This window comes from Cornus florida, unplaced genomic scaffold, assembly GCF_030987335.1.
Source record: "Cornus florida cultivar Cherokee Brave unplaced genomic scaffold, ASM3098733v1 CherokeeBrave_3.0.0_Hap2_Chr02, whole genome shotgun sequence".
Classification (NCBI taxonomy): domain Eukaryota; kingdom Viridiplantae; phylum Streptophyta; class Magnoliopsida; order Cornales; family Cornaceae; genus Cornus; species Cornus florida.
Genome location: NW_026775572.1, coordinates 87,147,133 through 87,219,221, shown reverse-complemented (window position 1 = coordinate 87,219,221; position 72,089 = coordinate 87,147,133). Strand labels below are relative to the sequence as shown.

Sequence of the window (72,089 nt, the reverse complement as noted above, 5' to 3'; positions counted from 1 at the left end):
GCACGCCGAACGAGGCGCAATAGTCTTTGTCGTGAATTTTTGTTTCCATTGTGAAGTCTGTAATCAGACGGTTTTGGTTATAAAGTGAGGGAATGATTGATATAATGATTGTTAGAAAGTAAGTAATGATTGATATAATGATTGCTAGAAAGTAAGTAATGATTAATATAATGATTGCCATAAAGTAAGTAATGATTGATATAATGATTGATAGTGATGATTAAATTAAATTAATATATATTTTTTTTATATATTTTATTGATGGATTTGTATTAAATATTTATTTAATTTAAATAGATTCATTAAAAATTGGGTTTCATGATTTAAAGTACTCATGCTAAGTATGAAATTTAATTTAAAAGATTAAATGAATTAAATAGAGTTGAGTTAAATTATTTAAGTCAATTATTTGGGGTTTAAATGAATTTAATCAGATTATGGAGGAGTACAATTAATTGAAAAGCATGTTAATTTCTTATGAGGTAAATTAAATGCATGATATTTAGAATTATTATTTTTACTCAATTAAATGTAAAGGATGTATATATGATTTATATCATAGTTATGTGGATTATTAGATGTAGATGTAGTTTGCATCTTTATATGGATATAAAAACCTTTATGTGGTTATATTGTGGATTAATGCATCATTATGGGATGGGGGCATATAAGGGAATGGATTAACTAATAAAGTAAAGTCCTACTTATTTTTCTGTCAGGTCAACGGAATAATTGGATGACATAATATTAAAATAATATTTGGATAGGTTATTTTGATGGTTGGATAGGAAGGATTTTACCTATATAATTATACGTCATGATATGAGCTTGAGTCTCAAGATCAGTGGTTAGGGTGCGTATATTGCCAGGGATGTGTAGCTAGATCTAGTGTAGTTGTGTACCCTGGTAGGTCTAGGTACTCATGCCCACTATATGTGCGTTTTGCATGTTGCCTACTATTCAGGTTGAGACAACTCTATAATCTAGTGAGGTTCCTTTAGTGTGTATATATCTATTTATGGACTATTTAGTTATTGTTGAATTAATTAGGATGTGTACGTGTATCGGATCTCTGTTTAAGATGTAGTAGATTAGAATTTGTATGTGGGCCTAACTCACCATTATTTTTCAGGTGTTCGTCAGTTCTATTCTTAGAGATTGTTCGTGCCGAGTAGAGACAGTCATTCACTCTTTCGACTCTACGTAGGACTCTTCTTCATGGTTTATTTATTAGTTTTATTTCAATTCAGTTATTTCAGTTAGGATATTATTAGGGGTCCACAATATGGATTCCCGAAATATAGTTTAATTAATTACTAGTATCTAATGATTGGAGGGTTTTATTATTGAATTTTGAATTATTATTTATTTGAGGATTTTAAAATAAGGATTTATTATTTAGTTTCCTTCAGCTTCTTATTTATTTATTTCTTTATTATTCTTTTTTGTATTCAAATACTTGTTTATATACTTAATTGTTTGGTATCCCTCAGATCTGTGCTCGGACTTGATCACCTGTGACTCGAGAATTGAGGGGTATCACAGTTGGTATTAGAGCACTCCAGGTTCAAATGTCTCTAGGGATCTATCATTTTAAGACTTCCGCGTAGCGTATTCTTTTATTTAGAGCCTAAGTTTAGGATTCATTGTATTCTTTTACGGTCCGCTTGAATCGTACTAATGTCTGTCTTTCTATGTTAACAGAATGGTTAACGCTAGAAGAAGATGGGACAATTAGAGGAACAGGCATCACAGGGGAGCGGCACGTAGGCAGCAGGATTTCTTATGGCGTCAGCGAATGGAGGAAGAGCAACAACTGCCTGGGTTTCAGGAGGAGGATCAGGAGGAAGAGGGTCAGTTGCACATAGAGCATGAGGAAGTCCAGCGGACTCGGGAGTCTCAGGATCAAGGTGTAATACCCCTAATTTCAAAAGGATAGTCCTGGTATTTACTTTATTGTTTAAATTACATTTTTAGTTACTGAAGTGCTTATGTGTTAATTTAATTGATTTAATGGTAGTTAGTTATTTAATTGTTTTCATTGTTTTTGATTTAATTGAATTTAATTATTTAATTATTTTAATGTAATTGATTTAATTGTAATTAGTTATTTAATTATTGTGTGCATTGAATTTAGTTAAGATTTTATTTACTGGAATTTAGTTAATTAAATTTAATTAGTTTTTAACGTGAGTATAGGGTTGGTTGCACATATAGTATACACGGTTCATAGCCGACATAGTTTTGACCTAGGTTGTTCTATGGGCCGAGTAAATCAGATTAGGGTTTAATTGAGCCTAGGATTAGTGTGGTCTATTCACCTAAGGTGTCTGCCTAGGGTTTTAGAATCATATTACGACAGAGAACAATTTGGAGAAATCTGGGAAACAACAAAGGGAAGAAACAGAGAGTTTGCCGGAGACTTTAGGACGACGTCGGTGTAAGGCAAGTTCTATTCCTAACTCTATCCCTTGAAATTGTGTTCTTTGCAACTCTAATAAAATTCCAGAAGTAAATAAATGTTAAGATTAAACTGGTTCGCATGTCTGAATTGTTCTAAGTAGTATGTTTGTACGAACTGTTAGTTTCTTGTGTTAAAGTTTCTCGCATTCTTCTTGTTCTAATTAAAGTTAATTATTAAGGAATGGTTTTAAGACTCTCTGGAACACTAGAACCTAATTTTAAATCAGTAAAAACCTTGACAATGGAGGACGGAAGTGATGGAAACCGCCGGAGATCAAACTGGTGAAGGAAGAAGAGAGAACTGGGCAAACTGGAGGTGGAGGCGGCTCCCCACAAGGGTGGAGCCAGCTCCAAGGGCTGTGGAGGTGGCTCCACATGGGGTGGAGCTGGCTCCACACAAGGGGGAGGCAGCTCCACCCTCTTTTGATGCTAGCTCAGTGTATTTTTGCTTCTGGGTTCAGTTTTTGAACTTTCTGGAGTATTTAGGAACTGTACATGAGAGATTAAATGAGTTCTGTGATCATATTAAGGCTCTAGAGGGTGTGGGAATGGATAATAAACCACTTAGGGTTTATAGGTTGAATAGTACACAATTCTTAACAAAGTTGCAAACTATTAGCGGAATGCGAATGATTTGAATTGCTTAGGTTGTTTTAACAATTTTCTGTAAATGATTATCAGATTCTAATCATATATTAGTGGTATAAAATAAGTATTGTTAAAATCTATATATTTTTACTATGCTTGTTAAGGGATTATTGATGTTTAGACTTCGACAGTTATCGAATCAAGTGTTGGACTGAAAATATAAGCGTAATAGTTGGCCAAGGTTTATTATGCTTGCTGTGGAGTTAATTGATGTAGACTTTTAATCATGTTCTCTCAATTATATGGATTCTGGGGATAAGTTAATAGCTGCATATATTGTTGCATTGTCAATTGCAGGATTGTTGGTTGGGTAGTGTAAAATCAGCATGTTAAAAGATGTTAATTTAATATGCTCACTTATGGAACAATTGAAGTTTAAATTTAATGTTTTTATCCTCAATTGTTGGAGTTATGGATTTTGATGATATTTACATGCTTGTTCTGTATTATCATTTGCTGGATGGATGGATTATATGCATTTGTATGGGACGGTGACATACTAGGGGGATTAGCTCAAAAATCGCTAAGTCCTACCTACTCTGAAAATTAATGAATGGATTTAACTAAAATAAATCCTATTGATTTGTAGTGTCAATGCAACGCACAGTTGAGTGGCACTACTATGGATTCTAGATGGATTTTAAATATATTGTTATGGTACCTCAATATGAGCTTAAGTGTCAGGATCGACAGTTACGGTGCATATATGCATTGGGATGCATAGCTGGCTACGACGGTTGGAGGTGTACCCTGTTTAGGCTTAGGTACACATGCCCACCTTGTGTGCATTTTGCATGTTGCCTCTATTCAGGTTGAGATCGGCCTGTAGTCCAGTGAGAGTCCGTTAGTGTGAATATATATATATTTACGGACTATAAAGTTATTGTTGAGTTGGTTAGGATGTACATGCATATCGAGTCTCTGCTTGGATTGTAGTAGGATAGAATTTATTCGTGGGCTTGACCCACTTCTATTTTTCAGGTACTCGTCAGTTCCAGACTTAGACCTGATCGTGCTGAGCAGAGATTACTACTCACTTTCCGACGACGTAGGACTTCTCTCTATGGTTTACTTTGGATGTTCTTTTAGCAGTTTCATTTCAGTTTGGATTTTTATTAGGGGTCCACTAGAGATGGATTCCCGAGTTGTTTAATCTATTGGAGGTTTTGGATTTCTGGATTTTCTACGTATTAAAGTTTAAACGATTTTATTTTTAGAATTCATTTAGCTTTTAATTATTTCTTATTTCATTTTATATTCCGGGTTCGTTTTAAAATATTAATTGTTTGATATTCCCTCGAGTTTGGGTCTGGGCCTGATCAACCCATGTCTCGGATCCGAGGGGTATCACACAGGGCAGGGATATAGAGTTTCCTCCTCATATCAATGAGCTCATTACTTGGGCTATAGAAATAGGTATAGCAGCTGCACTTCGCAATCAGCCATAGGTTCAGCAAACACCTATCCCAGCACCAGTGGTTCAGACTGATCCTTAGGAAAAGGCTGGGAGTTCTTTCACAAAAGGGAGGCCACATGAGTTTTTAGGCTCCATCGATGCGAAAGTAGCTCACCAGTGGAAGAAGGATGTCGAATGACATCTTTGAATGGTTAAGTGCACAGAGGTTCAGAAGCAAATGTTTGCTGCTTTCAAGCTTGTCGGGAATGCACTCCAGTGGTGGGAATCAGTTACTTCTGCGGAGAAGAGGACTTCATTGACTTATGATCAGTTCCTTGCTTGCTTCAATAAGAAGTACTTTCCATATGCAGTCCGGACAGCTATGAAGACAAAGTTCCTTAATCTATAGCAGGGGAACATGACAGTGGCTAAGTATGAGCAGCAGTTCACGCGCTTATCTCTTTTTGCTCCAGAGGAGATGGATACAGAGGAGAAGAAATGTAATAGTTTCATTAAGGGACTGATGTGGTCTATTAAATGATCTATTATAGGTAGTCCAGCCTACACTACTTATGCTCAGGTGGTAGACGCCACTCTACAACAGTATCAGTTGACTATGGACTTCAGACAGGCTAGGGGTGAGAAGCGGGGTAACAGAGGCTCTGCTAATCAGTCAGCTGAGAAATGGAATGGCAATGGACACCGACACAATGATAAGGGCAGATTCCAGGGACAACAATCTTGGAAGAAGCACAAGGGTGGTTCGGATGTTCACAGAGATGGGGTACCTATTCAGAGGCAGCAAAATGGGGGACCACAGGCAGGACGGGAGTAGCCACAGGCTAATCAGCAAAGGAGGCCATTTGGTACTTTTAAGGGTACTTGCTATATTTGTGGATAGCTTGGACACACTTCCAGGCAGTGTCCTAGAGCAGGACAAGGCCAGCATATGCAGCAGGGACAGAGGGCACCATTACCTTTACCCGCTCTACAGATTCCGCGCATTCAAGGACAGACCTTCCCAGCTTTACTAGCACCGCTGCAGCCACAGGGACAGGCACCGCAGTAGTTGCATTATGGCAAGGTGTATAACCCTTGGCCACAGGATGTTCAGGTGCCTCAGGCTGTTGAGGGTATGTTTCCTATTCATGGTACAGATGGTCGTATTTTATTTGATACGAGTGCTACACATTCATTCGTGTCTAAATCTTTTATTGCATTATCTGGGATGACGACGCGAGTATGCGATAGACCTCATGGTATATCTACACCTTTAGGCGATACTGCCATTTTACATGATAGTGATGGGCCTGTGACACTAGATATTAGTAGACTTAGATTTCTAGCCAATCTATTGGTTCTGGACATGCGTACTTATGACATGATACTCGGGATGGATTGGTTAGCCCACTACCATACCCAAGTTAATTGTTATGATAGGTCTATTGTTTTCACCATACTTGGTCAGGATATGTACGTCGTCACTATGCCACGTTCTAACGGGGTTGCTAGCACTTATTTGTTCCATATAGAGGAGGAAACGGAGGAGGAGGTTACTGTGTCATTGGATAGCATACCAAATATACAGGACTTTCCTGATGTGTTTCAGGAGATTCCAAGGTTGCCACCTAGTCGCGAGATAGATTTTATGATTGACTTGGTTTCAAGCACTATGCCTATTGCTAGGGCACCATACAGGATGGCACCAGTAGAGATGAGAGAGCTGAGGGATCAAATTCAGCAATTACTTAGCCAAGGTTTTATTCGTAGGAGTACTTCACCCTAGGAAGCACCAATTCTGTTTGTGAAGAAGAAGGATGGTTCACTCCGCTTGTGTATAGATTACAGGGAGTTGAACAAGATTACTATTCGTAACAAGTATCTGTTACCCAGAATTGATGATCTTTTCGATCAATTGAAGAGAGCTGCATACTTCTCTAAAATTGATCTGCGTTCTAGATATCATCAACTTCGGTTTAGGGAGCAAGATGTTCCTAGGACATTGTTTCTCACTAGATATTTTTCTTATGAGTTTCATGTTATGCCTTTCAGATTGACTAACGCACCAGCAGTCTTCATGGATTTAATGAACAGAGTCTTCAGGGCTTACTTAGATCAATTTGGCATTGTCTTCATTGATGATATCTTGATTTATTCTAAGTTGGAGGGCGATCATGCTAGACATCTTCGTACAGTGTTGTAGACACTTCGTGAACACCAGTTATATGCCAAATTCGAGAAGTGTGAATTTTGGCAGCGAAAAGTGAAGTTTCTAGGTCATGTAGTGTCAGAGAAGGGGATAGCGGTAAATCTAGCCAATGTGTCAGCAGTGGTAGAGTGGGGACAGCCTACTTCACCTATAGAGATTCAGAGTTTTCTCGGATTGGCAGGATACTATTGTAGGTTTATTCAAGGGTTCTCGAAGATAGCAAGACCACTCACTCATTTGACTAAGAAGGGTGTACGGTTCGTATAGGATGAACACTGTCAGAAAGCTTTTGATGAGCTAAAGAGCAAGTTGACTTCTGCACTGGTTCTGTCTACGCCACAGAGCGGGATAGAGTATCTTGTCTATACAGATGCTTCTTTGTAAGGTCTTGGGTGTGTTTTGATGCAAGATGAACGACCAATTTTGTATGGATCTGATAAGCTTAAGCCTCATGAGCTTAATTATCCAACGCACAATTTAGAGTTAGCAGCTGTGGTCTTTGCCTTACGTATTTGGAGGCATTATTTGTTGGGAAAGTCTTTCAGATTATTTAGTAATCACAAAAGTCTGCAGTATTTGTTCACTCAGCGAGGCTGAATATGCGACAGCGCCAATGGTTAGAGTTTGTAAAAGATTATCATTTCTCTACACAGTACCATCCAGGGAAAGCGAATGTGGTAACAGATGCGCTCAGTCGCCGACCCTATGCTAGCCTTTCTGCATTATTCGCCACTGAGTGGGATGCTTTGAAGACAGTTGATGAGTTGTCCAATACTTTTATGGCTTGTATGGTAGTTACACCTTCTATCATTCACAAGGTACTAAAGGCACAACTCACAGATCAGCAGTGCATTGATAAGGTTGCAAAGATAGCTTCTGGGGAGGTTCCATTTTATCATGTGGGGACTAATGGAGGCTTGAGGTACAAAAGGCATTTAGTAGTACCTTCTGCTGATGATTTGAGGAAGGATGTGATGATTGAAACTCACCATTCTAAGTTTTTCGTTTATCCAGGAGGAGAAAAGATGTATCAGGATATGAAACGGCAGTTTTGGTGGGCAGGTATGAAAAAAGACATTGCTATCTTTGTCTCTAAGTGTAGTACTTACCAGATGGTCAAGATCGATCACCAAAGACCGCCAGGTTCACTACAACCACTACCTATACCGGAATAGAAATGGGAGAGCATTTCTATGGATTTTGTAGTGGGATTGCCTAATTCGTTTAAGAATCACAATTCCATTTGGGTCATCATTGATAGGTTGACCAAATTAGCTCATTTCTTACCTATTCACACTTATTACACTTCGGAACAGTTGGCGAGACTTTACATTACAGAGATTGTGAAGTTGCATGGCATTCCGTTATCTATTATATCGAATAGGGATTCAAGCTTTGTATCAGGGTTTTGGAAGAGTTTTCAGCAGGCTTTGGGTACAGAGTTGCATCTTAGCATTGCTTATCATCCTCAGACTGATGGACAGACCGAGAGGGTTAATCATATAATGGAGGATATGCTTCATTCTTGTGTCCTTAACTTTAAGGGCCATTGGGAGGAGTATTTGCCACTTGTGGAGTTTGCATATAACAATAGCTTTCAGAAGACTATTGGTATGACACTGTTTGAGGCATTATATGGCTGACCATGTAGATCTCCTATTTGTTGGATGGAGGTTGGCGAGAACAGATTTTTAGGTCCAGAGTTCATTAAGGATACTTTTAAGAGATTGCTCTTATTAGGGATCGCATGCGCACTGCCCAGAGTAGGCAGAAGAGTTATGCGGATCGTCGTACTTGTGCATTGGAGTTTCAGGCTGGGGATCAGGTTCTACTCAAAGTGTCTCCTATGAAAGGTGTAATGCGATTTGGGAAGAAAGGGAAGTTATCACCACGGTTTGTGGGTCCATTCATGATTACCGATCACGTTGGAGCTGTAGCTTATCGGTTGGCACTTCCAAATCATTTAGATCGAGTGCACAGTATGTTTCATGTTTCCATGTTGCGAAAATTTCTGCGAGATGAAGATCGGTATCAACATATCAATGTTGGAGAGATTGAGTTGCAGTCGGAAGCAACATATGTGGAGCCACCATGTCGCATTATAGACCGTAAGGATCATATTCTTCGCAATAAAGTCATATCGTTCGTACGTGTCCAGTGGAGTCACCATAATGAGGCTGAGTCTACTTGGGAACAAGAGGATGTCATTCGCTCACAGTTTCCAAATATAATGGAAGAATATAAGGGCGAATTCCAAGGACGGAATTCCTTTTATTAGGGGGGAAGAATGTAATACCCCTGATTTTAAAAGGTTAGTCTCGGTATTTGTTTTAGTTATTTTAATTGATTTGATTGTTTATATGTTAATTGAATTGTTTGTTTAAATTAAATGGTGTTCTAAAATTATGTGTTTTTGACTTATTTTTTTAAATTAAATTGTATATGATGATGTGTATTTATTTAAGAATTTAATTATTTTATTTTTATTTTTATTTTTTTAAGGAATCAGATATGGATAGTAGTAATGGACTAACCAATTGGGTCCTATAGACTACTTGGATAAGGGGTTTAATGTGTACGGATAATTACCCATGGATAATTGTATGTATATATATATATATATATATATATATATATAAGGAAAGTTCTTTAGTAATAATCTGATGTGTATATTTATATGTTATATATAAAAAGGATTACACATAGATTGTACGTAAAATATATTTTAGTTACCTTTTTAGTATTTAAATTTTATTTTATTTTTATTATTAGTTTAACTTGGATTGGGAAAAGGATTAGGGTTATTTTATTTGTCTATAAATATATAACTATAGGGTTGTAAAAGGGGCTAAGGAAATAATCACGTAATATATTTTAGAGAGAAAAAGAAGGAAGAAGAAGGAAGAGGAAAAGGAAGAAGGAAGTTAGGGTTTTTTTTTTTTTTTTTATCAAATCCCTAAAAGCAAGTTTTAATTCTTCTCTTCTCCTTTGATTCATACCATACGCATGCTAGATTAATTCTAGGTTTTTTTTAAAAAAAAAAATTAATTAATTGGATCTAATTACATGAATTGATTTGAGAATTTTAATTCATGTGTTTTAGTAATGATTTTGTAATGAATTTTTATATTTAATAAATCAATTTTATGAAATCAGAGTAGTTTAGTCTTTCCAGAAAGAAGCATGCCGAACGAGACGAAATTTGTTTGTGGCGTGAATTAGTTTGTTTTCCTTCACTGTGACAGAATTGTTTTTCTTAGAGGAGCACGCCGAATGAGGCGCAATAGTCTTTGGCATGAATTTTTGTTTCCATTGTGAAGCCTGTAATCATATTGTGGTTTTGGTTATAAAGTGAGGGAATGATTGATATAATGATTGTTAGAAAGTAAGTAATGATTAATATAATGATTGCTAGAAAGTAAGTAATGATTAATATAATGATTGCTATAAAGTAAAAATGATTGATATAATGATTGCCATAAAGTAAGTAATGATTGATAGTGATGATTAAATTAAATTAATATATTTTTATATATATATATATATTTTATTGATGGATTTGTATTAAATATTTATTTAATTTAAATAGATTCATTAAAAATTGGGTTTCATGATTTAAAGTACTCATGCTAAGTATGAAATTTAATTTAAAAGATTAAATTAATTAAATAGAGTTGAGTTAAATTATTTAAATCAATTATTTGGGGTTTAAATGAATTTAATCAGATTGTGGAGGAGTACAATTAATTGAGAAGCATGTTAATTTCTTATGAGGTAAATTAAATGCATGATATTTAGAATTATTATTTTTACTCAATTAAATGCAAAGGATGTATATATGATTTATATCATAGTTGTGTGGATTATTAAATGTAGATGTGGTTTGCATCTTTATATGGATATGAAAACCTTAATGTGGTTATATTGTGAATTAATGCACCATTATGGGATGAGGGCATATAAGGGAATGGATTAACTAATAAAGTTAAGTTCTATTTGTTTTTTTGTCAGGTCAACGGAATAGTTGGATGACATAATATTAAAATAATATTTGGATAGGTTATTTTGATGGTTGGATAAGAAGGATTTTACCTATATAATTGTACGTCATGATATGAGTTTGAGTCTCAGGATCAATTGTTAGGGTGCGTATATTGCCAGGGATGTGTAGCTATATCTAGTGTAGTTGTGTACCCTGGTAGGTCTAGGTACTCATGCCAACTATATGTGCGTTTTGCATGTTGCTTACTATTCAGGTTGAGACAACTCTATAGTCTAGTGAGGTTCCTTTAGTGTGTGTATATCTATTTATGGACTATTTAGTTATTGTTGAATTAATTAGGATGTGTACGTGTATCGGGTCTCTGTTTGAGATGTAGTAGATTAGAACTTGTATGTGGGTCTGACCCACCATTATTTTTCAGGTGTTCGTCAGTTCTAGTCTTAGAGATTGTTCGTGCCGAGTAGAGATAGTCATTCACTCTTCCAACTCTACGTATGACTCTTCTTCATGGTTTATTTATTAGTTTTATTTTAGTGAGGATATTATTAGGGGTCCACAATATGAATTCCCGAGTTGTAGTTTAATTAATTACTAGTATCCGATGATTGGAGGATTTTATTATTGGATTTTTAATTATTATTTATTTGAAAATTTTAAAATAAGGATTTATTATTTAGTTTTCTTCAGCTTATTATTTATTTATTTCTTTATTATTCTTTTTTGTATTTAAATGCTTGTTTATATACTTAATTGTTTGGTATCCCTCGGATCTGTGCTCGGACTTGATCACCCATGACTCTAGAATCGAGGGGTATCACACTAATCCTGAAAATGTCTAGAAGAAAAATAAGTCACAGTTATTAACAATGACACCCCACAATGGTTTTCCATGCATCCTTAAGTTATTAGGAGAACAGCTAAACCTTGCATTCACCAGAGTCTTTATTTTAGCTTATTGCATAAAGTAGGCTAACTAGCATGGATTTTTCCTATTTGAGTATACTTTTATAGATATACTATCCGGAACTCATGATCACATAAAGCATCATAACAGGAATCATAAACATCAATTAGAAGATAAATAACTAGCCTTACGATGGAGCAGCAACTATAAGTCCAGCACCATCTGTTCAGTAGCTTAATTGAGTTTTCATAGGTGCGTTCTTATATACCCCACCCACAGTAAGTAGGTGAGCATAAATCCAAACAATCACCACCGAGAATATAACAGCAAAGCGGTCAAAGACATGCCTCTCCCCACTCATTAGATGAGGTATAAACTGAAAACATTAAGATGTGTGACGCTGATGAGATAAAACACCAATTTGCTTAAGATGATTTAGGATTCTAATGGAGAAAAAAAAAAAAAGTATAAAGCTCGAAACCTCGACCATTGCAATGAAAAGCAATACACAATTAAACATTACCTATGAAAAAATAACTAGAAATATGAGCCATGGCAATCCAATCTCGATACGTTTTGCAACCCAGATATCCAATTCAAGAATCAATAGCCAACGGTGACAAAGCAGATTGGTGTGTAAAAAAGTGAAAAAAAAATTGAAAAAATAACAACACATATATTATATCAAGTGCCAAGCAATATAGAAATACCAAAGTGAAACATTATAGAGACATTTCGTCGAAAATACTATCAACACTGATTTCATATTTTCAACCGCATTTCAAGAAATACTTATATTATATGTTATTGGGGGTTTCTTAATACAGATTTTCTAACATCTGTCACAACTTGCAAGAGAATATTATAGGGTTGAGTTTATATTAATGTGGTTAAATTACAATTCTTATTAGCTGTCATGAATATTTTCTATCAATATTTTCGATTTGAATTTAATTATATGTGGATTGACTAAGACAGTTTCCAATGTGAGTGCAATGAATATTAGATCAAGTAATGTAAAAGAATCATATGTATGAACAAAGCAGAAACTATCATTTGCTATTCATTTTAAACAGAGCACATAATCAACCCAAAAGATATACATCGTTTTTCTTTGGGGTCAATTGTCACATTCATGCGCATACACTACTGGCCAAATCACATAATAAGCTTGAAACAATAAAGGGGTGATATAAAGACACTGCAACAGTAATTGCCTCTCTTTTTTTAAAAGTTAAATTTGATTAAAAAAATGAGAAAATAGAAGGCTAGCAATAGCTAACCAATGGGCCCATAGTATAAGAGCATACAAGAGCCCAAGGTACAGGCCTCAGAAATAGCCCAATTGATGATGAGCTCAACATTACAAATGGTAACCTGTTAATATATACTACCATACATTCCGGTGACAGGAGGAGGACTCCGACGAATTAGCACTTTAATCAACGTTACAAATGGTAACCGTTAATACTACCATACATTCTGGTGATCAGGCGGTTTCCTTCAATCACTTCAATCACAGTAATTGCCTCTTACCAAATCCTTGGACGGCTCTAATGGCACAGGAAAACCAAGGGACTCACTCACTATCCATACACACACTCTTCTAAACAAAGAGACAAAATCTGCAAAACTTGAGACTATTCTAATGATACTGTAAATACACTACCTCCCTACTTGCTGCAAAAGTTGTGGACATGGTATATTGAGGGGTTTCTCCATATCCAAAAATTCATCCACCCAAGCATACTTTTCTTGATCCAGCTGGTCACCGTCCAACTCGAAATAACAATTTGGAAGTTCAATGGGTCCTCCAATATAGTCAAGATTGTCACTTAAATACTGGCCAAAACCGTTGTCAGCAAAGATTGACTCTAGCTCCAGTGCTAAGTCCAGGCCCTCCCCAATTGGAAGAGACATCAATGGGGCATCCTCAGAGACCAAATTGGGCACTTGCTGCTCACCAGCTATGGTGCCAATACCAACATATTTCGTTGTATCATTGCAGCATCTGCCATTCATGTTCAAAGCCAAAGCTTTCTCTTCTTGCTGAACATTGGTGCCAATACCGTTGATGTGCGAAGCCAAATCTTTCTGTTCAGCAAGAATGGTGCTAACACAAGCATCTTTCACTGCAGAGGAAAACAGACCGATCAGGGATTTGTCAGGCAAGAAGCCCCTCTCAAGAACACGAAAAGATATCAAAATCGCTTGATGTGGAAACCCCCAAAAAACCCAAATCCGTCCTGCAATCAAAACCCCCAACAAAAAAGCATAAACCCCAAAATCTTCAGAGAGCGAAGAACGCCGAAGAGATAGAGCCCAGTCAACAATAATTCAAATCCCGCCTCAAAATCGTATCGCCGAAGAGAGAAATCTTCTCTCCGCTACTCTCTTCGCAAAACCCTCTTCTGGTTCTTGAGAAGAAGTAGAAACTGTCCGAAATTCAATTCTAAAACCCTAGTTTAGAATTCATATCAGAGATTAAACAAAAATAAAATAAAAAACATTTGCTTGTCTCTCTATCTATCCGTCTCTCTGTGTCTCTCTCTCTTAAACACTCGTACGTACGGAGTACTTTTATTTCTTTACTTTCTCTCTCTATATTTTGTTTCTCACTCTAGCTTCACCTTTCCCCCAAACGGTCAAATTGAGTACTAATGTTGAGCTGGCACACTCACATAAACTCCTTACCTTGCAGAATCCTGTTCCTTTAGGCGTGTGCCAAGAACTTTCTTATGAAATTTAAAATAAAAAATTGACTAAAATAACCCTTTCATACTTTTATTATTGTAAAAAAAATTAAAAAAATCAACTAAAATTAAAGGACTCCCTGAATTAAAAATCTTTATTACCTTGTCTCATATCCGTTATTTAGATCGTGAAAGAACCAAACTGACCTTATTCTTAATGTTAAATTAAAAATATATAATTATTATAAAATAACAAAAATACTCCCTAGGTCTTCTTTCTCTCACCTTCTCTTTCTAAAACTCTCACTTTTCTCTCCCAAGACTTCCACTTGAAAAAAAAAAAAAACGAGACTCAATGATACCGATCAATCACAAAGTGACACATAATCTTACTTTCTCAATTTGAACCCTCTTTAATTGAGAAATTATTACATGGTTCTAAAATTATTAGTCTCAGGTCAATTGCGAAGCAACACATAACCAAATGTGTCAGATCTATATCATTGTCAATCACCTATTTTTCACTTATGTGTCACTTTGTGATTGGCCGGAATCATTAGTACCGAGACCATATAATAATTTTTTCAAAATTAGTTATGAGAGTGGCCGTTGCATAATTTTTCCAAGATTAATTATGGGACTGGCAGTGCTTTAACATTGTCTTGATATAATTTAGGGCAATATTTACCTACTGCAACGTGAACAGGTGATGCGTACTAGTGCAACGTGGTCTAATTATAAACAGCACATCATGTAATTACAAAAAAAGAAAAATAATAAATAAGAAAAATAGAAAGGGTTATCCCAAAAATAGTTATTTTCCTTATATATTGCTTTTCTGATTTTGTAATTACAAGTGTGTGCATTTATAATTAGATCACATTAGCTGTCAATAGGAATCACTTACTCATCCGTGAATACCAATACGCAAGTATTATGTTATAATTCAATTAATATACAAAATGAAAGAAATGCTAGAAACAGGCCACTGACTTAGTTCGGTCGCATTCGCATCGTATTTTCTCAAAATTGTATCTTTTATTATTTGAAGAACTCGTTTTTCTTCTCAATATTATTTTCAAATCATGAATGTTTGGTGTTACTTTTTTTACTTTAGCCAAGTTTACACGTCCATGTTGTCAGTTGCTATTGAATGCTTGTGTGTTAATATTACACGAGTGGATGAGATTGATGAACCATGACACTGAATTCGAAATTTTCAGAGTGAGATAGAACTTGTAAGAAAAGAGATAAGGGATGATGAAAAAAAAAAAAAAAACATAGACAAAGAAATGTGATGTAACAGGATAAGATGGTAATTACACACCATCATATCCCACAGAGTAGGATGAATAATTTTAAAGAGAAATTGTACCCAGTCTTTTTGTGTTCATGTACTTTTCTTCTCTCCTAACTCTTTTTCTTCTATGCTTCTCTCTCTCTCTCTCTCTCTCTCTCTCTCCTTTTGTCCTGAATTTTTTAAGATGAAGGCCACTTCTCAACCCCATTGTTTATTAAAGAACTACTTCATTTCAAGAATTTAGTGATCGTGTGTTTGAGTGACTGAAAATTTGCATTGATGGCTCTCAGAAGCCATGAACCCTAACATTAGCTGAAGAGATTTCCAGTAAAAATATTTTCTAGCAGAGTTTTTGTTTTTTTTTATGAGTCATGCAATTTAGGTGCTTTCAATTACAGTTTGCAATCTAGGGTCGACCGCTCTTCAGTTTCTGTTGTGCAGAAATTCTACACGAAATCCAGCATTAAGCGTGCTAAAGAATCACAGTCTGTAAAATAACGACACGACAGCTCGTGGAACAATGGATACAACAACCGAGGATTTTATACAATGCCAAAATTTTGAGCAAACTGGACCAATTTAATTTACAAATACGTGTATAATCATGGTTGATATTTATATACCTATATATCATCTATGGAGAGCCCAGATGTCCTTGGTAAGCTATCGTGATATCGAGCAATTGGAATATGAGTCAACCTTGATTACTTTGGTATTGTATGATCCACAATGCCCGCACTTGTGGTACAACCAATGGAAGGGTGAAGTTCCCTTGTTTTCGCAGTCATTGCACAGTATATCCTGGATTCACCAAATTTATATTTATTTAGTATTTATTTAGCCCTGAAAGGAAAGGAACCTCAAGAACAGCAAAATGGAGAACAGACGGTCTACCTGACAGCGATCTCTAAATTCTTCTGGGAGCTCCTCAGAAGCTAATAAAGCGTCAAGCATGCCGAAATATACCTGAGTAGAGGTAAGCAACAGAAACTTTACAAAATGGTATTCCATGTAATTTTTCAAATTTACTGCATGAGATATGATTACGGCATAGGAACCCAATAGCTTTCTAACACATTTTGTAACAAACTGGCATTTATCGAAGGAACTAGAATCAAAATACATTTGAAGTGCAATCGGGGTGCTGGAAGAGATTGACTGGATGGAAACCTAATATTTGCATCAAAAGCACAAAGTGCTCGTGAATTTGAAGGTGCACTTTCTATGTTTTACTAAACTAGAATCCCCAAAAGAGAAAAATAAGGTTGTTCCGCCTAGATGGTAGCAATTCCTTCTTTAAAGGAATCTAGCTCACAGGCACCATTATAGTTGATGAGATGTCAATGTTACTATAAGTGAGTAATTATGCAAAACGGATCGTATGGTCATTCTTCTTTTCCCCATCAATTTTGCCTATGTTCCACCAATGAATGGCATGCCAAATCACAAGGTCACATCAATAAGTTAGTAGTCAACACAACATCCGTTGTGGATACTAGATAGCGTGCCCATAATACATGAATTGCCAATGAATACCAGAAGCAGCATGCCTAATTCTAGTCAACTAGCATAAATATGCAATACCAGGTCACATCTTCACCAACACATCCTAGTGGAAGTCTGATAGGGTTAATAAATCAAAGAAATTGGGAAAAATAAAATAAAATAAATTGCATGCCATTATAAAGACTGGTAACTGTTCTAGTATCGTTGAGTCAGACAAAGAACTTCAGCAAAGACAAGGCAATAAGGCATGAAGAGACAGAATAGACACAATGTGCAAGAAGGTGGAATCAATGAATATTCAATCAGTTGAATAAGTTTCAGGTAATGACTTAGCTTGACCTTGGAAATAGGTTATTTTGGTTATGGGCTGAGTGAGATACATTTTTATAACTTTTCTAGACATGCAGATAATTTTCCCGTATTCTAGTTTCAAAGTTTTCACAACTTACTTGAACATCCTTTTATGCATCAAGAAAAGTCCATATCTTTCTCATCCATGCTCAATTTATCAAGTTTAAGTTTATTGATAGGGCATAGTAGGTTTTGCATACGAGTCACATAATGATATTGCATATTGTGTGCATTTAGAACCTACTTATTCATATATATTCTTATATATATTTCTTTGGCATCAAGAAATCTGGTTACACAAGTTTAAATTATATATGTTAAGTTTCTAGAGCTTTCTCATATATAGTTAGTTACATATGGTATTTCTTGTGTCTTTAAGGAAAAAAGTTTCCAATTGTATGCTATATGCTTTATATGCTGTGTTTCAAAGTTTCAACTTAGGCAATTGCTTATACACTAACAAAAGTTTTAAAATATGCATATGTGCTTATTTTGACAAGTTTCAAAGTTTCGAAAACTTTCTTCAATTTTACTTGAAGAAAACTTTTCTGGACCTTAAAATTGCATGAAAATTATTTTTAGTGAAGTTTGTCGAAGTATAGAAACATTGATCAAAGTCCTAGTAGGTAATTGATCCATCAAAGCAAGTGTCAACTTGAATCTCAGGATGCTGGAACATGATTGATCGAAGTATTAACTGTGTCGATTGATCGAGCCTTAATAAACATCGATCGAAGTAAACTGCATCACATCGATCGAAACCTCATACACATCATTTGATCGATGATGTATAAATATTGATCCCCAAAACTAGAGACTTGGTTCAATCGGAGCATTCATTTGATCGACGCCGCCTTTGTATCGATCAATGGAAATAAAATGGGGAGAAACTTCCCTAAACCAGATTATACGCACATGGAAAGACCTAATACTTGAAGAACAAGTTGTTGGTCAATATAAGGAGGCCTAGATCAGTTTAAAACATGGGCCGTGCGAATATTTTCATATAGCCACTCATCTCTTAAAGTTTGTGTTACGAAAAACACAGCGAACCTAAGAAACAATCAAGAATCACGACAGAAAATAAACACGCCAAACACAAAACACAAAAAATTACGTGGATTGAAACAAACATGTGGTTTGAACTAAAACGATTGGTTCGAAACTGTGCGTGGTGAAGAATAATTGGGTGGAACAGATGCTTGAGTTAAAATAATACAACTGAGTATCTTGGGGCAGGTTGAAGACAATTTAAGGTGAAGAAGCAGTTCATAATGAGATTGCTATGGATCAATGAGATTATGTAGTTGTTTCATTTTTTTTTTTTCCTAGTTTATGTAGTTGTTACATTGATAAACTAGAGGACGACCTGAAAAGATCTTCTGGAGCGCGCTGAAGTAAGGCAATTGGGTTATGAGGAGCAATCACTTGTGGTGAACAGGCATTGAAGATTTGGTGTCTAGGTGAGTCTGGAGGTTAACTAGAGTACAGAGGTTGAACGGATCTGATTGTAATCTCTTTCTTCATAGTGGATTGGTCTTGGCCTATCAAGAGGCTCCCATGGTTTTTTTATCCCGAGGAGGGGGTTTTCCACATATATCGGTTCTCTTATTCTCACTTCACTTCACTTTATTTTTGTTTCATATCTTATAATATATGTGAAATAGGAATGCATGTTTGATCTTTATTATCACAAGTATTCTGAAGATGCATTTTAAAGAAGTAATTTGACATCATAATAAGAGAGCTTTTAAAAGCATTAAAATGTCCATAAGACCTATTCAAACCCACCCCCCCAGCCCCCCCCCCCCCCCCCCCCCCCAGGTTCAGATAGATCATACGATCCTGCTGTTCTTAGTACTTAATTGTTATGGTGTTGTCCGAGTCAAGTCCTCTGCAATTAATCACTTTCACACTTAGACACAAGGTAGAGATAAAATCATCAGCAAAGTCATTAGAAAGATTGTTAAAAATATAAAACAGTATTTTGCTTACTATTCCAAAATGACCTATCTCAGAACATTCAAGAAAAACAAGTCCCCTTTAAATGCTACAAGATTATGCAGAAAGATGCTCTCTTCAGAAATTAAAATAATAAACTTCAATCATGTATACAATGTAAGTTGTGCATCCTCAATGAATCTAAGGAGAAAAGCACTATGAATGAACTTTTTTAAAAATATAGTTTGCCTAGAAAGGAAAAAAATTCTTACCGCCATATCTCCCAAAGATTTGCTACAAATTGGACAAATGTAGTGAGTACAAGTGTACGCCTGTAAAATGGAGGACACAAGACATTTATGTGTCAAACATTTCATGGAAAATTAAATTGTTTGCACGTTAGGTAAACAAAACAAAAAACAAGTAGCAAAGGAGCAGCAAATATAGAACTAACCTGAAAGCAAGCTGAATGCATGAAATGGCCACAAGGAAGAGATCTGACGATTTCACTAGATGTAAACAAAAAATCACAGCATATGGGGCAATTTGTTTCGAGACCTTTCTCCCAACATTTGTGGTCAACTAATTTCATTGCAAGGCAGCAATTGCAGGTCATGCAGTGAAAGAAGTCAACACCAAGTCCTGTCCCGACGCGACATAGATTGCAAAAAGGGCAATGATAAATTGTCCTAATGTTGCAAAATAAGAGGGAAACAGAAAAAGGAAGGTCAAAAATAACTTCAAGAACAGTTACTGATATAAGTTGCCATAGCACCATATTACAGAACTGAGCCAAAGCACTAAAATAGGTTCTTCTAAGCTATTACTCTTTTTGCCACATTCATACATAACACAAGAATAAACAACTTTAAGAACAGTCACTGATATAAGTTGCCAGAACAACAAATTACAGAACTGAGCCAAAGCACTAAAATAGGTTTCTATTAAGCTATATTACTCTTTTTGTGACATTCATACATAGTACAATCCTTGTGGAAATAATAAAGGGGCAGGCCACCATTATTTCTACTTCTATTCAATTCGGCAATCTGATAGTGTTCTTACAGCTGGTGCATTCAGCAGAGTTGACTTAAATAGAAGCCAATCTGCTATCTTGATGACATAGTTACAAAGAAATCTCAACTGTAACCAATACTCAACACATGCTCAAGCTTTTCAATTTGTAACACTGAGGAAAACAGAAGATGGAAAATATACTAGTTATGAAATAATAATAAAACATAAACAGCCACCAAGGGCTAATTCTCATTCTATAATCGTCATTTGTGGTACCAATGGCTACTTCTCATTCCATAATCGTCATTTGTGGCAATATAAACGTCTCTTATATGGAAGTAAATGTAACAAGGGAAGCTTAATGTCACCCTAAATGATAAGAATGTTAGGCCACGCAAGTGACACACTTGCACTTACTGCATGGTGTGTCTGTGGTAAGTGTTTAGTATTTTCTACATAGAATTTATGGGTTGTGTAGGGTATTTTAGAATGGTGTAGAGCTTTAAATTAGTTGTACGGAATGTTTGAGAAATTTTTGGAGTCGCATAGTTTTACAAATATCTAGGCTTCTTGTAGGAGAAAAGTCTAGAGTGCTATCTGAAAGTTCGTAGGAACTAAACCCAAGGCTCTGATAGAGAGTCACGCAAGGTCTACTGATCTAGACCTAGAGGGGAATGAATAGGTCTTGCAGAACTAACTAATTGTTTTAACTAATTTTTCAATTAAAACAGAATTAACTAAAAATCAATTTCAAGAATATGGTGTCCATGTTGTGTCGTGTCGTGTCGACATGGACACTTCGGCCTGAACAGAGGAGTCCAAGTAACACAACTCAAGTGATAGTAATTTTTGACCCGACAACCCATTGGATGAGGTTTGTGTGGGCCCAAGCCCACCAAAGCTCTGGGGTTTTGGGGCCTTGGTCTTGAGGAAAAAATTTTGACCCCTTTTTACTAGTGGCTCATGGACCCTAATTAGTACTCTCTTGTAGCCCGATGTATAAGGGCGTTTAGGGTTTGGAGTGGGTAGAATGAATAGCACTAAAAATCGTACAGAGTGAGCGGCTGAAACTTGTAACCTCCGATTTTACACATAGTGAAGACTTAAGCTGGATCTCCACCGTGGACGTAGGCTTTGCCAAAACACGTATAAATCTATGTGTTCTTTGTGTGTGGTGTGCTTATTTTCCTATCGTGCTTCATAATTGTTGCTTGGGTTCGCTGCATTTGTCGTAACAACACCTTAGTGCTACAAGAGTTTGAACTATTGAAAAACTCTAGGCTCGTCTGTTAATATAAGAATATCTTGTAAGCGAATGATGCTATAACATAAAGATATATCAATTAAACTACATTAGTATCTAAAGCTATGTACTAAGGGTATATATGTAATTCTAAATAACAAAATCAATGACAGGAGGCAAAAATTACCCAAACTCACTAACCCGCCCACCAAAAATGAGTTATTGAGTGAGTGATTTAAATAAGCGAGTTATTAACGGGTTAGTTAATTAAATAAATAAAAGTATAATTAGAGGGTCATTAGCAGGTTGAGAGTGGGTATCCACTTGCAACCTGCCTAAACATAAATTAAGTCACCAAACATAAACCAGCAATTTTCTTTGGCTAAAACTTTTGCTTTCTGCCCACATCATTTTCAAGTTCATCCCCACACCCCTCTCCTTTCTCCCTCCACATGATGATTCTCTCTCTACATGATTTTTCACCTCTTTTTCTATCTCAAACTTTGCCCTCTGCCCACTCAATTTTCAAGTTCACTCACCTCATCCCCACACCCATCTCCTTCTTTCTTTCTCTACAAGATAGTTCATCATCTTCATAAGTTCATATACATATATATGTGTGTGTGTGTGTGTTCAGTTTCTTCATAAGTTCATATACACTAAGTATTTTAGTGTATAGCCATCAGAGGTGCTACCCAGCACTCCATGTATCAAATGAGGATTTTCCTTTTCTTTTGGGTTGGAAATGGAATCATTGGCCGTCACAAAGTATTTGCAAAGTAGAAGCTTCACTGAGCTCCCTCCCTCTCTCTCTAACTCTTTCTCTCTATAAAAGATGGCTTGTTCTCGTGGTCTTCTAATGTCTATGATGTGTGTTTTCCTAACTTTCTCTTTTGCCATTGTATTGGTGGGCTCGGTTAGCTTATCTAGGTTGGATAGCTTTTCCAGCCCAATGCCCAACTAGACCATTTCATCCATGAAGGAGAGCTTCTTAAGATGAAACTAGATAACTATTTTGATAATATATATGTATATATATAAGCACATTTTTTTCCTTACTAATCAAATGAATATTTGTATTGGGTTTTCATTGTTTTGCTAGTTATGTGTTGATTTTCATTCACTTATTTTTTAGCTAAATTTTTTATTTGTAGTTCTTGATGGTTTTGCTTTGTTCTCTGTTCTCTGTTTTTGCTTCATACTATAAAAAATTATAATAATTGTTCTTATATCAAATCATTATCTTGTATTTGTTGTTCTTGATGGCCAAGCCCTCGATCATTTTTTATTTGTATCATCCTTTAAATTAGATTCTTAAGTAATTAATAGTTATTATGCATTATCTTTGGGAGCACTCCCCTCTTGAGTGTCGTTAATGAAATCTTACTTATCCAAAAAATATATTATTATTATTATTATTATTATTATGCATTATATATATTATTTTAGGATAAGGACAATATAGTGCTCTAATTTTGATCAATCTAACAATTTTAGATGTTGTGTATACAAAAAAATATTAATAAATAAAAAATAGTTACAAACCAGTTGCATATATTCATAGATTATTGGGGTTTGATATAAACTAACCTGTGTTTTTTAATAGACAAACGTTTGTGTACAAATTTTTAAAAATAAATAAACACATAGGGTGGTTATCGGGTTAGATGTGGGTTTACTCGTCCATTATTACCCAACCCGCTTATGACCCGCCCAAATGGGTCATTAACAGGTTAATGACCCGTTACTAAACACCTATTTATTACTTGACCCAAACCCGTACGTTTGCCACCCCTACATTTCAGTGACCTTGTCCCACAATAAAACAAAACAAACTAGCATTTCCAACCTTAAGCCACATATTGGATGTACTTTCTATGTTAGTTTGGGTCATCGGGTGGCTTGACTCATATATTAAAACCCGACCCGCTTATGACTTCCCCAAACGGGTTATTAGCAGGTTAATGACCCATTACTAACTCGCCCATTTGCCACCCCTACATTTCAGTGACCCATTACTAACTCGCCCATTTGCCACCCCTACATTTCAGTGACCTAGTCCCACAATAAAACAGGACAAACTAGCATTTCCAGCAGACCTTAAACCACGAATTGGATGTACTTCCTATGTTAGTTCGTAATTTTATGAAGCTCTCTACATGTAGGTATATGGTAAGGCTATCAGAAAAGAGTGAGGTTTTCTTCCAACGTTTGTAATTATGAAACTTCAATGCTTTGCATTTTGGGTTCCCAGAAGAGAAGAATAATCTAGTTCTACAAAGCCAAATGAGGCACAAAATGAGATCCACCATCAAACAATTATGAATCACATGAACAAAACAAACAATGACAAAACGTATTTTGCTTTGTATTCAAGATCTTCATACAAATACTACACATGTATACATAACCTAACCAAAAAAAATTTACATATAGAATATACTAGCTTTGCTCTTGAAGAAGCTCTCATTGCAAGTTTGAAGTGCAACAGAACACAAAAGTCAGATTCGAAGAAATGATTATCAACAAAATAAAGCATCAGAAACTACAAGCCCTCATTCTATTTCCCTATAATTATGACTTGCTTTGTGAGTTGTAAAACCCATATGTTCGGAGAAAAAGTGACCTATGCGTTCACTTGTTTGATACCATGCCTCCTCCCGAGGAGTATATTCTGATATAGGATGCAAACCACAATTTCCCATTAGAAGGCTATTTGTGTTCAAAAGTTCACAGTAATTTTTCATTTTCCGAAATTAAGAATCAATGCATTTGGAAGATCCATTTGATCATCTCCTATGTTTTCACAGTTTTATAAACCAAAGTTTTTACACATCTCCCTTCAATGAAGACAACCACACCTATACTCTCCACAGGAAAAACAACTTGATGGACCATGTAAAAAAACACTAAAAACGACAAGTTGTACAATATGTGGGAAACTTGTTACTATAAAAAATATGTGTTACTCTTGGTAATGTTTGTGTCCAGACCCAACTTTGGCATGCAAATTTGAGTTACCTTAGTATCCACAAACTTAAAATGAGGATGCTAAATATGCATCTCCAGAATGTTCCTCACTGTTTTTTGCTTTATTATGTATTGATGCTTATGAAATTATGAAAGGATATTTATATTGTCTGGAATTTTAATTTAATATTGGAAAAAAGAAATTTGTATAGTAATTTATAAATATTGATACAAATGCAGAGGGCTCATGGATGTACACATAAACAGACATGTATGAACACACATAGAATTGTCGTATCATAAGGAAGAACTACAGGTTTGTATCGAACCATATTTGACATCCTACATCTATGTTAAAGTGCAGCACCAGTGAACATATCCATATTATCACTGACAAATCATAAATAAGCTAACAGGTTTACTCAGCAATTTAATCTATCAAACTTCCCTATAAAGAAATTTAGCATTTAGGAATAACTTCAAAGACTCATTGCATCTGCAAATAATAAGTAGTGGAAATGAGAGGTTTCAATGAAAGCTTTATCACCTTTCATCATCAAAAAACTTGCAGACACTGCAATAGTATTTTGACATAGATAGTCCATTGCAAGAAGGTGTTGTGCAGATTGGTCCAATGGCCTGAATTTTAAGGCAGCCCATGCACATCATTTCAGAGGTAGCCTTCCTGAGAATAGATTAAGATATCAAATGAACTAAAACTCAACCAGAATAAAGCACAAAAGGGCAAAACAGTTACCTATCCATAGAATGGTCGCTGACTTTGTCATGGCAGAACCTGCATGTAAATAACTTGCCACAGCAAGTAGCACGCAGTTTGCAGTTTCTTTTGTAATGCTCACAACCAAACACTTTTCTCTCTGGATCACGAAACGACGGAGAGCACCCACGTAGATCTTCATTATTTGAACTTTCACCCATTTTTGCTTGAAGTAACTTCTGCTGAGCAGCTATCCAGTGACTGGCATAATCGACGTATTAATACAAATAAGTAGAAGACATACTAATGAATACTTCCAACATGAAATTAGGAGATGGGCACAAGAAGAAAAACCTGGTCACAAGATTTTCAATGAGATATTGTCTTCTTCTTGGATCAAGAGTCGAATCCGGCGAAACCTTCCTTATCTCTGATTCAATCTCATTTTGATTCATCCGAAAAATATCTTTCCAGCCAGGCTTGAAAGCATGATCACTTTGGTCCAGGGTCTCAAGGACATCGGTGACTGATAATGCGATTTAAAAGACATGAGAAAGAGAAAAAGTAACTGCTTCACATTTAAAATTGCAGTCTACTAGTTATTTAACAAGAACCATAGAAGTCAACAGTGCAAAATATACGCATTGACAGCACCAACAAAAGCATGTGCCAACCTTGTGAGGTATTATTCTCCGATGTTGCAGTCTGCGAGTATGCGGATGCTGTTCCTTCCCACCATTCATTAAGCCACTCAGTGAACATTGTGTTTTTGGTCGCTTGCTTCCACGTGTCCATCATTTTATTCTTCTCCTCCTGAGTGAGAGCAGATGTTACCCATGGCAACATTGATTGGAGCACCTCTGCACCTGTGGTACCAATAATACGACCAACAATTTTGTCCTGCTCCTCTACGGAAAAATGTCTACCAAACAGTGGCCAGAGCTCAAGTTCTTCACGAATAACATGCTGATCCAATGTTACTCTTATGGATTTGCACATGCCCTGAACCTTTGTAGCAAGCTCATTGTACTTTATTAAACTACTATCGCGATAAGAACAATCAAAGTTACTTCTACTTGAACCTCCAACCGGTTTTGTACTGTTCAAGTTTTCATGAAGTTGAGCAAGCTCAGAAAGTGCAGATGAAATATCCTCAAATAATTTTTCTTCCTGCTTGTGGTCCAAGGTGTAAGAGTGGCTAACATTATGAAGAGTTTCTTTTGATTCTAAGGCTGGGAACACTATCTCATCCTCAGCATTACTATGAGCTCTATATAAGCCCCATAAAAGACGAAACCTACCACAAAACTGCCTAAGGAAAGCCTCATTACAATCATTAAGTTTTCCAGATTCAACATCCAGATACTCCAAATCTTTCCGAATAGCTTTATGAAATTTAAATATGTTGTCGATGGGTCGTGTTGCACAACCAATATCAGTCGCGCTTGTATCTATTTCCCAGTTGAAAAGACTGGAGTTAAGGGATGGAGCACAAGGAACAATAGATAAGGAGCGCAAAGATTTTGCTGCAGCAAGAGAACTCATTCCCAGATTATTGCTATTCACTCCTAATGCAGGTACACAGCAAGACTGATTACTACAAGATAGTATCTGGGCATTTACAGTTCCTGAAGGATCACAAGCAGTACTTTCTTCACGTGACATTGAGTTTCCAAGTTTTGTTGGCCTTTGATAATAATCTAATTGAACAAAAGTGAGATTTTCTTCAGTGGAAGACAAAGAGGTGCAAGCACAAGGAGGCTTATCAAAACCTTCTTCGGCTTCAGTAAGCATTTTTGCAGGACAACAACCAATTGCATTTGAAGACAGACAAACATCTGTAGAACGACCTTTGCATGCCCACCCAGAAAAAAGTGTGACCAGTGCAATGTCTGATGCTGGAGCTGCATCAGATAACCACACATCAATTATAAACAAATGAAAAGAAAGCATACAACATTCACCGTACTTATTGTCCATAACCGATAACAGATTGTTCCAAAAAAGCAGCAGAAAATTGATATTTACTTTTCCGATAAGTAGGAATAGATACAGAACCTGCCATATGCATATTGTGAAGAAAACACGTTGCTTCCGCTTTGCTAAGTGATCCTACCAGCCATGGTAAGACACACTCAATTAGTCGCAGGGGCATCACACATAGGCTTTGGTACAGAAGTTCCCGCTGTCGTTTGGGGCTAAAATGCTTTCGGGCAAGTGGAAGAACCTATATATGCAATCAATTTAGCAGAAGTCTTTTAGGATGGCAAGTGGTGCTTATTTAAAATTGCAAATGTGAACTGATATCAAGACTATATTTTAAAAGTGTTCCACACAGATCCAGATGTAAAGAAATGCAAAGAACAGAAACTCCAAAGACAAGCTGAGGTTGCTTTCATAAGCCATCCAGAACCATTTACTCTTGCATAATATAAATTCCTTTTCTGTGGAACAACTTGACACTAATTATCTAAGATCAAAAAGGTTCGCAGTATCAATAATGTTACTCACCTGAGCTTCCTCATTGCTGAAGTGCTTCTGTATGGTATCCATTATGTGATCAGCATGTGAACACAACTTTGTATAGAACTCCCCACTAGATGAACTAGCTTTGTCGCCTTCAATACTTTCTATCAAAAATCTCAACTTGTCAAATTGACTTTCTTCTTCTGCATGCTCCTGGGCAAAAGAGAGTTCTGCATCTACAGCAGGGAATATAACTTTGTCCTCAGCAATACTGCAGCCAAAGCGACAGGAGAGACTGTGTTATAGGGGAAAATAGAAGGCTACACTGTTTCAAATTATGAGTGTTTCTATAGGTCAAATGAATGCTAAGAAAATCCCAATGATATGGAGGACAAAGGGGCTATTCTGAATGGTTTCTCTAGTTCCATGGTTGACAAGATGTGACTAGGTAAAAAATTAAAATGTTCACACTAATCACATTTACTGAAGGTAAGCAATCATCAAATAATTGACTGCATACCTCAAACTGATTTTGTACCTCAGTCTTCCATACTTGGTGGTTTTGAACTTTTAAAGAATTTAATGTATTCCAACTTATGGAGTTCATGAAGTGGATGAATATATGTATGAGGCATGATCTTCAAGAAGGACCATCCAAGTAGAACATTCTTCCACAAGACTCGTACAATAACCAATCCACTATTCAAGCATAGTAACCATAGTACTCAAAGGCAATGATCACTGCTTGCAGAATACTAATTGAAATATATATATAAGCAGATAACATACCTGTGAAAGATGCAAACTTCAGCAATAAATTGCAGCCTCTGATTAAATGCAGATAAATCAGAAACATCTCCAGATAATTGGATCCGCCTAGCTGCTCCAGCTATATCATTCAATTCTCTTTTTATAGCATTATGCCAATGCAATATTTCATCAACTGGACAGGCCAGACTGGACTCTGTGAGATCGCAATTTAATTCAATATATTTTCTTTTGATAGTCCTAGAAGATTCACAAACACAATGCCCTTTCTCCTTGGAACTGATCAAGCTGCTGGGCCTGCTGGCCCCAGAATCCAGAGAATTTTGGTGCTTAGAATCATCTCCACAACTTTCATGCTTTCTGTTAACCTTTACCCCATCCATCCAGGTGAATATAACCTTCATTATAACAAAGTAAAATTAACCAAAACTATAATTAGATAAAATCTTTTCAGGCATGGGTTCCACACTCGAAGGACCCTCACCTGTTGAAGAAGTTTCTCTTCTGGAATTATTTTGCACAAGCATTTACGCATATCCTCACCTTCATCAGAGGACATAGAGGAAGAAAGCCATGGCAAAAACTCTGCCATCATATTCACAGGAATGCTGCACAAAAACTGCCATACCAATGATGCCTGCTCTTCAAATGAAAACTTTTCAATAAGCAAGGGAAAGACCTGCCAGATCAAAGCAATATCACTGAGAAATTCGAACGATGTCCACATACTATGAAAGGGAAAACTGAGTGACATGAACTGCAGCAATGTTAGGTAAGCCTACGCCAATCCATGTACGCTGCAGTTATTATTCATCCCTGCCTTAATCCCATACAAGCCATCTCTCCTATCATATTTAACCCTATCATATTTAACTTTTTAAAGTTTAAATCATTTCTAATTATTTAAGCCTATGTTAACCTCAGTCAGGCTCTTTGCCTCCTACCTTCTATTACACCCCCCCCCCCCCCCCCCCCCCCCCCCCCCCCTTCCCTCCCTCTTCAAAAATAATAATAATAAAAAATTAATAAAATGTGTTCCTTAAGTGGGAACAAATCACCAAGTACAACACAAGCAGTGGCTTCATCCCAAATCGGTCAGCAGATGTTTACCTTTCAAGTTTCAACACACTAAATCCATGTCAAGAATAGTGGAGTTCTTTCTCACAGTCACAGCAGCACATTCTTGTCACATGAATTGTTGAAGGTGAGCAACTTGTTTAATAAGGAAGATTATCTGGGGAGTTTGAGGAGAAATTTCCAAATGTGTCCCAAGTGGCTTTAGCACGAGCAGTTTCTGATCATAAACCTATCTTGCTTGATTGTGGAGGGGTGAGGAGAGGAAGAACCCCATTTAGATTTGAAAACATGTAGCTTCGTGTTGTGGGTTTTAAAGACAAGGTTAAGGAATTGGGGTCTAGCTATGAGTGCAGGGGTACCCCAAGTTTCCAGCTTGCTTTTAAAATTAAGCGTTTGAAGGATGATATCAAGGTGTCGAATAAGGAAGTGTTTGGTAACCTTGAATGGCTGAAGAACAGAATTCTTGCTGAAATTTCAGAATTGGATGGGAAGGAAGGTATGGAGGGGCTAAATAATACGGAGGTGATGAGGAGGGAGAAGTGTAAGGCTAATTTTGGTGAGATTGCAATAATGGAGGAAATGTCATGGAGGCAAAAATCTAGAGCTCTGTGTCTTAAGGATGGGGATCGGAATACAACTTTTTTCCCCGTCTTGCCAATGCCCATAGAAGGGGAAATTATATGGGGAGGATCCGATTTGATGGGAATATGGCAACCAGAGAGGAGGATATTCGGAATGGGTTCGTGGCTTATTATGAGCAGATATTTACGGAGACAGCTGGATGGAGACCTAGGCTTGATGGGCTTGATTTTTCAGCAATCTCAATTGAGGACAAAGAGTGGCTTGAGAGACTGTTTGAGGAGGCAGAGGTTTTGGAAGCTTTGGGGAGTTGTGATGGGGACAAAGCTCCGGGGCCGGATGGTTTTACTTTTACTTTTTTCCAACAAAATTGGGAGGTGGTGAAGATGGAGGTGTTGGGAACTATTGCTGTTTTTTTTAGGAGGGCCAGTTTGTGAAGAGTTTGAACGCATTCCTTCATCAGCCTTATTCCTAAAAGGGTGGAGCGATTGAGGCAAAAGGTTTCAGACCAATTAGTTTAGTTGGTGCAGTGTATAAAATTATAGCGAAAGCCTTAGCCGTCCGTTTGAGGGGAGTTTTGGATGGAGTGATCTCAGAATCACAAAATGCGTTTGTTGGAGGCGCCAGATCCTGGACTCGGTTTTAATTGCCAGTGAATGTATTGAGGCTAGGATTAGAAGTGGGATACCGGGGATTGTTTGCAAATTGGATATTAAAAAAGCTTATGATCACGTTTTCTGGAAGTTCTTGATGTACTTAATGGCAAGGATGGGGTTCAGCCAGAAATGGATATATTTTTGCATCTCGACGGCGTGCTTTTCTGTTTTTGTGAATGGTTCACCAGTCTTTTTTTTTTGCTAGCTCTAGAGTGTCACGACAGGGGAATCCTCTGTCTCTGTTTCTATTCATTATTGTTATGGAGGCATTTAGTAGACTAACGAGGAGAGCGGAACAACTAAATTGCATTCAAGGCTTTTCTGTGGGTCGGAATCCTAATCAGCTGGGAATCTCTCACTTGCTATTTGCCGACGATACCATTGTATTTTGTGATGCCAGTGTTCATCAACTGAGACATTTGAGGTGCGTCTTGGCTTGTTTTCAAGTTGTCTTGGGGTTGAAGATAAATATTGGGAAAAGCGAAATGGTGCAAGTTGGGGAGGTAGAGAACATTCACGAGCTGGCTGATATTTTGGGGTGTGGTATTGGGTCTTTTCCGATTTCCTATTTGGGGCTACCATTGGGAATTTCGACGAGAAGGATGTCTGTTTGGGATCCGGTTGTCGAGTGCTTTTAGAGGAGGTTATCAGGATGGAAGAGACAATACTAGTCGAAAGGGGGAAGGCTTACCCTCATGAAGAGCACTCTTTCGAATGTTCCTACCTATTTTTTGTCTCTCTTCCCAATGCCTATGACGGTGGAGCTTGGTGGTGAGTCATATTGATCAGATACAACGGAACTTTTTGTTGGGAGGCAAGGGAGATGAGTTCAAATATCATCTGGTTAATTGGGAGAAAGTTTGCACCCCTATTAAGAAGGGAGGGTTGGGAATCAGAAAGCTGGAAATGTTTAACAAGGCATTGTTGGGAAAATGGTTATGGAGATTTGGGGATGACAGGACTATCCTTTGGAGACGTGTTTTTGCATGCAAATATGGGGAAGATAATGGAGGGTGGTCATCTAGGGAGGTGAGGTCAGCATCGGGTGTGGGAGCCTGGAAAGCTATTCGTAAAGGATGGGATGAGTACTCCAAAAGGATCCGGTTCGGAGTTAGGAGTGGGAGAAATGTTAGCTTTTGGGAGGACCATTGGTGTGGGGAGATTGCTTTGGCTCGTAGGTTCCCCCGCCTTTTTTTTTTTTTTTTGATAAGTAAGAAATAAATAAAAAGGCGTTCAAAAAGGGAACGCGTCCCTTATACAAAAGTGGAACCGGGGCTACGGCCCCAAAGAATCCAAAAAAATAATTAAATCATCGGAAGAGGAGCAAGAACTCCTCTTCACATATTTGAAAAGAGAATGAATAATATAAAGTTTTTGGGTGCCGTAGACGACTCCTTCCCTTCGAACATTCTACTATTTCTCTCCTTCCAGATGCACCACCAAATGCAATGTGGGACAACTCTCCAATAATCGCGTACACCTCTTCTCACACGACTTCCTCTCCAAGCATGAATCAAATCCTTAGAAGAACGTGGCATTACCCAACGCATGCCAAACAACCCAAAAATAAGATTCCAACAATCGTGCGCCACGGGGCAATGCATGAGGATATGATCAATTGACTCACCATCTTGCTTACATAGGCAACACCAATTAACAAAACAAATTATGAAAAATAATAATAATAATAATAATAACAAAACAATTCCCCCTCAAATTATCAATCGTCGGTATCTTACCTCATACAGCGGTCCAAACAAAGAATGCCACCTTAGTTGGAGCTATAGAACGCCAAATGGTCTTCCACGGAAAGTCAAGGCTATCAAAATTAGATAGACATAAGAACAAAGATCGCACTTCGAAACGACCATGGGAAGAGGGAATCCTATGTCAGATCGTCACAACCTTTGACAACTCCCTCCTGCCGATACAACTAATCAAGAAGAACACATACCTTGTCCAACTCCCAATCCTAAAAGGAACGCCGAAAGTGCACATCCCACGTAATCCCACTACTATCAAGCCGATAACAGTCAGCTACGTAGGCGTTTCTGTCAGCTGCAACATTGTATAATCTGGGAAATGTACGAGATAATGGCTGGTCACCACACCAAAGATCTTCCCAAAAACGAACATATCTACCGTCACAAACTTTGAATCTGATATGAGAAGACAAGACATCCCATCCCTTCCGAATGGATTTCCACACCCTGACTCCTCCCACAAGAGAAACCGAACACAAGTATTGCTTATTCCATCCTGCCAATCTCTTCGCATGCCTATCAATCACAGGATCCCAACTTCCCACTCTCCTGGAAGAAACCCCTAGGGGCAAACCCAAATAAGGAATGGGAAAAGAACTCACCCTACACCTAAGGACTGCAGCTAAAGAAGAAATATCCTAAACATTCCTACCGGGACAAGCACGCACTTAGCCACGTTGACCTTGAGCCCGAAAACCGCCTAAAAACAAGCCAGGATGCACCTCAAATATCTAAGTTGAGACACATCAACATCATAGAAAACTAGGGTATCATCCAATAAAAGTAAATGAGAAATCTCCACCTGATGGACTAAATCTCTTCCCACCCTAAAGCCCTTAATAAGACCAAGATCCTCTACCCTTCGCATAAGTCTGCTTAAGCCCTCCATAACAATTAGAAAAAGGAAAGACGACAAAGGATCTCCTTATCTTAAACCCTGAGTACACCCAAAAAAACCAACGGGAGATCCGTTCACAAGAACTAAGAACTTGACAGACCAAAGACATGTCTCAATCCATTTCCTCCATCTACTTCCAAACCCCATTCTTTGCAACAAATATAGTAGGAAATTCCAATTCACATGATCATACGTTTTCTCAATATTAAGTTTGCATAAAACTCCAGGAACACCACTTCGCAATCTGGAATCCACACATTCTCCTGCAATAAGAACTGAATCTAGAATTTGCAGTCCTCCGACAAAAGCATTCTGGGAATCCGAGATAATCCCATCCATTACTTCCCTCATCCTTAGAGCAAGCACCTTAGCTATGAGTTTGTAAATACAACCCACTAAGCTAATTGGTCTAAAATCCTTAATGTCAAAAGCGCCTCCCTTCTTAGGGATAAAGGCAATGAATGAGACGTTTAGCGACTTCTCAAAGACGCCAGTAGAATGAAACTCCTGAAATGTACCCATTACCTCATTTCTCACTACCGCCCAACTTTCCATTAGAAAACGCATAGTAAACCCGTCAGGCCCGAAGCTTTGTCCCCATTACAACTTGATAAAGCCTTTAGAACTTTGTCTTCAGTAAAAGGAATCTCAAGCCCATCTCTATCCAACTCAGAAATAGCATCGAAATGGAGACCGTCAAGTTTGGGTCTCCAAGCTAACGGCTCGGCGTAAAGCTTCTGATAAAAAGAAACGATCCCATTACGCACCTCTTCCTCCCTCCACAACTCCACACCTTCCACCCGGATTCGTCCTAAGTGATTACTCCTCCTGTGAGCATTAGCTAGTCTATGAAAAAAATTTGTGTTACGATCTCCCTCTTTTAGCTAAAGAGCCCGTGATTTTTGTCGCCACGAACTCTCCTCCATACTAGCAATCTTAGCAAGAGCTGCCTGACAAGAAGCTCTCCTAGAACGTAAAGACTCTACATCCCCGCCCGCCTCCTCAAGACGATCAATCTCGGAAAATTCAGTAAGGACTCTATTCTTCCTCCATTCAAGATTCCCAAAAACATCCTTATTCCACTTCTTAAGATCGAATTTGAGAACTCTTTGCTTCTTTGTTAACGTGAAGCTGGGCGAACCTGTAACTATTGCTCCCTCCCACCAAGATCAAACTTCCCCTTGGAAGTCCTCCGCTCTCAGCCACATATTCTCAAATCAAAACGGGGATCTTTGAGAACACAAACCCCCACAATCAAAAACCAAAGGAACACGATCAGAGGTGACCCTTGCTAAAACCACCTGAACGACATCCGGGAATTTCTCTTCCCATTCTCCATAAATCAAAAATCGATCCAGTCTTGAAAGAGTGACTGGGTCCCTACCATTTCACTAGGTATAGGCTACATCTTCCATTGATAAATCAACGAGAAAATACTCATCAATAAAGTCAGAAAACTGATCCATATCTGGAGACCTCCTTCCCCCTGTAGACCTCTCTAACGGAGATCTGACAATATTGAAATCCCCACCCAAACACCAGGGAAGGGACCACAATCCTTGAACATGGCAAAGCTCCTCCCAGAAAATAGGTCGATCATTGTTGATAACCGGTCCATAGACCCCAGAAAAAACTCATCTAAAATTGTCCTCTTCTATCTTAAACTCACAGGACACAGAAAATCTCCCCATCCACACGTCCATTCTAGACAACCATCTACTATCCCACATAACTAAAATTCCACCCAAAGTACCTATAGCATTCAAGGCCTCCCATTCCACAAACCTTCCTCCCCACAAACTCCTAACCACCCGTTAGAAATGGATGCCAACTTGGTTTCTTGTAAACAAACAACCTGAGCCCCCCACTTCCTTAAAGCTTCCTTTACCAGCCGTCTCTTGTTCGGGTCATTGAGACCACGAACATTCCAAGTAATGATTCGTAGCTTCATTAAAAACCAAATACGATTATCTCCCCTCCTCCCGTCCTTATGCTCTTGCTTCTAGTCCTTCCCCTCTCCCTCACCACCCCTCTCTTCCCTTCATAATTAACATAAGAGATAAGATTCTTGACCTCCTGTGCCCCTTTCCAGGTCTATAAAGGCCTGGTGTTCATGACCTCATTAGTCACTGCAACCTCTCTTCCTTCCACAATTGCTTGAAGAATGGATAACATCTGGTCATTATTACCCTCTGATGAGACACCCAACAACTCACTAGTAAGTCCTATATTTTCGACTACCCAGTCCTTTCCCATATCAGCATCCGTTCCAGAAGAGCCAGGTCGCATAATAGCCAATGGAAATCCACTTCTGCTTGTCTTTTCTAGACCATCTATAGCCATGGCGACAACTATGGGAGTCCCGAGACGAAAATCTAGAGATTCTTCCCTTCAACAGTGCAGTGTCGGGAAAAGACTTTCTGAAATATCAGTGCAACACTGAGTGTGACGAAAAACCTTCTCATCAATGCTTTCACCAGCCTCATCAACGCTAAGATTCATCCACCTCCTTTTCTCCGGCGAAGTCCATGAAATTACAGAGGTGCCATGAAGACGACAACTCTGTGAATGCTTGCTGGGTTCTGTAATGATAGGTGGGTTGGGCTTGGTGTTAAGAAAAGAAACATAAATGAGGTTATTTGGCCCCAAGATACCTTTCTTTTTAAATCAATACATTCTTGTGGCCCATGTCGTGACTCTTCTTGGCTGGGCTTAGGCATAGTGTGTAGGTTGAGCTTGTCATTCAAAACGGAAATGGATAAATGGTTGTTGGCCCCCATGTTACTGTCCTCTTCAGGTCCTTTATAGCTTGTGGCCCGTGATGTACTACCAGCCTATTATTCATAGCAGGCCCAGTACACTCCTCAAGTCCAGACTTAGGCCCATCAGAGGCCACTGTATAAGTGGCCCTTGTGATGCCATGTGCCCGTCCACATGGTTGGTAACCATTCAGGCGGTCATTACGAAGAATTGAAAGGTGCTGATTAAGGGCATTATACGCACAGCTCTCGCCTCTTTCCTTGGGGACCAAGATGGATCTGCATATTCCGGCAACGTCCGCTAAGGATTGTTGGACTTGAGGTAGGAACCCTCATCAACACCATAATAGGACTTCGGGAGGATGCCAAGTGAGATTTCCTCTATCAAATTGACCTTGAGGGCCAATCGCTGGTCTCAACCTAGACAAACTCCGGCACCACATCGTCTGCAGAAACATAGAGAAGAATTCTCTCGCCGCTCTCCGAAACATCCACCTCCACTCCACGCCTCTAAATCCACCACATAAATCTCCAATGGCTTCAAACAGCATGTTACACCACAAATGGAGGGGCAAACCAAACAGCATCACCCTTCGTATCTTTTCTCGGTTTTCCACTACTGAACAACCCACCGCAAAGTACCAAATATCGATGGCTAATATGGTGTCGCCCCATCTCTTCCTCCCTTCATCCAAAACCCTAAGTGCCTCAGCCTCCGATGGTAACCTAAACAAAAATAGGCGGTCAGGTAGGGAGGAAACTTTCACCCCACACGATACCTTCCAAGACTTCGTCGCCCACGCCTCGATCCCTTCGATACATCCCACATCTCGATCAAAACAGCCAGCCAAACAAGATCTCAGAACAGATTCACGTTCCGTTATGCTTTGGTGATCAACTCTAAAAACCACGTCATTGCCGATGGAGCAACTTTTGATCTCACCATGGAGATTGAGGCGTGGTAAATTGGCTGCTTTGAGATACGATCGTTGCATATCACGAATCCCTGCCAAAGAGCCAGAGATCCAGCAACAAAAAAGCAATAGGCGCCGGAGTGAAAGACTTCGACGTCAAAAAGGGTAAAAAGAGAAGAGAGAAAAGTCAACCATGGTCCATACTTTTTTGCACTGTTATCTGTTATTAAGCGCGCTGTGGTTTCCGACCATTTTAGGCTCGATAATGGGAGGGTGGTCTAGGATGTGCAATTTCGTAAAAATTTTAATGACTGTGAGCTTTTGGAGGTATCAGACTTCTTGGAATTGATTTATCGACAGGTGGTGGAGGGTGTGGGAATGGATTATATGGTGTGGAAGGAAACCCCGAGAGGGGTGTTTGAGGTAAGATTGTTTTATCACCGTCTCATGGAGTCTATAAGTCCCATATTCCCTTGGAAAGCCATATGGAAGACTAAAGCCCCGATTAAGGTGGCATTTTTTGGTTGGACTGCTGTTTTGGGAAGCATTCTCACTCTCAACAACTTCAGACGGACACGTAATATTGTGCTGAATTGGTGTTGCATGTGCAAGAAGTCGGGGGAATCAGTGAAATTATCTGTTGTTGCACTGCCCGGTGGCAAGTGATATTTGGTCTATGTTCCTGGTTATTTTTGGTGTGGAGTGGGTTATTTTGGGTTCCACTATGGATATGTTAGAGGCATGGAAAGGACGGATAGTGGAAAGACGAGTCATAGACGCTTAGAGGGCCACTCCCCTTTGCTTATGGCGGGGACTATGGCGAGAGAGAAATAGGAGATCTTTTGAGGGTGAGGAATCCCCTATTTGTTCTATCAAATTCCATATCATATCTTCTCTATTTTCTTGGGTTAATGGGCATGGTATTTCCTTGGATATTCTATTGGATTTTGTTGATAGTTTGAAATTGTAATGTTGCCGTGGGTGACTTTTGTTCTATGGGAGAGCTCCCCTTTGGAGCGCTTTGTTATAATATCAATCTTACTTATCAAAAAATAAAAATAAAAAAATAACAGCCTTCATATGCATTCATATATTCCAAAATGTATAGACAGTGATATAGAAACGGTAATATGGTAAAGTGTCAAGTTTTAATGGTGGCATCTCATAGGAACTTTTCAATTTTTATTTACCTGATGTTACTTTAATCTTCTTTTTTATCTAAGAAACAGAAAAAACAAATTAAGAGATGATGAGCGATGTAAAAGAGGCGGATGGTGAGTCATTCACAATAAAACCAAGTAAAACAGCTACAAGAGAAGCATCGCTACCAAAAACTCATTGGACAAGCATGTAGACCCATAGATCCTTGGGCAACCTTTCTAAAGAAGTAAGACCCTGCCTTACTGGGAAGCCCTTGTCATATCATATTGAAGAAAACAAAAAATTGATGTTGTTTCCCCTCGTGTGAGGCTTCAGAACACAATGGAGAGCCTTAATATGCAAAGGAGTACTGAATGCATTTCAATTGCTAATAAACCCACAGGAAAGTACGAAACTGGAATCTCCTCCAAATCTCCTTTTACAAAAATTGAATCCATCAATACCAAAGCCCACAGGAAATCCAGAAAGTAAAAACTCATCCAAATCTCCCTTTACGTAATTAACTAATTTAAAAAAATCTAGAGCTCTTCTTGGTCCAAGCAACCTAGACCATACCTAACATAGCAAACCACAAATGCCTTCGCGCTCTCAAATTTAGCAAAACCATCGAAAGTAAACTCAAGTAAGAATCTCATGTCCCTGGAACAACCCAATTAATGGAACCCTGTGGGCACAAAAGAGTCTTCACAAGAAATTAAATGAAAAAGCGTGATGAGATTAAAGATTTCTAAGAAATGATATTAGAGATGTCTAAATTTATCATTGCTCCTTCTGCACAGAATGCAATATTCAGCTTAAGGCCACACAATACCTTCTCACTTAAAGCGTGCCCTTGGTGTCAACTCTCCTATGAGAAGCCAACCAAGACAAAAAATGAAATTTTAGGGGCACATCTGCCTTTCAAATCAAATTAGCCATGGGAAACAAGGAATTTCAACTTTCAAAACAAATATATGATCTTAAACAATAACAAAAAAATCCAAGTACTAACATATCCTACAAGCAACTGACATAGTCAAAGCCTTATATGGGGCACCTAGGCCTTCCATACAAAAAAAGCCACACGAAAGAAAGTCGGATGTTCTTGAAACATTGATAATGAGACTATTAACTTCTCATTTCATGCATATTTGTGGATTCGCCATTGCATATTGTTGAAAGAGAGAGAGAGAGAGAGAGAGAGAGAGAGAGAGATAATATATGAAAACGTATATGTTATTGAGTACATAATACAATAATACAATGGTGTTTATATAGGAGAAGCTACGGGAGTAGATGAGTAGAGAACAAGTAAACCCTATACATGGTAATTCTATATATGGTAATGAGGGGTAGGTGATAACTCTTACAATGCTAACTATACACGTGTGACAACTCATACAATACAGTACAACGTGACAACTCATACAATACTGTGCAACACTCCCCCTTAAGCTAGAGAGTAAATGTCGATAACTCCCAGCTTGCTACACATGGAATCAATAGAGTTCTTGGGAAGCGCCTTAGTGAAGATGTCTACCAGTTGTCTACCAAAAGGAACAAAAGGTGTAACAATCTCCATTCGAGTCAACTTTAGATCGAATGAAATGGCAATCTACTTCAATGTGTTTAGTCCTTTCATGGTAGACTGGATTGCTAGCAATATGAGTTTTCAACCAAGTAAGTTCACAGATAGCATGTGCCATAGCACGATAATCTGCTTCAGCACTAGAACGATCCACAACTGACTATTTCTTACTCCTCCAAGTTTCTAGATTTCATCCTATGAAGGTGCAGTAACCCGTGGTGGACCATCAATCAGAAGCAGAACCGGCCCAATCTGCATATGTGTATCCCTCAATCCGAAGATGTCCAAAAGATCGATTAAGCAGACCATGTCACGGAGCACCCTTGAGATACTTCAAGATGCGTGCAATTGCCTCCATATGAGGTACCCGAGGAGTGGTCATGAACTGGCTCAGAACACTGACTGCTCAGTGCATAGGAGATGTCTAGACGAGTGATTGTGAGGTAAATAAGTTTACGTACAAGTCTCCGATACATCTTTGGATCATCGAGTGGGTCACCATCATCCACCTTAAGTTTTACATTAGTATCCACAAGTGTAGCTATAGATTTCGAACCAAGATATCTAATATCATGTAAGAGATCAAGAGTATACTTCCACTGAGAAAGACTAATGCCTTGCTTCGACCGGTGATAACGATATCATCTACATACACCACAAGAATCACAATACCAAGTTTCGATTTCTTAAAAAAGAGAGAGTGGTCAGCCTGGCTTCTGGTCATACCATGAGCTACCACTGCTTTATTGAACTTATCAAACCATGCACGAGGGGACAATTTGAGGCCATAGATAGATTTCTTAAGATGACACACACACTCCCCCTTATACTCAAACCCAGGTGGTTGAGTCATATAGACTGTCTCAGTAAGGTCACCGTGCAGAAAGGCATTTTTAACATTAAGTTGATGAAGTGGCTAGTCTAGATTAGCTGCAAGAGAGTTTATCACACAAACAGAATTTAGTTTGGCCACAGAAGAGAACGTCTCAGCATAATCAAGGCCATAAGTCTGAGTGTAGCCTTTAGCAACAAGTCAAGCTTTGAGACAGTCAACAGGACCATCAGGCTTCTGTTTAACAGTAAAAACCCTACGACAACCAACAACCTGAGTATCAGCAGGCTTAGGAACAAGGTCCCAAGTATGATTCAATTTTAAAGCATTTATTTCTTCTTCCATAGCTTTCCTCCACCTGGATGAGAAAGTGCCTCCCTGTAGGACTTAGGAAGAGCAATAAAGGATAATAACAAAGAAAAAGCTCGCAAGGAGGAGGACAATTTATTATACGATACAAAATTGGAGATAGGGTGATTAGTACAAGACCGTTTACCTTTTCGAGCAGCAATAGGTTGATCAAGATCAGAGTCCGCATAGATGGAAGAATCTCCAGGCGTTGAAGTGAATGGTGGAAGTGGCAAGGCCGGATTTACTACTTCAATCGTTGGAATATGATTAATTACTCTTTTTCGGCGACGAGCATAGACACAAAGAGCTATTGGGATGTCAGAATAAAAAACTGGAGTTGGAAGAACAGACTCTTGAAGAACAGAGTTCTCCAGACGACTGCGTTCCTGGAAATAATAAGGAACGTCCTCAAAGAAAGTTACATCTGCACACACATTGTTTACAAAGAGTTGGACTGTAACATTTATATCCCTTTTTGAGTGCGAGAATAACCTAAGAAAATACATTTGTGAGCACGAAAATCAAGTTTGTCTCGCCCCGGACTTAGATTATGAACAAAACAGACACACACAAACATCTTGGAGGAATGGAAAAAGGGTTTTTGTCAAAAACATCATTTGGAAGGGTGATTTTCCTTGAAGGACCCTAGAAGGCATGCGGTTTAAAAGATAAGCAGCAACCAGAACTGTATCTGCACAAAAATGTTTTGGAACATACATTTGAATTATTAAGGCACAAGCGATAGCTAGGAGTGGGTCATTCTTCCGTTCAGCAACTTCATTTTGTTGCGGGGTATCAGCACAAGATGTTTGATGGATAATGCCCCTCGACTCAAGAAACTTTTTAAAGACATTAAGTTTATATTCAAGTGCATTGTCAATTCTAAGAACAAGTAATTTTGCATTATACTGATTTTGAATTTCAGCATAAAAGGATTGAAAAACATAGAATACTTGAAATCTATCTTTAAGAATATAAACCCAAGTTAAACGTGAATAATCATCAATAAATGACACAAAATAACGAGCACCAAATAAACCAGTAGTACGAGCCGGTCCCCAAACATCCGAATGTACTAACTCAAAAGGTTTTAAACTTTTATTATCAAAACGAGACTTAAAAGTAGCCCAACGATGTTTACTAAGTTCATAAGTAGTACAATTAAACTTAGAAAAATCAACTAAAGAAGGGACCAAGGCTCGAAGACTATTTGAATAGGGATGTCCAAGGCGGTAATGCCACTGGTAGGCTGAAGAGGAGGTGGAATGTAGAGCTGTCAAAGCAGTAGTTGGCTGGAAGTAGTAAAGACCATCCTTCTCAAACCCCCCACCAATCGTCTTCTTCGTCTTAAGATCCTGAAAGACACAACGGGAAGGAGAAAAAGTAGATGAGCAATTTAAATCTGATATGATTTTGCGAACTGACAATAAATTGAATGAAAATTGAGGGATATATAAACCTAATGAAAAAGTGAGACCCGAAGTGTGGAAGGTACCAATTCCATGAACAGGTGATTTGGCACCATTCGCTATAGTAACAACCGATGGTGAGAAAACATGAGAAATATCATAAAGAAGAGATGGGTTACCTGTCATCGGATGCCCCTGAATCAATAATCCAAGGTGTAGAAGATGAAGCATGGAAACACATATTACCTGAAGTAACAATAGTAGCGGTGGAGGAGGGCTGATTTGCATGCTCACGCTTTACCAGAGAATCATATTAGGAGGACTTGTTCATTCGTAGGAGTGGGAGTAGTCTCCTCCGAAACCGAAGCTTGATTAGACCAAGCTGGCTTGCCATGAAGAGCCCAACAGAAGTCAACAGAGTGATTGTTTCTGCCACAATGAGTACACTTCTTGCTGCCGCGACCCCCTCTGCCGCCACGAGAACCACGGCCTGGGTTGGAAGGACCTCTGCCCCCTCATCCTCCACGGAAAGTATCATGTCGCTCAATAGGAACAACAAGAGCAGAGTGGTTGTCCTTCTCAATCACAGGGCATGAATAGATGCTCTCCGAACTCGAGCAAAAGTCTCACTTGTTGTGGGTATCCTTGCCAGACAAAATCTGCGAACTGATCAGAGCGAGTTCGGGTTTAAGTCCAAATAAAAATTTTACCAGCCGAAACTCCTCCCTGTGTCGTTTTTGTTATTCTATGTCTGTAGTCAATGGTTGGTAGACATTCAATTCTTCCTACATGCCCTTTAGTTCTGAGTAATAATCTTCAACAGAACGATCTCCCTGCTGGAGATTAAAAAGATCTTGATACAACTGATAAATACGAGAAAGAGAAGAATACATGTCTCTGAGATTTTCCCAGATATCTTTAGCAGATTCTAGAAATGACACGTTATTGAAAATCTCAGGCTCCAAGTTGTTCCATAACCAAGTAATAATCTGAGCATCCTCTTTCTCCCAAGCCTCAATAATCTTTTCATCACTGCTGGGTTTGGTTGATTTAAGTTAGTACAGTTTTCCTTGAGCCCGTAAGAACACCTCTAAGGCTCGAGACAATTGAAGGTAGTTCGAGCCTTTCAGTTTGGTGCTGGTGATTGACCCAAGAAGATGGGATTCCTTAGTATCCATCACAAGTGCTGCCGAACAAATAAGATATGGTAGCGAGCGGGAGTCGAGATAAGAGAACCAAGATCTAGCCGAGATGAACCCAAGAGAAATTATCGAGGAGAGAGCCGGAGGGATCCGAGAGAGATTGTTGAGACGAGAATTGAGATCACCGAGAAGAGATTGCTAAGAGAAAGCCGAGATGGAATCAAGATCGGAGAGTCTAAATAAGACTAAAAAAAATTTAAAGAGGGATCGATTTCCGCTCTGATACCATGTTGAAAGAGAGAGAGAGAGAATTTATGAAAACGTATATGTTATTGAATAAATAATACAATGGTGTTTATATAGGAGAAGCTACGGGAGTAGGTGAGTGGAGAACAAGTAAACCCTATACATGGTAATTCTATATATGGTAATGAGGGGTAGGTGACAACTCATACAATACTAACTGTACACGCGTGACAATTCATACAATACTAAATGTACACATGTGACAACTCATACAATACTGTACAACACATATCTTCAAAACAAAATCAATATGACTTTGAAGTATAAGAGCCAATGGTGATCATCTCTCATTTATGTTAAAAATAGAGAGAAACAAAATCAAAAGCAAACACTGAGAGGCAAGTTCATACAATCAAACTCAACAAAATTTTAAAACTAAACAAATAAAGATCTAAGAAGGATAGAAGCAACACAGTAGCCAAAATATAAGAATTTGGGAAATCTAAGAAGTGCCTATGGAAGGCCCATCTTAGAAACCACTCATAAATTTCTGAATGTGTATATATACTATGTATGTGCCTCTCCTGTACAACTTCCAGTATCCAACAGTAGCAAAAAGAATAAATAAATAAAAATTATACATCCTATGTATCAGAGATGCTCAGTATAACTTGGACATTCACTAGTGAAATGTACACCTGTCATCATGCAAGTGAAAGAAAAAAGTACCTGTTCCTCTTCCTTGGACATGTGCTGGCTAATTGATGTTTGAAGGGCCCCCGTACAAGAGGCTAACTCTCTTCTAAAGCTTTCTTCATTTTTCATATTTGAATTCAGCAATTTAAACAACTGATCAAAAAGAAAACTTTCTCCCTCATGCTCAAGAGAGTAAGTACGTGCCACATTCTTCACACGTATATCAAGAGCTGGAAAAATGACCTGCATTTCCAACCAAAGAATACACTGTGACAAGATTCCATATATTGCTTATCATTTATCAACTAGCATTTGGGATAAGATCCATATTTTACTACAGGGTTACCATTTTGGATCCAGTTATTGGAAGCAGGTATGGGCATGTAGAGCAAAACTAAAAACCCAACAAACTGTGATACATGTCTCATGAGAACATCATAGCTACCAAGATAAAGTCAAAAAGTTGATCTTCACACTGCCCGTCTTAGGCCTTATATGAATTACAAAATCCACTGGAATATGCTAGACTCAGTCCATGGTGCTCATACAGGCTACAATTGATGACATTTACACTAAATTATACATTTCCACTTGTGAAAATAGAAGCTCCAAAGTAACCTATCAGGAAAAAAAAAGGTCAGGCAGGGGGTTTACAAAATTAGGAAAGGAGTTCCAAAGGCAACCAACAATCATTCATGTTTAATTTCCAAAAAATAATCATTCATGTTTAAAATAATTCCTCATGTTACCTTCACGGAAAACAAAACAACTGCTTTTCCCAAAAAAGTAAAGCTGACATATTTAGTATATTTAGCTTGAATAATTTAAGAGTGAAAATTTATTATCTAATTTTTTTTTTATTTTTTATAATTAAGCAAATTCATTCAAAAAACATTCAAAAGGGGAACATGTCCCAAAAACAACAAAGGGATCCTATGGTCTCAAAGATGAAATAAAATCAATCATCTCCTCCGGGGAGGAACAAAGCCTACCCGAACCCCAAAAACATAAAGATGTAATAAAAACTGACTTAAGAACAACAATCGAGGATTCCTTTCCTTCAAAGGATCTATTATTCCGCTCCCTCCACAAACACCACCATAAACACAAGGGCGCCATCCTCCAAAACCCACGAGCATGACCTCCCACATAGCACCCTCTCCAAGCCTCTATCAATCCTCTCGTAGATCGAGGCATTACCCACGAAACCCCAAACATTCCTAGCAAAAGACACCAACAGTCCAAAGCCACTAGACAATGCAAAAGAAGATGATCCACTGATTCCCCATTGCACTTACACATACAGCACCAGTTAACCGGGATTTGTCTTTGCCTCCTCAAATTATCAAGCGTCAAGATCTTGCCCCACACCACTATCCAAGTAAAGAATGCCACTTTGAGCGGCACCGTAATGCTTCTTTTCCAACTTATTCATTTGATTTCAAAGATGCTTCTTTTCCAACTTATTCGTTTGACTTCAAAAAGGTCAAACGTCTTCTATTTTAAAGTATGATGTACCCAATTCTTTCTCTACTATACATTCCCTTAAGGTGAGAACCGTGAGATGCATTCATTTAAAAATTTTCCAAAGCTAATTGGTACTGGAAACTTTCAAACGATTTCTAGTTTCCAAATAGGTCAAGATGCATTCACCTAAATTTCTACCAAAAAGTAATTGATACTAAAATTATCAAACTATTTCGGTTTTTTCTTCTTGAGTTATTCAAAATATCCTTACCTTTTTTACATTACAAATGGTAGGACCCTTCTTCGGTGCAATGGTAAAAACTTGTGCCGACAAGCATGAGAACATAGGTTCATAGTCTCACAGACTCACAGTAGCTACTTCACGCAAAACAATACTAAATATTAAGTATGTCTCCAATCCACCCATCCTGGTACATTACACAACATGTAAGATTGTTCACTATATCCCATAGCAAATGGAAAACAATGCAGAACATGGTTAACAGACTCTGGAGTTGCATTGCACATACAGATATTTATGCAGTCTTCAATTCCAAAGATAAGATGCAAAGCCCCCTCCCCTCAGGTCAAATTGTTATCTTGGGTTGCTGATCAGACAGGACATACTTTAGAATAAATAAAGCTTCATTCCACCTTGGATAAAAAATAAAAATAAAAATAAATAAATAAATAAATCTGCCCCCAGCAAAAGGAAGAATTCAGCATAAAAATACTATAATCAACTGAATACCCTATGCAACCCCAGATCGTTCCGAAATTCATAGCAAATCAAAGAATTACTCTGCAAAGTTTCAACTTCCAACCTTCTTTCTAATAGTTGTGCAATGTGGACTAGACCACATTGCTTTCTTCCACTCATATGGAGCCAAATGATCCACCACAACCACAAACTAATCATGCAAGGCCACTGTAAGCATAACGCAGCACACCTAGCTATTCAAAAAGAGTGCGAAGCCTGAAACCCTGCTTGGGCCAGAACACACAACCTATTGGGCTTTAATCCGGCAGAACCTGACTGCAACCAGCTCAGCCACTAAGCTGATGGGCTGGGCCTGGTCATGTGTTTTTGAAGCCCAGCCTGGTTTGACAGTCCTGGCTTTTTGACCTGTAAATGTGTTTTTTGTTGAATTCAGTTAACAAGCTGAGCTGGGTGAGGGTGTGTACCCCCATTAAGACGGGGCTGGGAATTAGGAGGTTGGGTTTGTTCAACAAGGCTTTGTTGGGCAAATGGCTTTGGAAATTTGTGAGGAGAGATCCAGATTGTGGAGGAGAGTCATTGTTAGCCAGACTAGTGAGGGCTTTGGTGGTAGGACCTCTGGGGAGGTAAGGCCTCCTACTGGGATGGGGGTGTGGAAGCATATCCGGAAAGGGGGGATGAGCTTTCCAAGGAGTGGCAGGTGTGTTGGATTTTGGGAAGGATCACGGAGATTCTGTTCTAGCTTGTAGGTGTCCGCGACTTTTCAGGATTCCTACGGACAGACATGCCTTGGTACCGACTGTTTTTTTTTTTTTTTTTTTTTTTTTTGGATGCCTTGATACAGACTGTTATGGTCTTGATAGCGGGAGGATGACCTAGGACATGCAATTTTAGAGTGAGTTTCACGATTGCAAGCTTACGGAGGTAGAAGAGTTCTTAGCTCTTCTATATAGTTAGGAGGTGGAGGGGAAAGAGACGGATGAGATGATATGGAACCACTCTTCGACAGGGGCTTTTGGTGTGCGATCTTGCTATCAGAGTTCCCTTGCTTTTCCGATGCGTTCTTTTTCTTGGAAAGCTATTTGGAGATCAAAAGCCCCCTAAAGGTAGCTTTCTTTTAATGGTTAGCTTCTCTTGGGAGGATTTTGACTCTAGAGTACCTAAGAAGGAGGCAGGTTGTGGTGAATTGGTGCTACATGTGTAAGGAAGCAGTAGAGTCAATGAATCACCTTCCTTTACGCTGTCCAGTGGCAAGAGATGTTTAGGCTATTTTTTTGTGGTTTTTGGCATGTATTGGGCGTCTCCTGGTTCCACATGTCAAGGCTAGGAGAGGATATACAGTGGAGAGCCGAGCCAGAGATGCTTGGAGGCCACTCCCCTTTGGATTTGGTGGGGGTTGTGGCATGAGAGAAACACAAGATCCTTTGATGGAGAGGAGACTCCTATTTGGTCCCTCAAATATAACATCATAAGTTCTTTATCCTTTCAGGTAAATGGACGAAATCATAGCTGGCCCTTGTTGGTTTTTTGTGTTTGTTCTCAGGAGCGCCTTTAATACTTATAAAAAAAAAAATAAGTTAACAAGTTGATCGTGTGGTTAAAAGTCAACTGTCTTCAATGGTATTACTCATTTGAAAAAGAAAAAGATGATATTTTTCACAAAATTGGGCCTAACCCAAGCTTGCTCAGAGCCCAACCAGAAGAACCAGACCTAAAGCCAAACCCAGGCCTTTGAAGATTTCTATTAGCGAGCTTGAATGGTTAAAGCACAATGGGCTTGGAATAGTGCCTCAAATTCTCTAGCCGAACCTGCCTATTTGGGATATTTATGCACACCAAAAATCCAAAGAGTATCTAATTGATTATAATTGATACAAAAGCTCAAAGGATAAGGAAGCCGAAGTGATAAGATAATCTACAATGTAGATAAGGATAACTACGTCACCTCCTACTATCTCTCCTGAATCATAACGGAAAAGGTAACGGAAGGAATTTCAGACTTGAACACAACTACCAAATAATCTCCTATAAAAAGGAGTTTGGTCGATTCAAAAGGTACCAGAGAATTACATACAAAAAGTCTTTCTTTCATATACAAGTGATCAAGTACTAACTTGATCTTCGGAGTGTACCAGGCCGGCACCACGCCAGTGCCTATCTCGATCACTGCTTCTCTTTTTCTTGCAGGAAAGGCGTTCCGGATCGCGACAGAATTATGCATCAACAACAATCCTGAGACTGCATTATGTATATGACAGTATTGATGGCAACTAACAAGCTGTGAATAACCAAAACCTGGAGGCATACTTGGCAGCTATCACCTCCACCTAAGAATTGTTCCATGCTACCATAAATCTCCAGTATGATTATCCAACAAAACTTTGTTAGCGTTTAAAAGCCTCCCCCACCACCTACCAGAAAGATCTCCAGTTACAAGAAGCATGCATTCTTCCAATAATTCCAATGACATTTGAATTCACCATCTCTGCAGAGACTGATCCTTCTCAAATTTGTCCAACCTCTATCACCGAGACAAGAATGGGAAACACAGACCATAGAAGTTCAAGGAATAAATGAGAAAATCTTAGCAATGTAACTCTCCATCATTTGATATCAAGATCCCTTTCCAAAAAATTCACATCTCCTGGAATTGCCCCATCACTACATCCACACCACTACAGAATCATAAGAAGACAATGAAGCAAGGATGATGTAGAACTTCTTTCAGCACCCAATATTGATGGTAGATGTGTTAGGTTCATAGATTTAGGTTGGCAAATTTAGTAGAACAAAACTCATTCAATGTAATCTTTTATTTTATTTTAAGTGAGTGCTGAGTTGTTAGAATTGAGCGTGTAGTTTAAGACAACAATTATACTCCATACAATTCCTCCTTCGAACCACGAAGCTCACACTATATAGCAAATACACTCCATACAGCTCCTCAGTCAAGCCATGAAACTCACTTATCCAGCATAAACAACAAGAAGTCCCAATAAACATGGTAAGATTTCCTTTTTTGTTGGGTGATGGGGAAAAATTGTAATCTATAGAGGAGATTGTTGTAATCTTAGGAACTCTGTCTTTGACTTTTGCCTTTGTGTAACTTTCGGGATGCATTCCCCTTTTGAACGCTTTCTAATACATTTTTACTTGTCAAAAAAAAAAATTTTGATTTCCTTTTTTCAAACTTGCATATTAGCCCTAGGTCTAACATCCTTGTACTAGAGCAACACCTAACTGGGAAAACGAATCATAACTAATATTTTCCTTTCACCCACAAACCATTCTTAGTCTTAGAAATTCCACCACACTTCAACACATTTCCAAAGCTAGATTCTGGCCAAAGAATTTTATGATATACTCCCCACTAAACTAAATGGCGCAAGGTCCCTTATGCCATTACCAACTGCTCTCCTTCAATAAGGGTAAAGAACAACGTATTCGGGATTTAATCGAAAGTCCCACACCCAAAGACAAAAGACACCACTAAGATCACATTGTGCCTAACTGCAAACCACTAATATGATAAGAAAGCCACAGTGATCCATCATGGTCTAGGGCCTTATCCTTGTTTGCAACTCCGATACCTCATCATCTGAGAAGGGCCTTTTTAGCAATATCATCTATTCTATTGCGGGAAAAACAACAAGAAAAAGCAGTAAAGATGCTAATGCATAAAGAGACCACAATTCTGATGAGTAAGGTGAAGAAGAGAGGTTGGTGAGCATGAGGGTATGATAAGGACAATGCTAAAGTAAAGATAGTTGATTTTTTGGACTTTTTGAGAGTTTAGTGCCATATTTGGCCTTGTGTAGCTATTAAGGGATGTGTTCCCCTTTTGAACTCTTCTCAATACAATTTTGCTTATCAAATAAAATAAAATAAAATAATAACAACAACAATGACGAATGACTAATACCTATTTAATGTTATTATTTGAACTATTGATTATTTAGTTAAGCAACATTAATGAGATGAAAAGAAGTGTGGTAGATTTGTTGTTAAGAAGAAAGAATGAGCTACAATTGTAAAACTAAATTAGTAAGCAATAATCAAAGGCGCCTTGTTTCATTTACAACCATATATATATATATATATATATATATATTAAACTGATACTTTTTCAATAATTAAATAAATATAAAATTAAAATATATTGTTGGCTTCTAAAAGTAGAACTCTTTTCGCGTAGAAGAAAGTACAAAAAGAGGAGTTCTCCCTGCTTAGGGCCGGCTACATTTGAACCCTATATCATGAAGTTAAGGTGTCCCCTACACCGTACCTATATCCCTGAAGTGAATTTGTTTTTGTACCAATTTCTCCTGACACATTACTAATTCTCCTGGCGTAGATCTACTGGTTGTTAATAGATCAGTAAGAGTATTGTGTGATAAGAATAGAAAAATAAATGACGCACTTAAAACTTACAAGAAGTACATATTCAATTATATAAAGCAGAGGTTTGAAGGTGAGAGATATCTCACCAAAACACATGCAAAACTAATTTGTGATTAGGCTCTAAGACTATATTTCAAAGCTTTTCAAGTTATTATGGAAATGGAAGGTACTACAAAATACAAACTGTGGCAGAGCTTTAGTAGAATTATGGACCATGTATGAAGGAAATTCGAGGTAAAGAATAGTTGGAGGTCCTATGAAACCATATATCGCGGGCACAATGTATCAAGGATACAAATTATTATGGTCCTAACTAGGCATACGTTAAGAGAATAATGTACCGATCCAACAATGCAACTCAAGAGAACTTTGTCCCAAATACTTGAGGCCATTCTGCACAATCTGAAGGCCTTATTTCGTTTGTAAACACAAGCTACCATAAGGTCATTTTTATTTTCCACCTAAGATCATACTACAAAAGCATACTCTTCTTTGTAAGTATATTAACATGGTACAAGATGCACAACCCATGTACATTCAACCTATCAAAAAAGTAAACAAGAAATTTTCAAATCACCTCTACAACTTCAATTTTCAACAGAGTATATGAAATTAATAGAACGAAATTAATTATCATCTTATTCAATTTGTGAACTTACCTCCTCAAAAGTGCACCTATCCCTTCTTTCCAAATACACCTAGCTACCAAATGATGCAAGAATCAAAGACCCAAAGCACACCAAAATGTGAAAATTGCACACATAAAAAGTCTCGCGCCACAACATATTGAATCATTAGATTGTCCACATACTCAAATACTCTACACATGCAGCAGCAGTTCATAATCAAATTTTTTTCCAATCCCCCAAGATATCAATGGTTAACATTACCTCCAAGGTTAAATTCCAAAGAGAGACAGGGGGAGAGAGAGAGACCTTTAAAGGCCGGTTCAAATACATTCTCAACAGATTTACAAACCTCAAACTGCGAAGCACCTTACAAAGAATTTCAGTGCCAAATTTTCAACTTCAATCCACCTTCAAACATAAACCATACTCCCTATACCTGAGACAGATGCAATGTCTATATCAAACTCAGAAAAAGTATTTGGTAACTATGTTTCCCAATCTTGGGCTGTGCTAGTAAACCTGGGATACCTCACTACTCCCCCCTCTTACATTACTTGAGATCTGTAGCTACTTTTCTTTTAGAAGCTGTACTAAATAATCTGGAAACTTTTCTCCAAGAAGGATATCCATACATCAATCGTCATGCCAAAATCTCACTCTCTAATATCCACCACCAAAAAGGTCGACATATTTGGAGCTCTACAGGTAATGCAAGTTTGAAAACAAATAATACCAGATTCCACGTGGTGATTTGAAACTGACCAAGCCATAGGCAACTTCAAGGCATGGTATTTACAGCACAAGAGAACTGAACAATCACCGGCATTTCAGTCAAAGCATTTTTCCGAAAATAAAATTAATAATTACAACAATATATATATATATATATATATACATGCATATGTGTAAGGAGAAGACTGACAAAAGTACCGACAGGAGATGACATACAGGGCATAAAAATTATTTGAATTGGTTAAATGAATATACTTAAACAAAAATTGAGAAATGAGAATTCAGTCTAGTAGAATAAATGGCGCAAATAATACAATTTCAACAGCATAATTACTAAAACTATCTATATGAGTCGAAAACAAATTCTAGTGACTTCGAATTATCCTCGGCATTGCAATGGTGCTTCGAATTTGAAACACAAAAGAAAACAATTTAAATATCTTTAAATTAGTCAGATGATTTAATACAACCCGCCAACCATTCAATTTCAACAGTCCAAGAGAGTGATTTTATAATTAAGCATCAGTTTTTAGGGATTTCATTCTTTTCATTTCCAAATCGATTGTTGTACACACCTCGTCCTCGGCATTGCAGTGGTGCTTGTAGATGGATCGAAGGAAGTGATAGCGCTCCAACAAGGGCTTGATGTCACTGTGCTGATTGGTGGCGAAGGCCATGGCGGCTCGGTGGAGGTGATCCAGCTCGGTACGTATGGCTTTGTGGAAGAACAAGAAGATGAGAATCGGAGATTTTAGAGTTTCGTGGCTCGTGCTAGGCTTGTTGGAGGTTCCTGATGGATCGAGCTGGTTCACAGGCCCTGCCATTATCGCTAAGCCTCCGTCTCTGTGTTGAATCCCCGTCAATGGCGTCGCCATTTATATGGAATGCCAAAAACAAGATCAGATTGGGTGATTTCAGATTCAGATTTCACAAACCCAAGATGTTCCCAAATTCGTCAGATTTGATATTTCTCTCTCTAGGAATAGGTAACTCTCTCAGACTCTCACTCTTCAAAGATAACGGACATAGCAAAAGCAACTTTCTCTCTCTCTCTCCCCCATTTGTTTCTCTCTCTAAAACGAGAACGGGGCGGACAAGAGCACGAGAAACTTGTTAATGCCAGGGATAAGGGGAAACAATTTATAGTAGTACACGTGGCAGAAAGGACGACACGGTGTGTCAAGTGCGGAGAAGAAATTGGCTTTCGCCACGTGGCACTAGTGGGCCGCGTGTGCCTAATAAGCTTTTTTTTCCATTCTACAAAAGTAGGCGATGACATACTCACATCTTTCTGTGTGCATGGCACGTGAGATTTAGCCTTGCCACGTACCCGGGAACAAATTGGTCTGTCCACTAAGAACCCACCAATATGATGATGTCATGTTTTAAGTTCATGTTCAATTATTCCTCAACTTTGCAAAAAGAAAAAAACAAAAACAAAACAAAATTCCTCACAAATTAAGTCCTTTTTTTTAATTTTATGAAATAAACTGAAAACAATTTTCAAAATTTTCAGTCTTAAGAAAATAAGATAATAGTATTTTGTTTTATGAGATTATAATATAATTACTCTCAAAATACTATATATATATATATATATATTAAATAAATTATATGTTTAGAATATTGAATCCGCAATTTAAATTTTTCCAGTTTCATATATAAACAGTTCCAAACGCAACATATAAATATAAATTTGTGAAATGATTTTTCATTTTGAACCTCAATTATTTAATAATCATTTTTAAGAAATCTAAAAACAATTTTCAAATAAGTATAAAAGCTGTGATGTGAAATTACACAATCTTTCAAATCAGTTCGAAAAGAATTACTGTACTTTTTTTCTAAACTGTACGTAAATCAGATAAATTAATCTTTTAAATATTTTATGCTGTTTCTCTCCAATCTAATATTAAAATACTAGTAGTATTTTTTTAATAAACTAAACAAGACTATTTTTAGAAAACTTCACTCCATTCCTGACGTAGTGACGTGTCACCGTGAAAAAGTAAAAAAGAGAGAAGAAAAAGAGACCAAATTGATAAAGAAAATTTGATAAACAAATTAGTGAATATTTTTTTTTTTTGGGAAAAATTATTGAATACTACCAAATTACCAATCAAGGTAGATTTGAGAGTTGGAGACACATGGAAATGATATGCCGGGGTGTGCCAATCGTTTGGCAGGCACGTGAAGTATCCGTGCCCACACAAGTCACTCAGTCCGACCCCTCACCTGGGACCAATTATCATTTATCAGTATCTTGTGACTTATTGATTGTTCACACAAGGTTGGACCCACCTCCAGTAATAATAATAAATAAATAAAACACGAATTTAAACACGCTGTTTAGGCTGAGTTTTGAACTTTCTCTGTATTGTTCGGTGCGTGCACGTGGCTTGCAGAGTGTTGTGGGTGTCATAAAATGGATTAGTCTAAAGACCGTAAAGTGTAAAGTGTGGGGATACCTCATATGTGATGAAAAAAAAAAAAAAAAAAAAAAAAAACTCTTGTTAAAATGTGACACTTGATTATCTTTTGACCGTGGATGGTATCTGGTCACGCAAAATTTTAAGAAAAAATATTATATGCTGCCGGATCGTTGGTCTCGACCAATCATCAATTAATACGTAAATAAAAAATAATATAAAACTAATAGATAATTTATACATTTGCTTACATGTTAAATTGGTGATTGATTTAAAAAACAAAACAAAACAAAACAAAACCCTTTGTTAAAATGTGACACTTAGAGTATCTTTTGACCGTGAATGGTATTTGATCACGCAAAATTTTACGAAAAAATATTATATGCTACCGTATCGTTGGTCTCGACCAATCATCAATTAACACGTAAATAAAAAATAAAATAAAACTAATAGATAATTTATACATTTGTTTACGTGTTAATTAGTGATTGGTTTGGAACCAATAATCCCGAGCTTATGTAATAATTTTTTGAATTTTACACCATCCATGTGAGTGTCATAACATGCATTAAATTTCTTCTATATCAAACTTGAGTTTCAAATAAAAACAAAATGAGTGGTAGAACAATTTGTCCAGAAAACATAAAAAAAATAATCCCTCAGTCCCAAAAAAAAATGTTCATTTTTTGAAATTTAAAGGTAGTTTATAACTCTGAGAACAGTTTTTTATTTTCAATTTCCTAAACTATGCTTGGTTCAGTTTTCTTAAAATTCAGTTATAAAAAGACATGTTTTCATACAATTGTCTTTTATAATTCTTTGAAAATAATTTTTTATATTTTGAATTCTTGAAAACTATTTTTAGAATTACAAGCCAAACAGATCCTAACTTTCTAAGATGGCTTTTAGTACTGTTTATTATCTTCATATACTTTCAAAAATTACAATTAGGGACGGAGGGAGGGGACTGGGGATGGCCATGCCCGCACCCCCCCCCCCCCCCCCCCCAAACCCAAAATATTGAAATTTTTTTTTTAGTATAAGGGAAAAAAAAATTAGTATAGGGAAAAAAAATAATTTTATTTATAATCTCTAGATGGGTTACGAAAGCCCAGCCCTGTTCAAGCTCGGATAAAGACGCCAACAGCCCAGGATCTCTAATGTTGAACTTCCGGCCCATTGACTAAATCATTTAGACCAAGCTACATGCAGCCCAACTTCATTTAAAGACAGGACCAGTCCTGCTAGAAAAAGGATTCAACAAAGAAGGCAAGTTCTGTACAAGGAAAGTTTGGCATGGAAAGAATTGTAAAAAAGAAAAAACTCTATTTGTAAAGAATGTTGTATATGGAATGAATTGGAGGACAAGTAAGGCGAGTCCTACCATAATTCCACCACCTTTTTGCATATAAATAGAGGTCTAGACCTCCAATAAAGATATAGAGCAATATACGCTTTTCTCTGAGTATTCTTATTGTTAGTTATTATTATTTTGAGTGAGTTGCATTCTTTCTTTTTACTTATTTTAATAGAGAGAAATTTTGCACCTACACTTTGGCACCGTCTATGGGAATCGTATAGAAATATACTCCCACTATTGTTTCGAATTGTTTATGTTACTACGATCTGGAATGTCAATCGGAGGATCTGTGGTAGCGGCCGATCAACAGATGGAGTTGATGCAAAAGATGCGAGAAGAATTCTTGCACCAGTTCAAAACGCTTCGCCAAGCGAATGAAGCCAGCATAGCCCAAATTGCATTATTTTAACACTAAAACGATACCCTTCAAACGGCGATGGCTCAGTTGACACCACAGCCGCCACCAGATGATGTGGCACCACCTCCCCCCAACCAAAACATTCCTCCAGTTAACGAGCTTCAAACCAATGGGGCACGACCTAATAAAGCTCGGCCTAACAAAGTTCAGCAAGAGCAGAGGACAAGGATCAAGGTGGTTGCTTCAGACAATCTGCCTCGTCGCATGCAGGACGAACAGGCGAGTCCAGCTGTAAGCTTACGGTATGGTCTAATAGCATTCCGGATGGCGCAGGTGTATAGAAGGCCTTTGACGAAAGAGACTCCTGAGGATTCAGACGCCCGCCGAGATGGCTAGAGAGCATAAGAACTCTCTAGTGAAGACTTTGTTCACCGATGAGATATACCTTGTTGACAGACCTAAGAAATTCACAATGCCTTTACTCAGTTCGATGGTACAGGAGATCCTTCTCGTCACCTTGACCACTATGCACAAAAGATGGCTTTAGACGATCACAACGATCCATTCATGTGTAAGGTTTTTCCGACTAGTCTAACATGAGCTGCATTAGAATGGTTTAGGAATAGGCCACACAAATCTATCCTAGACTACGAAACTTTGTGTACTATGTTCCTAACACAATACTACGGAAACAAGAAGCAGAAGAAGAGTATCGCTAGTCTCTTCACCATAAGGCAAAAGAAGGGAGAAACGCTACAGGATTTCTTATCCAGATTTAACATGGAGACCTCGGAAATAGCAGATTGTCATCCTGCGACTGCAATAGAAACTTTTAAGATCGCTATGATTTAGGGAACCAAGTTCCATACCTCCCTAGTCAAATATTCCCCTCTGGATATGCAGACTCTCAATGCTAGGGCATAAATCTACATCCGACTTAAGGAAAATGTAGCCCACCGAGCACAGCATACCACCCTTGTTACAGTGGAGAATAAGCCTCAGGAAAAAGTGTCAAGTTCAAAAACTCAAAAAAGCCAGCATGCCTCAGTACCGGTCGCTCAGGTACTTGAGAAGAGGCAGAGGACAGAGGAAAGGTTCATACCTCTTCGCACCACATTGGCTCAGCTATTCCAAGAAAACAAGGTGAGATTTGCAACCCCTCAGCCAATGAGGCAACCCTTGGAGCAAAGGGACAAGAGTAAGCACTGCGCCTACCATAGGGATTACGGGCATACAACCAATGATTGCAGATCCCTTAGGCGGCAAGTGGAGGACATGATAACTAGGGATGAGTTGGTAGACTACCTCACAACAATAGAATACATGAAGCCTCGGGAAGTCAATCCTTGAAAAGTGGAAGGCAATCAAGTAAAGGTTATCCATGCAATACATGGGAGATCAAAGTATGACCAAGAGTCGGAAAAAGTATATCGATCTAGACTGAGGGCAACCCACAAGCTAATGAAGTTATCCTCAGTGAACGCAATCACCTCGGGCAATAGCAGTATTGGGTTTGACAATGGAGATTTATCCAGAGTTCAACTTCCCCACGAGGATCCACTAGTCATCAGTCTTCTGGTAGCAAATTATATGATCAAAAGGGTTTTGATAGACCCAAGTAGTAGTGCCAATATTATCACAAAGGCAGTCTTTGAGCAGTTGGAGATCCCGTCATCATCAATTTGGCCCACCTCCAGTCCTTTGATAGGGTTCGATGGCACGAAAGTGGACCCCCTTGGGGTTATTGACTTATCCGTCACTGCGGCAAAAAGGACATTGAAGGAGAACTTTGTTTTAACAGAAATCCATCATTCGTATAATCTCATTATGAGAAGAGGTTGGATCCACCGAATGAACGAGGTTTCGTCTACCCTTCATCAGGTGATGCGATGTTTGTCTCCGGACAGTAAGGAGGTTATTAATCTATGGGGAGATCAGGTCACTGCCAAAGAACGCTACATGTTGACATAGAATGAAGCAAACAGGATAGTTAAGCAGCCCCAACCAGTTGCGACTCCCGAGAGTATGAATCCCTCGAGGCTGTTGAAGTTATCCTCAGCGATCCCCAGAAAATCACCTATATGGGCTCTTCCCCCACTGCCGAAGAGAAAAAAGTGTTAGTTGTTGTCATTCGACGGAATGCTGATGCATTTGCCTTCTTTGCGCCTCCACTTTGTTAATATTCGGTGGGGGATGCTGTTTCACTTCATGTTTATATAGTTTTTCTTTCTTTTCGTAAAAGGGGGCAAGACTAGTATCCACTAGTACCTTACTATGTATTGATGTTACGACACGAAAAAAAAAAAAAAAAAAAAAATCTGACAACAAGAGCGACAATAAAAGCGTGCACAAAGTCAACGATTGTTTATGGAAACTATCGAGTATTTGTTTGTGGAAACTATCTTCAATTGGACACAACAGCTGTTCATATTTTTTAAACTACTTTGAGTTTTGACATAGCAACTTACTTTTACTGTTGTCCCACACCAATAAAAAATACCTTTATACATTCCTTTATATAGAAAAATATTAAACTATTTGAGTGCATTGCAAAGAGGGCTCGCTGGTAATAGAAATGACCCAAACCAAATGATGTTCAAAGCCTTGATACCAGCGGGCATTCTTTGCAATAATTCTTTTTAAGCCCAACTTCCTGGCCTACAGTGCAAACTCTATTTTTGTCCCACATCGACTAGAAATACAAGGTAATTTATATAGTTGTGGAGAACCACATCTGGTCGCCACGAAGAGAGTCTCTGTGAAAGATAGTCTCCCAAGCAAACGCATAGGAGATTTCACAGTCACATTTACTCTTTTTCGTGGCCTCATATCACTTTTGAATCTTCGGCTGGCCATGCATACGTGGTGTCTTTTGCTCCCAGGTTCACAACCAAGGAATATATCGCCTTGAACCCCAAGAGTCCGACACAATACAATTCCTCTCAGGCTCACAGTCGAGGAATATATCGCTTCAGACCCTAAGAGGCTCACAGTCGAGGAATATATCGCTTCAGACCCCAAGAGTCCGGCCCAGTACAATTCCTCTCAGGCTCACAACCGAGGCATATATCGCTTCGGACCCCAAGAGTCTGACCCAGGACAATTCCTCTCTGGCTCATAGCCGAGGAATATATCACCTCGGACCCCAAGAGTCCGGCACAATACAATTCCTCTCAGGCTTATAGCCGAGGAATATATCGCCTCGGACCCCAAGAGTCCAGCACAATACAATTCCTCTCAGGCTCACAGCCGAGGAATATATCGCTTCGAACCCCAAGAGTTCGGCCTAGTACAACTCCTCTCAAGCTCATAGCCGAGGAATATATCGCTTTGGACCCAAGAGTCCGGCCCAGTACAATTCCTCTTAGGCTCATAGCCGAGGAATATATTGCCTCGAACCCCAAGACTCCGGCATAATACAGTTCCTCTCAGGCTTATAGCCGAGGAATATATCGCCTCGGACCCCAAGAATCCGGCACAATACAATTTCTCTCAGGCTCACAGCCGAGGAATATATCGCCTCGGACCCCAAGAGTCCGGCACAGTACAATTCCTCTCAGGCTCACAGCCGAAAAATATATCGCCTTGGACCCCAAAAGTCCGGCATAATACAATTCCTCTCAGGCTCACAGCCGAGGAATATATCGCTTCGGACCCCAAGAGTTCGGCACAGTACAATTCCTCTCAGGCTCACAGCCGAGGAATATATCGCCTCAGACCCCAAGAGTCCGGCCCAGTACAATTCCTCTCAGGCTCAAAGCCGAGGAATATATCGCCTCGGACCTCAAGAGTCCGGCTCAGTACAATTCCTCTCAGGCTCAAAGCCGAGGAATATATCGCCTCGAACCTCAAGAGTCCAGCACAATACAATTCCTCTCAGGCTCACAACCAAGGAATATATCGCTTCGGACTCCAACAGTCCAGCACAGTACAATTCCTCTCAAGCTCATAGCCAAGGAATATATCGTCTTAGACCCCAAGAGTCCGGCACAATACAATTCCTCTCAGGCTCATAGCCAAGGAGTATACCGCCTTGGATAATTCAATTCCGAGGCTACATCAATAAGGTTTGAGCCCAAGTGAGGACAAAAATTTTCTATAGCTATCACACCTGCAGGCCCTATACTTGGGCCAAAAGTGTACAGCCCATTAATAGTTTTGTCCCACATCAAAATAACATAAGAAAAATGAGTGTTGATATACTTACTCCATGTAAGTTAAAGGCAAGAAGGGTTCCCTTGACGGTTAGATCACTAAAGGGAAAAATACTCCTCAGTTAGTGACCAAACTGTCAAGGGAACTCCCTTCTTATCATTTTCCCTATTTTTGCTTCGGACCAAAAGAAGTCCGCTTACTCAAAGGCATGAAAAGCCAATTAACAAGTATACGCAGTTCAGAAGCATTTATAAACATGCAAATTTTCAAAAAGTAAACATAAAAATAATAGTTGTTACTGTCTACAAAATACAGAAACACATTGTTCTAGATCAAATGTTATACAAGTTCACTTCCTTTTGGGATCAAAAGGAGCAGAATCAAAAGCGTCTACCATATTTGGACCGGAGGCCGGAGGAATTGATGAACTTGGAGCTGGTTAATCCTCTGGATGAGACTTCACTATCTCAGTGATGAGCGCTAAAAAGTGTGCATTTAAACCCTTTAAGCTTGAGCATTCTAGAACCTTTATCTATCTTATTTTATCTCCTTATACTAATTTTGTATTATTTCCATTTTCAGGCACTTATCCCCAAAATAAGTTAAATCAGCCAAATAAGAGCATAATTGAAGCAATCTTGAGATGAATCAAAGAAAGGACCAAAGTGGAAGCAAAATGAAGTAAAGTGTGGAAAATCAACAAGTTCGATTGATCTCAAGAATACTTCGATCGATCTGGAGTTCATCGATCTCAACACTTCAAGATGGATTCAAGCTTTTTTGTCCTTATCCAAAGATTCCACAAAAGTTTGATCGATCCAACATTTCTTCGATCGATCGAAAGTATTTGATCTTATCCTCTCTTATCCACACCTACCTACCACTTTTGTCTTCTTCCCAAAAATATCCCAAAATATCTCAGAGATTTGTCTTTATTAAAAAAGGCACCGCCAAGGATGATCGATCTCTGCAGTGTCCAATGGATCTCAGCCAAGTTCGATCGATCGAACTTCCTTAAGTGCGAATTAAAGTGATTTCCAGCTCATCAAAAGTTGTCTCATAGTCCAATCATTGGAGGAGCCTTGGTGCACGAGCCCAGACCATTGGGTGTGACATTTGAGCCACCTATATAAGGATTTGAGCTACTTTTTACAAAAGAGGATGATATACAATTTTTAGATCTTAGAGATTTTTCTTAGAGAGGAAGAAAAGAAGAGAGGAAGCTAGAGACACATTCTTAGGAGTTCTTCCATCCACATCAAGAAGAGGAGCATTTCTAACATGGAGATAGCCCTTGAAGGTTGGAGGAGCACATCTATGAGTGGCTAGACATCCTCTTGGGGCTAGAGTTAACCCTAAGCATGCCTTCTACATCTTGATTGATGTATTTTTGAGGGGATTTGTGTTGTAATACATGTTTCGACACTTGTTTATACATGGATCTTGTTTATTCAATGATTTGTGTGTTTTAATTCTTCCAATTGATCATTTCATTCTATCCATATGTCTATGTATGCTAGAATAGATGCTCATATGTTTATCTCTAACTTTTGTGTTATTGATGCATGTCTATGTGTATTGATACTATAGATATAGAGATTGTCAAGGCATAGTGCTTAATAGAATGCTCTTGTAGTTTATTTGATGGTTCATACTCATTTCTTGATGGATTGTGCCTCTCCCTTAGTTTAATTAGTTTAATTTCATGTCATTAGCTTAGTTGTAGTGTAGTTACCTTAGTTACTAGATGGGAGGATAATCTATGCTTGTTGTTTGATGTTCCATACTTTTGAATGCAAGTAGCATATGTCTCTAACCTTGTGATGTGTTTGGATTGTGAGTTTAAAGGAAGTATTAATGGCTTAGTTTGATATATTGTGCTTTTTACTATGTTGCTTAGACAATATATGCTTAATTGGTCATCCATACTTGTTGAAACAACCACACACACTCACCAATATTGTAACACATGTTTTCCCCTCATTAATTGTTCATTAAGTGTGTAGAAAGGCTATGCTTAGTGGTGACCTCTAAATCCCAAGATCTCTCTCTCTTGTTCTTTTTACCCTTTAATTACTTGTTTTACATTAAGCTTCATCAGTTTAATTAATCAAACCGACTACCTTTTGATTATTCGACCTACTAACCCTAAAATTGTTTCCACACCTCAATATGACACCAATCCCTTGAGACGATTCCAACTCACCCTAGCTATATTTTTAGTTAGAGGTAATAGTGGCATTTACAAATTTAAAACTTGGCCACATTTCACACTCTCACTCTTAGTGCATAATTTTAAGCGTTGGTGCGGTGACATACCTAGTTTTTGGCACCATTGCTGGGGATTGATTGAAGGCAACGTCGTATTGTGGAAACAATTAGGAATTACTCTCTTTTGATCGTGTCTTTACTTTATTTTTTATTTTGATTTTGGTTACTTATTGTGTTGGTTCTTGTTTGACTAGGTATATTGGGCTAAGGAAGTGAGCAATGGAGCACTCTAAGCAAGGAGCTAAGCAAAGAAAGCATAAAAAGCTAAAATCTAAAAAAATTGCAAAGCTTAAGTTGAAAAGTAACTTGAAATGCTTAAGGACCCTTTGTGAGCTCTTCCTAAACTCAATCTCTAGTTAAATCGTCAGCCCGCGTGTGTGGGTGCAATTTTTTACACTCGAACACCTAGAAGGATCGACTATGGAAAGCACACAAAAAAAATTAAGAAGGGAGCAAGTAAATCTTTGAGATTGTGATTGTATTCAGAGTCTCTTGTCTTTTACCTTTGTTCAGGCTCTATTTATAAGTGTTTTTTAGCTTAGGAATTTATATGGAGCCGTTTCTTGGCTTTTATTCCCAAACGTGGGTAATTTATGCCTACAGATCGTGCATTTGACATTATTGCGGGCGTTATGGAGTTTGGGCCTTGTCAGAATTGGGCCTGTTTATTCTGCATCTGTTTTAAGTAGGCCTTCCTTCGCTGGGCTTATGTCTTATTATAGGCTTTTAGCCTTTTTGCGGGCTGCCTTTTGTCACCACGTGTTGTTTTGCGATTGGTGTGATTTTTTTTCCTCCACACTTTGCCCTCAATTGCTTTTTTTGAATTTGATTCATAAAAGGAATTGTAATTGTTTTCAGGAAGTGGAGAAGTTTTCGCGGTTGTTACGGCTGATCATTACCGTTCGTGCTGTCGATTCTGGGACTTCGTGTTTGCCCTTCCGCTATCCACCCCTTTCAGCTTATATACTACACTTTCGTGATTTGGGTATCTACATCTGTGATTTTGTTCCTGAGTTTTGGTAAGAACCTAATTGCTAGTTGCTTCGACATCTCATTCCATCTGCTAAGGTTAGTCTTCTTTTCGTTCCATCTTTCTTATATAATGAGTCAAGAAAGTAGTGAACGAACTTATAGTGTTCACATGTCTGATTCTGAGTCGGGAACTATGGCGGCGAGTCTGAGCCATTATGCTGAGGGTCTTATAGTCCTCCCTGCAGATGTTGTAGAAAGGAAGTCCTGTTCGATTTCTTAGTTGAGAAAGAAGAATCGTGTTCCTTCTGACGTTACCCTTGAGGATTATGACCATGATTTAAACTTTAGTATAGGTGAGGGTTTGGAGGAGGGTGAAATGCTTTTCTCGGCTTTGCATTTTCCCGCCTTTCGATTCCCCTTGAACCAATTTTAACTTCGGGTTTTGTCGGTGTTGAATTTGGCTCCTCTGCAGGTTAACCCCAATTTCTTCCGTATTCTCTCCTATCTTCTTGCTCTGAACAGGGTTCGAGGTTTAACCTTGAATCTTGCCGACCTTTTGTTTTGCTACTCGCTTGATAGGTTGAAAGGAGGTGAGGGTAGGTTTCACTTTCACTCTAGACCGGGTAGAACTCTCTTCTCTCATCTTAATACCTCTGACATAGAGTGGAAGTACAAAATTGTTAAGGTCGGAGGGGCGTGGCGGTCTTCTTTCGTTCGGGATTTATTCATCTGATTGAGCTTTCATGCCCTATCTGTCCTCGCCTTTGATGATTCGGGCGAGTCTTCTTGCTTTGTTTGCGTCGTAAAGCATTTTTGTTGTTTATATGACTTCCTGGGTCACAAAACTGACTTTTTCTCTTCGAAATTTGCAGATAGTCATCTTGTCTACTTGCAGGAGAGAGTTTGGAGCGACGTTTCTTCTGCCAAGACCCTTTTCTCCTCTTCTATTCTTAAGGTGATCTCGAGAGATCCTCTAATTGCTTTAAATCCTGAAGAGCCCATTGACCTTGATGCTTCCGACTCTGAGGCTATCTTGTCGCCTGCCCGCCTTACCCTCTCTCAATCAATGATGGAACTTCGTCCTCCAAAACCTCGTACGACGAAGAAGGAGAGGGAGGTGGCTGCTAAGTTGTTACAAGAAAGGAAGAACCTTCTTGTCGAGGCGGGCAGGCTTTCTCCCTCTTAAAAGCAAAAAGGGGCCCAGTCGGGGACTAAGCGTCCATCAGCGAAGGATGATTCTTCTTCGAAGCGTCCCAAGTTAATGGCTGGGGCCTTCGAAGGAAAAAGTGCTTTAATTCCTGGTGCTGCTGATGTTGCTGGGGGTGATTTTGCGGGGTTTACTGAGAAGTGGTTCCCTGAAATAATAAAGTCTAATAGGTCCCCCATCACCATTGGCGACTCTGGAGCCGAAGACCCGGAGACGTTGATGGGTTTGGCTAGAGGGATGTGGCCTCCCAGAGATGAAATTTTACAACAACAGATGAGCATTGATGATCTGTTGTCCCTTGCTCCTAAATCCATAATGGAGGTAACCTTTTCTCTTCCCTCTGTTACCTTTTTTTTTTTTTTTTTTTTTTTTTTTTTTAATTCTATGCTGCTTTTGCGCAAAGCTCTTTCTTGATGTTTGCTCTTATGAAGAAGCTCTCAGCTGACTCCATTCATGCAAACCAGTCTGCTGCCCTTCAGAATAGGGTAAGTGCTTTGGAGGCTTCTCTTGCCGAGGAGAAGAGGGAAAAAGCTCAGCAGCTGAAGTCAATTGAGTATTTTGGCAAAAGAGTTAGGAAGCTTAAGGACAAAGCTATTGAGCTTGACTTGCAGCTTGGGAAGGCAAACTCTCTTATTCAAACCTGTAAAGATGGGGGTTTGGAGATGTTTAACCGCTTTTCCCAAATTACAAATCTCCGCTATGCCAAAGGCTTCAGGCTTAGTTTTGCGCAAGGGTAGCTTCCTTCTGAGGAGAGAGATTATGGTGATACTGACGAGCATGACGCCGAACAGGGGCTCTTAGTTGCAGGTGAGTATGCCGAGCCTTCGGCTAGCCCTAGAGAGATAGAGTTTGCTGTTCTGCTGAAATGTGAGGTGTCTGGCGAGGTTCCGCCCTTTGGGTTCTCAGGGGTTACCTGCCCTGTCTCTCGATACCCCTTCTTCTGTTCCTGCCAGAGTAGAATTGGTTGATGCGTTTACGCAGAGGTTCAATGCGGAGGGTGGAGTGATCGGTTGGTCAATTAACATTAACCTTCGCAATAGCATGAATCATTGTAAAATAGGGCTATTGGTCGGGTAAGTCGAACCACAGGGACTGCGCTAGTCTAATACAACCTAAATGTCTAGAATCATTCTTAGAATGATGAAGGGTTTATAGAGGTTTTGTTGGATGTCACTTAAGCTAGGAAATTAAAAGTGCATAAAACAATAAATTGCAAGAATTCAAGGGAGTGAAGTACAAGTAAAGAAGGCTAGGGAAATGAATCCACCTCCATCCCTATACACATGCTAGGTTAAGATTAATTTAAGGGGAAAACAACATATATGATAGTCATGATACATAACAATACTAGGTTGCTATAATATCCTTAAGAAGTTCATTTAAATAGAAAGGCAAGAATAAACCATCAAAGGTTCACATGATCAACTACCTAAACTAAAATGTAGCTTAGAACATGCTTACTAAGCCAAGGATTATCAAGCCCTAATTTAAATGGTGAATGCACATAAAGCTAAGAATCAAGTATAGCCCATCAAAGGGAAACCCTAAGCCATGAACTATCTAGGTTCTCCAACTCCATGCCATTAAAACCATTCCATGATCTAACTTCCATTGTCACCATGGAAGTGCAAGCAATATGATTAAGAAAAGCAACCATCCAAGACAAGATGAATAACTCACAATAATCATTTAAAACATTCAACATTCATTACAACAAAAATGAGGCTCTTGATCATGGAAAGACTATCAAAAATACATTGTAATCCCCAAAAATAAACTATACTAACACATGCTTACAAGGGAGGGGTTTCATCACCTCCCTAGATGAGGTTTAGTTGCCCATTGGTGAGCTAGAAGAAGGAAGAAGCATCATCCTCATCTCCATTTTCGAGCTCCTACTGTAGCACTCAAGAACACCCTTCTCCTTGCTCTCTTCTCTCTCCTCTATCTTGCTAAAGATGATCCTCCTTAATGTGTGGCCCTTGGGTAGCCTTTTATGCTCCAACAATACCCTCTCTCCTCCAAGGAACACCTCCAACCACTTCATAAAGAAGGAAGATGGCATTGAGGAAACCAATGTGCAAGTGGGCTGAAATGAGCCATTTCCGAAGGGCATTCTGCCTGATTTTCGAGCACACGCTTGGTGATCTCGAGCACTCTAACTTAGTGCAATGTGCAACATGCTCCTCTTGCTCAGCGCTGACCTATTTTGGGAAAACTGCTATAACTTTGTGCCCTGAACTCCGAATGATGATCTGTTTGAAGATTTGGAGAGCTGATTCAGTGCTTTAAAAACTTCATGTTTTGATGAAGACCCAATTCTCAAGTCTGGTTGGTCGAAAATGGGGAGAAAGGCAGTACATCAGTGCTGCTAGGCAGTTCTGCACACCTCTGTTGTGAAGATCATAACTCTCTGCTCCGAACTCCGAATGATGAACCACTTGAAGATTTGGAAAGCTGATTCAGAGATCTAAATCTTTCATGTTATCATGGAAGTCGAGTTCTTGAGTTTGCTAGGTCGAAAAATGGCAACAAAAGTCAGGATCACCGCTGCCAGAAAATCAGAAATGGCATCCTTTTTGTTCAAAATTCCACAAGGCCTCATTTTTTGCTTCCTTTTTGCACTTCAACCTGAAAATGCATAAAAACATGCAAATGGAGTTAATCTACATAAAATAATTAATAACTGGACTTTGTTAATGTAATTTAGGGCGCTTGAATATACAATATTCGGCGCTTATCATGGAGCTGTGCCTGATGGTGATCCTGCATAGCTTCTTCCTTTTTTTTTTTTGGAGGTGTTAGGTATGCCCTGCCTCTTTTGTAAAAACCCTTTCTTATTTGTAAAAACATGAAGGTTTTCTTTTGACAATCTTTGGGATTACTTTTGCTTACATTATTGCTTGTGGTTCTATGTATTTGTCTGCTTTGTAATTAACGTTCAGGCATTAGGCATTTTTTGCCTATTTAGGGATTGGCTCTTAGGGCCGTTCGGCTTTTTTGAACTTGAGCGGTTTATCCGGTCAAGGTCGTTTGGTGAACTTGAGCGGTTTATCTGGTCAAGCCCCTTTGGTGAACTTGAGCGGTTTATCCGGTCAAGCCTGTTTGGGCGTTAGGCTCTTGAGGCCTTCGCCTATCTTGTGATCGTTTCTTAGGGCCGTTCGGCTTTTTTAAACTTGAGCGGTTTATCCGGTCAAGCCCATTCAGGCGTTAGGCTCTTGAGGCCTTCGCCTATTTTGCGATCAACTTTTGGGGCCGTTTGGCTTTTTTGGACTTAAGCGGTTTATCCGGTCAAGCCTGTTCGGGCGTTAGGCTCTTGAGGCCTTCGCCTATTTTGTGATCGGCTTTTGGGGCCGTTCGGCTTTTTTGGACTTGAGCGGTTTATTCGGTCAAGCTCATTCGGGCATTAGGCTCTTGGGGCCTTCTCCTATTTTGCGATCGGCTCTTGAAACCGTTCGGCTTTTTTAGACTTGAGCGGTTTATCCGGTCAAGCCCGTTCGGGCGTTAGGCTCTTGGGGCCTTTGCCTATTTTGCGATCGGCTCTTGGGGCCATTCGGCTTTTTTGGACTTGAGCGGTTTATCCGGTTAAGCCCGTTCGAGCGTTAGGCTCTTGAGGCCTTCGCCTATTTTACGATCGGCTCTTGGGGCCGTTCGGCTTTTTTGGACTTGAGTGGTTTATCCGGTCAAACCCGTTCGGGCGTTAGGCTTTTGGGGCCGTCGTTTATTTTGCAATTGACTCTTGGTGCCGTTCGGCTTTTTTGGACTTGAGCGGTTTATCCGGTCAAGCTCGTTCGGGCGTTAGGCTCTTCAGGCCTTTGCCTATTTTACGATCGGCCCTTGGGGCCGTTCGGCTTTTTTGGACTTGAGCGGTTTATTCGGTCAAGCCCGTTCGGGCGTTAGGCTCTTGGGGCCTTCGCATATTTTACGATTGGCTTTTGGGGCCATTCGGCTTTTTTGGACTTGAACGGTTTATCCAGTCAAGCCCGTTCGGGCATTAGGCTTTTGGGGCGTTTGCCTATTTTGCTATCGGCTTTTGGGGCCGTTCGGCTTTTTTAGACTTGAGCAGTTTATCCGGTCAAGCCCGTTCGAGCATTAGGCTCTTGGGGCCTTTGCCTATTTTGCAAATGGCTCTTGGGGCCGTTCGGCTTTTTTGGACTTGAGCGGTTTATCCGATCAAGCCCGTTTGTAAGTCCGTCTTGAGTGGGAAATCCTTGTGCTGAACCCCTTTTTATTGGGCCTTCTTTATGTGGGCGTTCCCTTGCTGACGTTTAGAATTTAAACGATTTCTGTCTTATAGAAAACCCATTTTCTGTTTATAGTGAGATAGGGATTTGAAAAGAAGTGACCTATCCCAAAAGAAAGCAAGGAAGACCCTACATTACGGACCCCCTCTGATAATGAGCTGAGACTATCCATGGGCCTCGTAATTTAGGGCCCTCATCCGCTGATTGTATACCCGGCAGGTTATATTATAATAATAAGGGATTCTTTTCCTTTTTTGTCGATGTGGGACTATACTTTCTAAAAACAGGGAAAATATGTGGGAAGAGTGTATGGAAACCTTTGACAATGGGGCACTTTAGTGTCGCAAGTGGGGTCCCATTGTCAATGGGTCCCATACACTGATAGGCACTTAAGTGTGGATCCTTATAAGAAAAGGGTTAGATTCCACTTTTTGAGCAATGTGGGACATCATTTCTCGTAGGTGATAAGACCTTTTTTGTGTTAAGATAAAAGATAAAAAGTGTGAAGTGGAGACCCCTGATGATGGGTCCCATTTTGGGTTGCCTACCATCAAGGGGTCCACTCCACTGTTTAGATCTCGTGTTATTCCACTTTAAATAATAGTCAGAAGTTTTGTTTTTATCCGATGTGGGACATTTGAAAAGAGGCTGTCAGCAGCTTTATTTAATCAGAAAGTAGAGTACTGGAAAACACTGAACGATTTACTTTATTAAAAGTACCTTTTCAGGTTCATTACATTCCTCGGCTTGGTCATTTCGGTGCCATCCAAGTGTCAAAGTCTGTAAGCTCCTTTGCCAATCACATCTGATATTCGGTATGGCCCTTCGCAGTTAGGTTCCAACTTGTTGACGTACTTTTCTGATTTCAGGAGCACCAGATCTCCCGGATTGAAGCTTTTCCTTCTGACCCTTTTGTTATAACTATTTGCTATCTTCTGCTGGTAGGCTGCTAGCCGGATGGCTGCGGCTTCCCTTTTTTCTTCCAATAGATCTAGACTGTGTTCCAGAAGCTGATTATTTGACTCCTGGTTCCAAGCTAAGCTTCAGATGGTGGGTGCCACTACTTTGGTGGGGATTACGGCCTCGGTGCCGTAAGTTAGAGAGAAAGGGTTTTCACCAGTGGGACGTCTCGGGGTGGTTCTGTATGCCCATAGGACATTTGGCAATTCTTCTAACCACTTCTCTTTTTTTATCTTCAAGCTTCTTTTTGACACAGGCAAAGATCTTTCTGTTGGATCTCCGCTTACCCATTGCCTTGGGGGTGGTATGCAGCTAACACTTTCTGGTTGATATCGTACTTATTGAAGAAACGTTGAGTGTATTAATCATCTAGATTTAGCCCATTATCCATGATGATGGATTTTGGGATTCCGAATCTGCATATCAGTTTGTTCCAAACGAATTTTTTCATTTAGACATTAGTCACGCTCGCATATGCCTCTACTTCTACCCATTTAGTGAAATAATCAGTGGCTAACAAGGCGTACCTTTTCTGTGATGCCGCCATTGGTAGGGGTCCTACCACGTCCATTCCTTATTGCGCGAACGGCCATAGGCTGTTCATGGTGTGTATTTCTTCCGGAGGTAGATGGACCAGGGGGCCATACCTTTGGCACTTATCACATCTGCGAGAGTATTCTTCTGCTTCCCTTGCCATGTAGGGCTAGAAATAACCTTGAGTGAGAGTTTTATGAGCCAACGACCTACCCCCAGAATGATTCCCGCACCCCCCTTCATGTATCTGTTTTAGAACTTCTCGAGACTCCGTTGGGGTCAGACATTTGAGGTAGGGTCCAGAATGCGATCGTCTGAAGAGCTGTCCTCCTACCACAGAATATTTGGCAGCTTTCATCCTCAACTGCCGGGCTGCTTCCTTAGAATTAGGGAGTTCTCCTCTCTCAAGGTAAGCCAATATTGGATCTATCCAGCTTGGTTCCCATGGGATGACCAACACCTGCACTCCCCTTGTGATGCTCGGTGTTTCTAGGACATCGATGGGGACGACTCTGGTGAGTGACTCGTCCGCTAGGGATGCTGCATTCGCCAAACGATCAGCTATTGGGTTTTCTTCCCTAGGAATCTGCTGAAATTCGATTGTATCAAAGTACTTTATCATTTTTTCAACTTCTTCTTAGTATGCATTCATTCTACCCTTTCTGGTGGTATACTCTCCAGTCACCTACCTTGTGATGAGCTGCGAATCGCTATAGGCTTTGAGGTGCTTTACTTGGAGTTCCTTGGCCAATCTAAGCCCTGCTAATAGTGCCTTATATTCAGCTTCATTGTTTGTGACCGAGAACTATAGTTGGACTGACTGTTGGATTCTGGTCCCCTCGAGGGTTTTTATCTCTACTCCTGCTCCGGCTCCGTTTTGACTCGAAGAACCATCGATGTATAATTCCCAGCAAGGCTCTTCCGTGGTTTGCTGTTCTTCCCCTGGGTTAATGTCTAAGAGAAAATCCGCCACCACTTGCCCCTTTTTGGCGGTGTGTGATTCGTA

The 72,089-nt window shown here is 38.9% G+C and overlaps 1 protein-coding gene across 1 annotated transcript; it reads right to left on the bottom strand.

Moving 5' to 3' along the window:
• Positions 1 to 16,104: 16,104 nt before the first annotated feature.
• On the bottom strand, positions 16,105 to 53,691 carry LOC132295430 (zinc finger protein BRUTUS-like). Its single transcript, XM_059793704.1, has 14 exons — positions 53,169 to 53,691; positions 44,680 to 44,889; positions 29,081 to 29,275; positions 28,618 to 28,994; positions 27,874 to 28,099; positions 27,421 to 27,589; positions 26,037 to 27,266; positions 25,717 to 25,888; positions 25,402 to 25,623; positions 25,192 to 25,329; positions 19,869 to 20,103; positions 19,687 to 19,746; positions 16,511 to 16,582; positions 16,105 to 16,417 (listed from the first exon to the last, which is right to left on the bottom strand). The coding sequence occupies exons 1-14, from the start codon at positions 53,466 to 53,468 to the stop codon at positions 16,280 to 16,282; spliced, it is 3,744 nt and encodes a 1,247-aa protein (XP_059649687.1). The 5' UTR covers positions 53,469 to 53,691; the 3' UTR covers positions 16,105 to 16,279.
• Between the last annotated feature and the right edge of the window lie 18,398 nt (positions 53,692 to 72,089).

What these genes read in the sequence shown, in the direction of transcription:
- LOC132295430 (XM_059793704.1), bottom strand. Translation starts at nt 53,468, where the DNA reads ATGGCGACGCCATTGACGGGGATTCAACACAGAGACGGAGGCTTAGCG. An exon ending in AAGTTTTTTGATGATGAAAG is followed by an intron (nt 20,104 to 25,191) that starts GTGATAAAGCTT and finishes TTGCAACATTAG; the next exon opens with GACAATTTATCATTGCCCTT. An exon ending in AATCTTTGGGAGATATGGCG is followed by an intron (nt 16,583 to 19,686) that starts GTAAGAATTTTT and finishes ACCTCTACTCAG; the next exon opens with GTATATTTCGGCATGCTTGA.